This window comes from Coffea arabica, chromosome 2e (assembly GCF_036785885.1).
Source record: "Coffea arabica cultivar ET-39 chromosome 2e, Coffea Arabica ET-39 HiFi, whole genome shotgun sequence".
Classification (NCBI taxonomy): Eukaryota; Viridiplantae; Streptophyta; class Magnoliopsida; order Gentianales; family Rubiaceae; genus Coffea; species Coffea arabica.
In genome coordinates this window covers 67,979,561-68,051,649 of record NC_092313.1, presented here as the reverse complement: position 1 = coordinate 68,051,649, position 72,089 = coordinate 67,979,561, and the positions used below count along the sequence as shown (strand labels likewise).

At 35.6% G+C, this 72,089-nt stretch overlaps 2 protein-coding genes and 1 long non-coding RNA gene across 8 annotated transcripts; all 3 read right to left on the bottom strand.

Annotated features, from left to right (window-relative positions):
- Positions 1-16,679: 16,679 nt before the first annotated feature.
- Positions 16,680-23,381, bottom strand: LOC113732752 (uncharacterized). Of its 5 annotated transcripts, none has more exons than XM_027258694.2 (4): positions 23,044-23,381; positions 21,141-21,248; positions 20,923-20,976; positions 16,680-20,747 (listed from the first exon to the last, which is right to left on the bottom strand). In XM_027258694.2, the coding sequence occupies exon 4, from the start codon at positions 20,579-20,581 to the stop codon at positions 17,177-17,179; it is 3,405 nt and encodes a 1,134-aa protein (XP_027114495.1). In that variant the 5' UTR covers positions 20,582-20,747; positions 20,923-20,976; positions 21,141-21,248; positions 23,044-23,381; the 3' UTR covers positions 16,680-17,176. The 5 variants fall into 5 exon arrangements, with proteins under 5 accessions (XP_027114495.1, XP_027114497.1, XP_071936865.1 ...); XM_027258696.2 differs by lacking the exon at positions 21,141-21,248 and having other exon boundaries at positions 16,680-19,098; positions 19,174-20,747; positions 20,923-21,109; XM_072080764.1 differs by lacking the exon at positions 21,141-21,248 and having other exon boundaries at positions 20,923-21,114.
- A 28,581-nt stretch (positions 23,382-51,962) lies between these two features.
- LOC113732749 (uncharacterized) lies at positions 51,963-56,396 on the bottom strand. 2 transcript variants are annotated; one of them, XM_027258688.2, is made up of 2 exons: positions 54,314-56,396; positions 51,963-52,492 (listed from the first exon to the last, which is right to left on the bottom strand). In XM_027258688.2, exon 1 carries the CDS (start codon positions 55,443-55,445, stop codon positions 54,333-54,335), a length of 1,113 nt encoding a protein of 370 aa, XP_027114489.1. In that variant the 5' UTR covers positions 55,446-56,396; the 3' UTR covers positions 51,963-52,492; positions 54,314-54,332. The 2 variants fall into 2 exon arrangements, with proteins under 2 accessions (XP_027114489.1, XP_027114490.1); XM_027258689.2 differs by lacking the exon at positions 51,963-52,492 and adding an exon at positions 53,086-53,399 and having other exon boundaries at positions 54,314-56,369.
- A 3,892-nt stretch (positions 56,397-60,288) lies between these two features.
- LOC140037044 (uncharacterized) lies at positions 60,289-71,747 on the bottom strand. Its single transcript, XR_011840897.1, has 4 exons — positions 66,581-71,747; positions 62,853-62,929; positions 61,240-61,294; positions 60,289-60,460 (listed from the first exon to the last, which is right to left on the bottom strand). It is a non-coding gene; the product is annotated as an uncharacterized lncRNA (long non-coding RNA).
- Between the last annotated feature and the right edge of the window lie 342 nt (positions 71,748-72,089).

Sequence of the window (72,089 nt, the reverse complement as noted above, 5' to 3'; positions counted from 1 at the left end):
TTATACAATTATTTACACCTTGGATCAATTCATAATTAATCATTAAGCAAAAAAAAAAGATTGCACTAGCAAAATAAAAGTTGTTATTCATGGACATACTAAACCTGCTACAAATTACATGCATCTATACCATGCTTTTTATTTGGGGATGATTTCAGAAACCTTTCCTAAGGTTTCTGACTATTTCATTGAATTCTCATGAGATTTGAATAATTACGCTTACCTCCATTAATTCAATAGTTTAAGTAACAATATATTAAAATAATATTTATTTCGGCAAATTTAAATGAATACCCATAAATGCCATTGTACAACGTGTTTTATTTTTTTCTATAAAATTAGACTATTATCTAGTATAATTATATGGAATAGGTGCCAAATTTTTTTATGTACATATCTGCTATTTTATAAACAACTATAATAATTTTATTATTATGATTGGAAACTTTTTCCTGGTATTTTATTATGGATTTAGATTTATAAGATAGAAAAAATATGTTGATAAACTCATTTCGAGTTTATTAATTTTTCAAGTAATGCAATTATCATAATTTAATACTGGTTTTGGCCCATAAAAAGGTTCATTTTGTCAATTAAAAATAAAAATTAGAAAACAAAATAAACAAAAACATTGAATTACATATAAAATTAACTCGTAACAAATTTCACTAATTCGACATTTAGTTATAATAGAACCTAGAGACAATAGTGACAGTTCTACAGTTTCATTGACGAACAAATAACAAAAAGAAATAAGAAGGAAAAAATTTTAACAAACTCATTGTAAATATACGTATACCAAATAACAGAATTTTCTTAAAATATTTAAGATTTAAATTGTCTTTTTAAATCCCAAGGAAGGTATGTGTAATTGTTTAATTTTTATGTGAGAGGGAGTTCAGGGAGTTCAGTGAAATCTCGGGGGATATTTCTGAAAGTACCCCTTTTACTGCCCAGCCTTTTTCCGGGGCCACTTGCAATTTAGTGTTTCGTTGGTCTCCGGTCTTAAATTAATCATCTTTCCACGTTTGCAATGATGTGGACGTCCAACTGGAACATCACATATTTCTTGCCAACTGGTTTGACGTGGAGGTGGAACTGGAACATGTGCTCCACTATTCCACGCCGGCTCAGCAATTCTCCTTTCGGTTTCCATGCAGCCTTGATTTCCGTGGCTGGACACGTGCTAATCGATGCTTCAACGGGCCAGCTTTTCCCTTGCTGGGGACATCCGTACTGTCTCCATTATAGAAAAATCCCCTACAATTGTTCCATCGCCCAAGAAAATGGAGACTATAACCAAGGAACTCAGTAAGATCTCAGCTGATGAAATGCGATACAGACGCAAATGCAATTTGTGTTACAGATGTGGAGAGAAGTTTGGTGTTGGTCATCAATGCAAACCATGGAATTTAAACTGTTTAGATCTGGAGGAAGGAGAGGAAATAGACTTTGAGGGTGCAGAAGGAAAGCAGGATTAGCATATAGGCAGAGTAGGAGAAATGACTGAAATGTCACTGAATGCCTTGTCTGGACCATAAAAGAAATCTATTCTACTTCTGGAAAAATTGGGAGGACTACCTATCAAGATTCTTGTTGATACTGGAAGCTCAGATAGTTTCATCCGCTATAAGGTTAAAGTTTTACAACTGCCACATTTAGTAGTTAGTCCTTTTACGTTAACTCTGGCTAATGGAACTGACATAACCAGTGGAGCAATTTGCCCAAAAGTAAAGTTGTTACTACAGGACTATCAGTTTCAGTTTGATTTGAAGATAATGGAAATAGGAGGATAGGATATTATCTTAGGGGTGGACTGGATGAGCCAGTTCAACCCTGTAACTTTTGACTTCCATGCACTCAGTATTTCCTTCAGCAGGAGGGGTGACTTATTACTTTTCCAGGGATTCATTAATCAACCTATAATGGAGTTGGTGAGAGGCAAGGATCTCAGGTCATTTATACAAGAGAAATATAGGGGATGTGCCACATTACAAGCAGCATTAAAGGAAAACCAAGAAAGTGGTGTCCCTGAGCAGATAGAAAAGATTCTGCAATAGTATCCCCAGGTGTTTGCTACCCCAAAGGGTCTACCTCTAGAAAGGGAGTTAGATCATCAAATTGTCCTCGAACCAGGAGCAGAGCCCTTCAAGCTTAAACTATACAGGTATGTTCACGCCCATAAAACTGAGATTGAGAAGCTGGTTGCTAAGATGCTTGCTAGTGGGATTGCCAAACACAGCACTAGTCATTTTGCTTCTCCTGTATTGTTGGTAAAAAAAAAATGACAACACTTGGAGATTATGTGTGGATTATAGGAAACTAAATGAGTTAACTGTTAAGGATAGATTCCCTAATCCAAGCATTGATGAACTATTAAATGAACTACATTGGACCAAATACATGTCTAAACTGAAGCTTAGAGCTGGTTATCATCTGTTAAGAGTCAAAGCAGTTGACACACCTAAAACTGCTTTCCAAACACATTATGGTCACTTTGAATTCCTAGTAATGCCATTTGGATTGACAAATATACTAGCTACCTTCCAAGCTTTGATGAACAGAATATTTCAGCCTTATATGAGGAAGTTTGTGTTGGTATTCTTTGATGACATTCTGGTTTATAGCCCCATACTTGAATTACATGCATAACATTTGCGGGCTGTGTTAGGAGTGTTAGTTGACAACCAATTCTACTGCAAGAAGTCTAAATGTTCTTTTGCTCATACTTCAGTTGAGTATCTAAGGCATATAATCTCTGAAGTTAGAGTGAGTATGGATACATACAATCCTAGCCTACTCCCAGTACAGTCAAGGAGTTGAGGGGATTTTTGGGGTTAACTGGATATTATAAAAGGTTCATCAAGGGATATGGGGTGATCTGCAAGCCACTAACTCAGTTATTAAAGAAAGAAGGGTTTTTATGGAACCATAATGCTCAGATAGCCTTTACTACTGCACCAGTACTGAGCATGCCAAACTTTGAACTTCCTTTTGTAATAGAGACTGAGGCATGTGGAGCTGGCATTGGAGCTATGTCGATGCAGCATGGACATCGTATAGCCTTCCTCAGCAAGGCTTTATCAACTCAAAACCTGGGACTGTCTATGTATGAAAAAGAGTTATTTGCTCTAGTGATGGTTGTGACCAAGTGGAAATACTATTTGGTTGGCCATCAATTTATCATCAAAACAGACCATCAAGCTCTCAGGTATCTATTGGAGCAAAGACTCACTCACCCTCTACAGCATAAATGGCTCACTAAACTGCTAGGCCTGGACTATGAGATTCAATACAAAAAGGGGTCTGACAATGAGGTGGTTGATGCTTTGTCCAGAAGGAGAATAGAGGGAAACAGTGAACATCTGGGAGCAGTAAGTCATCTCTGTGTCATCTCATCAGTCCAGCTAGCATGGATGCAGGAGTTACTTGAGAGTTATGAAGAGGATGTAGAGGCTCAAAACATTGTATCACAATTATTCTTGGATCCAAATGCTAAGCTTGGGTATCAATTGGAAAGTGGGTTGATCAAGTTCCAAGGGAAGTTGTAGGTGGGATCAGCTAATGGGATCAAGCATAGTTTAATCAAGGCATTGCATAATTCAGCTGTTGCGGGCCATTCTGCTCAAAGAGGATGCTTATATAGAGTGCAAACACTATTCTACTGGCCACGAATTAAGATGGATGTTATACACTTTGTACAGTCTTGTGATACTTGTCAGAGGAATAAACATGAAAATGTCCCATATCCTGGACTCTTACAACCAATTCCAGTTCCCCAACAGGCATGGTCATACCTAACCATGGACTTTATTGAATAGCTTCCTTTGTCTAGTGGGTGTGATACCATTTTGGTAGTGGTAGATTGTTTCACCAAGTTCAATCATTTCATGAAGTTGACTCATCCTTATTCTGCCCAGCAAGTAGCTCAGGTACTCATTGATAATGTATACAGACTATATGGCCTTCTAGAGTCAATTATTTCTGAAATAGATAGGATTTTCATCAGTAAATTTTGGCAAGAATTGTTTAGAATGATGGGCATTGACCTACATTATAGTTCATCATATCACCCTCAAACTGATGGTCAAAGTGAAAGGGTGAATCAATGCTTAGAAAGTTATCTCAGATGTATGTGCAGTGCAAATCCTTCACGCTAGAGTAACTGGCTATCTGCAGCTAAATTATGGTATAATACCAACTTTCATACTAGTTTGCAGCTCATACCATTTGAAGCGTTATATGGTTATAAACCAGTTCATATTCCTTTAGGACCTTTCCATGACAGTGTAATTCCTGTAGCAACTAACATTGTACAAGAAAGGCTTCAGATCCTATTAAACATCAAGGAGAATCTTGCCCAAGCTCAAAATCGCATGAAGCATTTTGCTGATAAACACAGGACAGAGAGGGCCTTCCAAGTAGGGGATTGGGTATTTATGAAGCTGCAATCGTATAGACAGCAGACAGTAGCCATTAGAAGGAGCCTGAAATTATCTGCTAAGTATTTTGGTCCATTTAAAATCATTGAGAAAGTGGGAGCATTAGCGTATAAACTGCAATTACCAGCAGGAGCTAGAATCCATCCGATATTTCATGTTTCCATGTTCAAGAAAAAAATTGGAATGACTCAAGATATTGAGCCTACTCTTCCTGAAGTGGATACATCTGATCATTGTTTACTACAACCTGAGAAGATAATCAAAAGGAGAGCTATTATGTGTGACTCACAACCAATTATTCAGTATCTAGTGAAATGAACCATCTACCCGAATTCGAATTGTCATGGGAAGATAAGAGCTTCATTGACAAGTAGTTTCCAGAATTTCAAGCTTGCGAACATGTTTGATTTTAGCAGGGAGGGAATGTCATGCACTTAAAGGATGAGAGAATGTTGTTTTACGAAGATAGCGGTGTGTTTTGTTCAGAAGAAGCAAAATGAATGGAAATGGCGTTGTTAGAATTAGTTTGGTGGTTAATTCCCTTATTACAAGTTAGTTAACTGAATTGTATAAAACCCCAAAATTCTTGTAACAAAAAGAGTTAAGCAAAAAGACTGAATTTTCTCTCTCCTCTCTGTTACTCTATCTTCTTCTCTCTCTGCTTACTCAACTCAATTCTTGTTTCATTTTTCAATTGCTATCTGAATCTTCTTCTTCTAATTCTTCAATTCCTTTGTTCATCCATAACGCCTGACAATATGTACTAATTAACCATTAGCATGCGAATGTCTTTTAGACCTGTTATAATAAAGCTTGGAGTTGACAAGATGATTGTAGCACTAGCATGAGAAAAATACAACAATGTGGGTCAAGGGCAAAATTTTCTATGCTTTAGAGAAATCTATTGTAATTAACCCTTAAAAAAAAGAAGAAAAACTCCCAAAAGCATTAGGAAGAATGAAGCATGCCTGATGGGTCAGTTTAAGACCAAAACATCAAAAAGTCAAGAAAGATATATAACCTAATGTAAAAATAAGAGTATATGAACTACTATAGATGTATATATGTTTGTTAAAATTTTTATTTTTTTCAAATGATATATTACAATTTTGAAAACTAATTTTTCAAGTTAGAACCAATCATTGATGGGAAAATAGGAAATACAAAGAGTTTGGCCCAAATGTGCTTTATTTAATTCTGATTTTATTGGAAAAAGATTTATATTATAACAAATCAAACTTTCATGATAGGAATGTTACTCTCTTTCTTCTTACAATAAAATTCTAAATCTATTTATTTGCAACGTTTTGTCGATATTCAGTTTCCATATACATAGTCGATTAGGATTTCCAAATTCACGGTCAATTAGGTCACATTTTCCGCTCGCCTATATATTCACCCTGCCCGCATACATATCATTTCAATTAATTAGGAAAGTATAGTTCATCAAGTAAAACTACAGCAGCATTATTTCATTATTTGCTTCTAATATATTCGTAATGATTTGATCAGAAAAAATAGTTATGTGAACTAGTTGATTAGGATGAGAAGGACTTACAATTTACCAGTAGGATATCGCTTCTACCCCAAGGAAAAAGAATTGCTGACATTGTTCTTGAGGCCCAAGTTATTGGGACTTCAACCCCCACAACATGGGATTATAGAGAATAATCTTTATTTGGATGAGGCCACCCTATGGATAATCCTTGATGAAAGACCTACTAATGGATGGCAACCGCTGGTGGATTACTTAGGTAAGGTTAATCCATTAAAAAAAGTTATTTTTGTAAGGTTAATCCAGCCAAGAAAGTTATTTATATCATCACCAAGTTGTCTAACGTTGTAGAGAATGGTAAGAGGAGGGCAATAACAGCGGGTTGTGGGACATGGCATGGGAATAGTGCATCCAAGTGTCACGGGCTGCCTATTGTCCTATAAGCAAATGCACCGTGTGGTACTAGCGGTCATTCAAGACTTAAGCTCCGAACGGTTGCTAGTTCAGCCTAACCCCTAAACACGCAGAAGTTGTATGGAAGTGTAAACGTAAAGAGAAGAGAAGGAGAATGTTTGAGGTTTAAAGAAGAGCTTTGTATTCCTAAGGCAAGCTAAGAATCCTTTACATGGCTCTAGAAAATTCTACCAACTTGCTATGCAACTTGCTTGTCTAGAATGTTGCCTTACTCTATGTTACAAGTGGGAACCTTTAGAAGGTTCCACACCATTCTAATTCTAGCACATTTATGTACAAAACTCTTGAACAACCTAGAGTGTTCCAGAAGCCTCTAGGTCTTGCCATACACTTCTAGCACCATTTGGAGAAGTCTCCATGTCTTGGCCAAGCCTCCATGGCTTGACACTTAGTTGGAGGAATGAGATGTTGATCTACTATCAGTTCTAATTTTTCTACCAGAACACTATATACAAAGCAACATGAATGACCGGCTGGGCATGGTCGTGTGCGGTCACATACGCGGACAGGCACGATTCCACCCGAACAGTGTGCGACCGGTGTCATCATCCCCCACTTGAACAAGGCATCATTCCTCATGCCTTCAGTGGTCCCAACAATTATCGAAACTTATCCCATATCATGTACATGTTAACGTCCTCTTCTTGCTTCGGCTAGAAGAAGTGACGTTGTATTGCGTTTAATGCATACTTGGGTCCCATTTCCTCAGCGCAATACTCTCGTATGATATCATCGTGCACGTTGCCCCACTCTGGCACGTACACGATGTGCTCTTTGTGAAGAACCCATTTCTTTTTTTTCTTGTCAAATGTCAACTTGTATATATGAGTAATAATTACGGTTATGTCTGCACAGCAGAGTTACAAAAGACTGGCAACTGCCAGAAAGTCATTGTGGGTTTCTCTATTAAGCCACACAGGGAAGGATTGCTTCCACCTAGTTTCTTGAATCAGGTTAATAGCTAACTTAGCTAAACCATGGCTACACATATTCATTTCTCTCCTAATGTGAAAGAAAGTACATTTCCAAAAGGAGCGACTCGGCTGTCTGATGTCTTCAGTTAGCATGTCCATTGAGGGTAGGCCTTGGCATCCTGTATTGATTCTATCCACAACAGCTTTGCAATCAGAAAGAAACGGTAAAGATGTCATGTTTTCCTCTATGGCCTTGCCCAAGGCTGTTCGAATGGCTATAGCCTCCATTTCTGCCGTATCTTTGGCTCCTGGGTGTGGGATGGACCAAGTTACAAGTATCCTGCCATTGTTAACTTTAGCAATAATCCCCACTCCTGCTTTAGCTTTGCCTTGGCTCATTCCAACATCCGTGTACATGATATTGTTATGTTGTTCCATCAATCTAGCTAGCATGCGATGCCTATCTCCTGGTTGAGAGATCTCTTCATTGGCCCTCTTAACATCTCTTCCAGCCTCATCATATTCCATCCATTCCTCCATAGCTTTTTTGGATACTCGGTGCCCCTCCTTCATTGCTTGGTTAAAATTCCACTCATTCCTTGTCTCCCAAATTTGCCAGAGGAAGTTGGCTGTGATTTCAATGTGTTTATTCCCATCATTCCTTGATCTAGCTTCCTACATCTGTTCCTACCATTTCCAAAAGTTCCAACTATGATCTCTGATGTCGTCCCATGAAATAGGAAAGGTTGCCCAAGCTTGCTCTCTTGCCTTGCACTTCAGCAAGGCATGTTCAATTGTTTCTTGCTCTTCCCCACAGCACTTACATAAAGGATCCCCCTTGCCAGTCTTTCTAAAAATTTTCTCGTTAGTGGGAAGGATGCAATGGAGACATTTCCACAGGAAGTGTTTGATTTTATGCTTGATGTTCAGTCCCCACAATTGATTCCATACCTTGGACCTTTCTTTGTTTGTGCTGGAGTTTGCTTGAGGTTTATTCTTCTCATTCATCTCCTTGATTCTATCTTTGGCCCTTGCATACCTGGATTTAGTGGAATAGGACCCATTTGCGATGTATCTCCACTTGTATCTGTCTTTTTTTTAAAATAAGCTTAGAGGTATTTACGATGTGCTCTTTATGAAGGACCCATTTCTCATCAAGCCAATATTTGGTGGTCTTGCCTTTGGCCACCCACTTCTTCGACGTTTGGGCATGTAGATCGATTTCCTACCCCCTTTTGTATGCCATCATAGATGCTCGTGAATGTCGTTACCAATGGAGTCATTGTGCCCCCTGCACCCGTTTCACAATCCGTTGCCCTGTTGCCCGGTTTATGCGTTGAAGTCCCTACCCCACCTTGTCCTCACGCATTCCTCAGCCCTTCGCAACTTCACCTTTGAGTTGTGGGCTCACCTCATTTTTGAGGGAAACGTCATGACTCAAGGCACCCCTTCTTGCATAATCAGTATGATGTTTTCGTGCGGCACCATGATCGGGCTAAGGTAGTCTATGAATTTCATTTCAATGACTACTGTATAATCATCCATTGGAGCGATGGTGAAGGCTGTCATCCCCTCCCATTGCCCCAACTTGATAGGTATACTAGTTGCTATCCCGTCCAATGAAACCATTTGCTATTGATGCCTTTGAACTGGCTCTTGCATGATTCCCATGTCAGACCCAACGACCATGCGGTGTCGGTACCATGATCGGCCTTAGGGAGTCTATGAACTTCATTTCAAAGACTACCATATAATCATCCATTGGAGCGATGGTAAAGGTTGCCGCCCCCTCCCATTGCTCCAACTTGACGAGTACGCTAGTTGTTATCCCTTCTAATGAAACCCATTTGCCGTTGACATCTTTGAACTGGCCCTTGCACGGTTCCCACGTTAGACCCAACGATCATGCGGTATCGTCACTCATTTAGTTGACATCTATACTCGTATCGACCAAGGCCTTAACCTTGCATCGGTTGATTCTTATGTTGACGTACATTCAGCCTCGCCCTTGATTGTCCATCTTGGTTTCGACTATGCTAAACCTCGTGCATGCAAGCTTATGTCGTTCCTTCTCGTGCTTGCATTCTTGAATGATAGCATGTAGCACCTTTCTATTTGGGCAATCCCTTGCAAAGTGTGACAAATCTTGGCATATGTAGCACTTAAAATCCTCGTTCTTACCCTTCTTGCCTTGAGCCCATTTAGTTTGATCTATTGCGAAAGGAATCTTGACCCCTTAATGCCATTTTGCAGGGCTCAAGTGCCGGCCTCCCCCACTTGAGTCTTGGTCAGATTTGTTTCGTTTGTCTCTTCCATTATCCGTCCATGGGATCTCATATAATTGCTCAGCTACAGCCGTTGCTTCAGCTACGTCCTTTACGTGCTAGCTTTGGAGTTGAAACTTGGCCCATGGTCGCAAACCATCCATAAACATAAAGAAGGCATCCTTTGGCGACATATCCGGTATCTCTAACAAAGTTCAGAGAACTCCACGTACTCGTGGATATGCCCGTCTATGTTGTAAATGACAAAACTTGACCCGAGTTTCATCTTCCGCATCCACTGGCTGGAATTATTTCTGCAGTTCGCTCTTGAACGCATCCCAGGTAGTGACGATGTCAGACCCTCTCCTTATATTGTCGTTTCTTCTCCTCCACCATACTAAAGCCGAATCCTCTAAGTATAGTGTGGTTGTTCGCAACTTGGTTGCATCCCCCGTGATGCCAAGTGCGTCAAAGTAGCATTCCAACCCGTATAGAAAGTTTTCAATGCCGCGTGCCTTTCTTGCTCCACTATAAGTATTTGGTCATGGCACCTCAACCCTTGACGCGGACCCAACGGCTCCTGTTGTCCCTTGTGTCCTCAATTCATCCAGCTCCAGATGAAACCTTTGCAGCTCTTCCCGTACGTACGAAGGCTCCCCGGCCATTATATTTGCGAACTTGGCCAACTGTGCTCTAGATGCATCAAGCTCCACCTTGAACTTGGAAGTTTCCTCTTACAGAGACTCCACCATGAGTCTAATTGCCTCCTCCCCTTTGAGAATTCTGACCACGGCCTCATTTAGCGTGACTTGCATGTCCCCACGCAACTCTTGCACCTCCGGTTGTGCCATGCGTTCGTCGAGCTCACCCCAATGATCGTGGTGATCAGCAATAGTTAACTCCACCATAGCTAGCCTCTTCTCAAAAACGACCAACGACTCTTGAGCAGCGGACTTGTCCCGACGGCCCTTGCCTCGAATAACCCTCTTTGGTTTTTGTGGGACATGTTCCTCCTCAACCTCTCGTTACATGCTAGCATCTGATGCAGTGGCCATTCACTTATCCTCTAAACCCACGGTATTAAGCATAGCTCTAATACTAACTATCACAGGCTGCCTATCATCTTATAAGCAAACACACTGTGCGGCACTAGCAGTCGTTCAAGATTTAAGCTTCGAACAGTTGCTAGTTCAACCTAACCCCTAAACGCACGAAAGTTGTGCGGAAGTGTAAACGTAAAGAGAAGAGAAGGAGAACGTTGGAGGTTTGAAGGAGAGCTTTGTATTACTACGGCTTTCAAAAGTTCCAAAAGATGGTTTACAAATGAGGGGCTTGACCTATTTTATTTATAGGCAAGCCAATAATCCTTTACCTGGCTCTGGAAAATTCTACCAACTTGCTATGCAACTTGCTTGCCTAGAATGTTCCCTTACTCTGTGTTGCAAGTGGGAACCTCTAGAAGGTTCCGTACCATTCTAATTATAACACTCTTATGTACAAAGCTCTTGAACAATCTAGAGTGTTTCAAAAGCCTCCAGGTCTTGCCACACATTTCTAGCACCGTTTGGAGAAGCCTCCATGCCTTGGCCAAACCTCCATGACTTGCCACTTAGTTGGGAGAATGAGACATGGGTAAGCTACCAGTCCTAGGTTTTCTGCCATGATACTAGGTACAGAGTAGCACAACTGACCGGCTGGGCATGGTCATGCGTGGTCGCGTGTGCAGACAATGTGCGACCCATGTCACAAGGATGCCCTAAATACCAGAGGCCAATTGATAGGGAAAAAGAGATCCCTGACTTTCCAGTCAGCTTCGAAGACTTGAGCAGTGGAATATGGATGAATTTGAGCCTGCTGGAATTTCTTTGGAGGGGATAGTGAAAATGATCATATGATTTGTAGGATAAAGAGGGATGATTCAACAAGCTCCAAGGGAGGAAGACTTGTTGCACCCACAGAAAATTGGTACCTTTAAGAACTAGCAATGACAATATTGATGATGGAACTTCAGTCCAGGTCCAAGATGATGATCGTGACGATCAGAATGTGGCTTTTTTTGCCTCGACTTTGAGTTATGGTAACGCTAACTTCGAGGTTTTTTCCAAGAGAAAATCACAATTTGAGGAGGAGGAGTTAGTGATCATCAGCCTGGAAAGAAGATGTGTAGAAGCAAGATTGAAGAACAAGTATCAAATATCAAATATTGGGATGGCATCAGAAGTTGATGCAGGAGCAACATCTTCAGAGATGCAAAGTGTGTTTGATGGAGCAATTGTGAAAGGAAATAATGAAGGTAATAATCAGGTTGGTTATGGTGCTCCTCTCTCTGATGATTCAGAAGGTATAGCTGAGGGGGTATTGAAGGATGACGACTTCTTGGTATGGCTAAATGATATGATTAACTTTAATAATTGATCATGTATGGCTTGTTCTCTTCTATCTGTAGTTTTGATTTTTGCAGATTAAGTACTTTTAAGGTTGTGAATGTATGGTTAATTGTTTTATTTTTTTTAACGCCTTTTAATTACTCCATGAAAGTACTACCCCTCTTTACCTTGTATTGATTATTTATTCATGATCAATAAACATTTAAGTTTTTATCCGTAATTTTCATTGATATTGGAAGTTTGGTATTTAAAAGCGACTTGATCCATGCCTTGCTAATTTTGTCTAGCGTTTTTGTGTAATAAATGATTTGGGGAAATATGTAACGATCTCAAGCAAGGGTTGTTTGAACTCAATTCCTTTTCTTTTCGGAATGAATTTGACTTATAATCAAATGAAATTTCAATTTGAGGTTGTGGACGTGATTGAACACAGGATAGCACATTAAGTGATAGATCCGAGAATACAGGATTCTTTTTATGCAATTCAAATTTTTGTTTGAGGGCCTAGTTATTTGGACAAACAAATACTTGTGATTTAGATTACAGAAGAATGATTAAGCAATACACAGTTGTGTTACGGTTTCTTGTGAAAGGATTTTTGAAAGACAACCACATAAATTATCACCAGAGACAATTAACACTGTAGGTAATTATTGTGCTGAAATTGAAAGGGAGGAATCAATTTTAGAGCACAACTTACAATGAGCAGCACAATTTATTGCAATTTTAAATATTACTAATTATTAGATTCAACGTCTAGAGAATGCACTATCTTGTACAAATTGACAACTGCCAAATTTTTGGAAATGAGATTGAGAAGGAATATGATTAAAAAAAATTAATTTAGAAAATATGGTTTTGCTAAAAAAAAAACGGAATACATTTTGATATTATACCAAGAAGCATGTAACATTTTGATGCTTAAAGGGGAGAGGGGGAAGGGAGGGAGGGACAATAACTTATCAATAGGAGTGTAAACGAGTCTAATCAAGTTGAACACTCTGATATTCAAACTTGTATGATTATTTTAATGATTTTAAAATTTTGTTCAAAATTGACTTGTTTATCTATCGAATCAAGTTTGAACGAATTCTTTTATCAAACTTGAATGTTATCAAATGTAAAACGTTGTTTAAACTTGATTTAACTAGTTGGCGAACCAAGGTTAAACGATCTCTTACCAAATCAAGTTCGACTCAACTATCAAGCGATGACTTGATTCACCTTTCAGCTCTACTTATCAGCCTTAAGGTAGAAGGCATGATATTTACTTTTTGAATATTTATTTACCTTTCTCGGGGTCCTACAGAATATGTGTATGAAAATTGGGGGATGAAATTAAGACAATGGTGAACATTCTGTCGAAGCAGAAGTCTACACAGGGAGTGAAGGAAATCAAACAAGACTAACTAGAACAACAGTTACAGTTTCAATTAATATACTGTTTTAAATCTCCTACATTATTGGTTGATAAAATTTGCTTATTCAAGTCATCAAACTTTTCCTGCTTCATCTTAGCCTAAGATTACTTGGGTAGAGCAGACCATGCAAAAGACTGTTGATTACTTTAATTTACTACCAAAGCTGGAATGAGGAAGAGGGCTGCTATGGATGATGTGTAGCTTGTGTCAAGCTGCAGAAGTGACTATAAATAGGTACTTCTAGTACTTATTGGAAGATGCCGGCTTTTAGAGTTCAATCTGGGATTAGGTTTAATTAATCAACGAAAAGTCATTTACTGGAGTTGAAAAAAGACAACTGGCTCCTGGGATTGGGTTCTTGGGTGGTAGTATCCCACTTAGCAGCAGGGTTCCCCCCTTTAGGCTAGTTATCCCATATCGGTTCTGGGAGGGGTTTGGGTTGGGTAGTTAAGTCCCTAGGTTGGCTCCAAGAGTTGCCGGCTTTTGGAGTTCATCTGGGATTAGGTTTAATTAATCAACGAAAAGTCATTTACTGGAGTTGAAAAAAAAAAGTACTTATTGAAAGAGGGACAGGAACAATTATAAGTGAAATCACTCCTTCTCTATTTGTTCAGTGATTGTGAGGTTAGGAGGGAAATTTCAGGGGCTTTGTCTGGTATGTCAATTTAGTTTGTGATTCAAATTTTAAAAAAAAAGAAAAATTAAAAATTGACATTTAGAAAAAAAAAAAAGTGTAGTTATAGTAGAATTAGATGGGAATTTATTGAAAAATAATATGAAAATTTTTCCATTAAAGTTTTAGAATAAATATATCGGTTTTATTATAAATATTATAATTGTATAACCAAATGATATTTTTTAAATAGAGCTATAGATAATTAAATACAAAGGACAAACAAATGGGGACAATTTCACTATTCCCTATTATTTCGGTATAGTAAGGTCTTACTATCCTAAAAATTTAAACTATGCACTTTGCTTCCAAGGGTACTTTAGTCACATTAAAAGATGACATCCTACCTTATCATTACAATTACTAACTCTATTAACTTGAGGTGGCAAAAATGTATATTTTTTTACTATGGACAAAGTTGATCGAGGAGATCTTAATTTAGTGATTGAAATTGAGACTTTAAATTTTAAAAGTTTTGGTTCTTATTCCTCTTTCTTCCCTGCTAAAAAAAAAAAAAAAAGTGTGGGCAAAGTCTTATTAACACAAAAAGGAAAATGCATTTGCAAATAAGGAATGCTCGCAAAGATACTTGTAGTACAGATATGAAAGTTTGCTATTGCTGTTTTTAATTTATCAAGACACTGGTTTAATAAAGACTAGTATAGATTTTTTTTTTTTTTTTGGGCTACGATCTAGTTTAGACTTTACTTAGTTATATATTGTGTTTGTATGACATAGGCCTGTTAATAAAAATTACAGGTTAGCCTTCAAAAAAGGGTCAGCTAAATCTTTGAATAAACCTAGCTATTTATTATATATTCATTTTGAAATTTGTTTTGACTGTTTTAGCAGGCCTCTTATACCAAGGATATTCCCTGTCAACGTGTTACCGTATTAGGCTGGAAGCCCAAAAACCACGACTTTAACACTACATCTGGATTGAAGTTTTTGAAAGTTTTTGCCAAAAAAATCTCAGTTTGGATTAACTATTTTTTGAGGTATTCTTAAAATATTTTACTGTAATAGTATATATGAAAAATTTTTACTATAAATGTTTTTATGATGTTTATAAAAATGTTTTTAAAATATATTTTGAAATATCTTTTAAAATTAACACTACCACTCAACCACCACCCCCTCCCTCTTCCTTTATCCTCCTCCTCCTCCTCCCCTTCCCTCTTCGTCCTCCCCTCTTCCCTGCCACCCCTACCTCTACCTCTCTCCCTTCTCCCCTGATCTGGCCTTGACCAGGTAGTGGCCTTCTTGTTGCGATCTGGCCGCAACTAGATCAGGAGGGAAGGAAGGGGGGTGGCGAGAAGGAGAGGTGTAAAGAGAGGGAGGAGGAAGAGGGAAGGGGAGGGAGAACGAAGAGGGGGGGAAGAGGAGGAGAAAAGGAAGAAGAGGGTAGTGGCAGTGATGAATGGTAATAGGTAGAAGATGATGTAGAATTTATTTTTTTTAAATTTTTTTTGTATATTTGAGAGTTGTTTTGATATATTGTATAGATGAGATATTTTTATTTGTATATTACTATAATATTACAATTTAAAAATTAGTTTTTGAAAAATACACCAACTCAAATGGTATTTTAACAACATAATTCATGTGAGGTAAAAGGTACTTAACAAATGTGTCCAGAAAATATTCTGAAAATCTTTTTGAAAAAACTCGTAAGCTAAATGGAACCTAAATTAGATTCCGCACTTCTTTAACTAATACCCCAAAAACCGATATTTTCTTTTTACGTAGCTGAACGAGAAAGAAAAGCATATAACTAGAACAGAAAAGCCAAAACACAAATTTTTCTTAATGCAATATTGTGAGAGGCATAAATGAAATACTTGGAATGAACCATTTACATGACAATCCGGCTTTCACTTTGCACTTTACAAAGTGCAATGGAGGCAAGAAACTGTGAAGAGGGATGAATCCTAGTTATCACATTTATCTCATGATTACTCAAACAAACAAAAGTAAAATTTCTAAATTCACTTTTTTTTTCTAGTATCCTGACGAACCAGGCTTAAAAACAACAAAGAAAGAGAGTTGTCTCAGAGTCTTGTCTTCCTTTCGACTTATAATACCAAGATCTGGACAGGCGTATACCAAAAACAGAGCCTGCACTAAGTGAATACTCACTAATGCAGGACTCCGCGTTCAGATTCTCCTTACAGGAGCAGCAAAACTTGCGCAATAATTTTCAGACATAGATGATGCATCAAGTGATTGATCAAACGGATACACCATTTATTGGCCATCAATGAATGCGAAAAGAATTAAAGATAATAACAATAAATTGCAACAAAAAAAACAACAAAATCTTAATCACGAAAAGATAATGGCCATCTTGTTTGTTTGGACAAAGAAAGTTTGCAAGATTTATTTCAGATTTTGTTTTGCTTACATCACACACACAATTCCCAATCACCTTTTTATCTCACATACATCACATCACAAAAAATGCTACAGTAACTGAATCAAATAAATCATCCAAATAAATTCTTATCCAAACAAGCACCAGTTTAAATCCAAAATATCAACAGACAACAAAGATAAACAATGAAATCTTGGAATAATAGTACGCTACTTCTAAGGTCTAAATTCAGGTATTAGTAAAATAGAAGCTGTATAAAACCCAGCCTTCCTTGAAGGGTACAGCATTTTGCTTCACAAATCAAACATCGACCGTATGAGAAGGGAATCAGTGGCCACTAGGTAAAGCAAAAACAAAGATGGCAACAAAAGAAACTAAAGAAAGAATTGAAGTGTGAGTGAATAGAGTTCAGAGACTTGACTCATTACCCAACAAGTTTATATCTAAAAATAAAAGAAAAGCAACACCTGCCTTCATAGACATCTTGAAATTAAGCTCATCAAACTATGAGAGAGAACAAAACCAGCAGATTAGGTAGAAAATTACGAGTCTCCTTCAGCTATGTCTAAATGATAAAACCATTAATATCATGATTCAAGACCAGAGCCCAACCATTTTCACCTGACCAACAACAAAATGGCTTCATTCCAGTACGTTCGTCCTACATCATTGTATTACCACCAAAATCATTAAACCACGAATATGATTCATGAAACCTTCTACGCTGCAACTTCACCCCCCAGGGACTAATTTCCTTGGAACTGATGCTCGATCAAGCTGCCAACACCCAGCTAAAGAGCCTCCTTTCTCTGAGGTGAGCTGAAAGGCAGGAATCTGATGAGAAAATCTGGCTAACTCGTTCTTCTCAATGTGCATTGTTTCAATACCTGACCTCTGCCTTCTAGGAGATCTAAAAAGTGATTTGCTGTAAGGCTTCAGAGGTACCAAAGGTAAAACCCTGGTGCGACCATCAGTGCAGTCTAGGATTTCCACCACATGACATTCACAAATTTCCAGCTCAGACAGTGAAGATTCAGCATCCCATTTTCCGTACAGAGCCCAAACCTCTCCCACCTTGGGGAAAATTTCAACCCTGTTCTTGACAATGGAATCTGCCTTCAATAAATGTGAAAAGGAACAAGTTTCCAAGGGTTGAACTTTTCCACTTCTCACTACAAATGTTCCACAAGCAGGCTGTGTGGCACTTTTTGGGACCGAGGAAGATTCAAGTGGTGCAACGTACAGCGTGAAAGGGGAATCTTCGATTTTCTTAATCAGACCATACATTTTAGGCAATTTATACTCTGGTGTGTAGAGTGCCCATATCTGACCCAGTTCGAACTTACCCTCAGACCTGTCCTCCTCGAAGTCATGAAAATCTTCTGAAACTTTGCCACTCGGAGACAAAGATTGGTGGATGCTATTGCTTTTGCAAGGACTTAATTCCTGCATTTGTACTTCTAATTCCTTGTCAGATTTAGAAACTGAAACATCAGCCTTCAACGGAGAAAATTCACTCTGAATTTGGCCTCCTTTACCATTCTTATGTATTGCAGTTGCTGTTTGGACGGACACATTACTAGCACTGGCATGGATTTTCTCTTTCTCCGCAATCTTCAAACCTCTAGGCGACCGGCGAACTATACATGTCTCTCCAACAAAACCACCTTTCCTGTCCGCAAGGTTTTTGGGTGTGATCTCACTCTCAGACAATTTTGACTCATTTTTTTGGGATGCCTCCGAACATGAACAGTCGGCTTTAGCACTGAAAATTTTTTCATCAACCTCAACCCCGAGAGGGTAACATATATCATCAGGATTTGCTGGCAGACATGCAGGATCAAGTTCAAAACACCCTTCTGGAACACCTTCCTTTTCAGTACCACTCATTTTAAAAGATGGAAGACGATGGGAGAATCTGAACAGGTCACTGGACGGTATTAACAGAGATCGAGCTGGATTTCGGCTTCTTTGCTGAAACAGGCTTACAAAACCTCTTACTTTCTCTAAAAATGCAACTTTGATGTCAGCACCCTCCATGAAATCAGAAATAATCTGCACTATTTCATATTTGTATTTCTTATGATTGCCTGGGTCGGTACTCCACTTAATATCCCAGCCATTAAAGAGTGCCCAAGTCTCATCTTTTCTAGGATATATCATGAAGGGGCCTTTACCCATGTATTTATCACAAAGCACTTGATGGGAGAATGTAAGGCGACTCAGAATAACCTCTGGATTTCCAAGTCTAAACTTGCCACATCCAACAGGGAACTGCTCTGCCCAATCAATCTGCTCTGGATCATCTGGATCAGGCTCTAGCCAATTGATGTGTATTTTAAATCCTGGAGAGTGTACCTTCTTGATCTTTGCATAAAATCTTGGCATGCCATCTACATCATCATAACAAGCCCAGAATTGATTAGCTGCAAAAAAGCTTTCTTCTCTACTCTTGTCAAAGTCATTGAACTCTGGATCGGGCAACTGAAAGAACTCTGGACATGAATCATCATCAGATTCAGAATCATCAATTATTTCAACCTTTTCAGCACCTCCATGTGGGGCACCAGCAGCCTGCCCTGCAGCCTGATTTTGACAACCCTTTGCATCTCCAGCAGGTAAACCTCCATGAACAGGAACATTATCCTTCTGGTCTGCAGGATTAGCAAAATTAGGAGTATCATTTGCAGTACCTTGTTGCAGCCCTTCACCATTAGAAGAAGATTTACCTTTCCTAGGCTTTTTTGGAGGGCTCTCAAAGTCATCATTGTCGCTGCCACTTTCATTGTAGGAAACCTGATGCTTATGACGAGAGGACCTCCTAGGAGCATGAAAAGCATTAAATCCAGAACTCTGCTCACCGGCAGGATTAGAAGCAATTTCCTCAAAGGTCATGTCCACTACATCACTGCTACTTGATGTGTCACAACTTTCACTGGATTCCAGCTCTTGCTTCCTCCCTCTTCTCCTATTTTCATTTCTAACCTCTGCAGCTTCACCTGACTTCGTGACTTCTTCATTTGGAATTGCAGAACTTTCATTTACACCACTCGATGGATTTGCATTATCTACAGTCCTATTACCCAAACCAGCATTCATAGAACTCATAGTTTCTGTACCAGAAACAGAACCAACTGTCCTACCATTAGTATTGCCCTGGGGTCCTAATCTGGAAGTTGCTGATCCTGCAGTTCTGTCTACACCAGTTCTGTCGGTTTCATGAGCCAGAAAGTCTTTTGGTTTAGAAACTGCAGGTTGACTCCAGTTGTATTGTCGGGGAACACTTTGAGCAGTAGTGTGACTCTGATTGGATCCTGGAAACACACCTTGAGTAGCAGCATGACTTTGATTCAATCCTGGGAATGTACCTTGAGCAGCAGCCTGACTCTGATTGAATCCAGTGAATACACCTTGAGCAGCAGGCTGACTCTGATTAGATCTCAGGAACGCATCAGAAGCAGCAATATCATAAGCAAAAAATGGTTTTAAACATTTCGGGCAGCGCAAAGCTTTGTTTACAAATTCTGTAAGGTATAGGTATTTCACATCGCAACAAGGACAACACGTCCAGAATGTCACAGGTGTAGAATTAGCTTGCTTTGTTTGATGGTGATTCAGACCACTAACCTGAGCACCAAAACCATTTGGAGTATTTTTTTGTACACCAAATTGCTTCTTTGCTGCAGGATTCACATTAGCCTGGCGAGTAGGTGGCTTTGCTTGAGCAGATGTAATTGAGCTTGCGAATTTGCGGTCAAATATAGACCTTTTTCCACGATCAGAAAGCACTACATGGGCTTCACCAATCAGTTTAAAAGCAGCTTCAGCACCAGGATATTTGTTTTTATCAGGATGGAGTACAAGTGCGAGCTTCCGGTACTGTTTCTTAATGGTCACTTCATCAGCCAATCTTTCAACTTGAAGGATGCTGTACCAGTCTTTGTCTGACCCCAATATCCTGGTTTCAGCTGAACAGTGGACGTTACAGACAGCCAGTAGCTGTGTAATGTTTTCAAGCTCAGGAAAAAGTTGTTGTGCCTTTAATGCAATCCTCTGAGCACCAACAAAGTCATTATTGCGCATCTTCTTCTCAGCTATCTCCTTGGCCCTTATGGCCTCATCTTTGTTACACTCCATTGTCAATAATATGCAGAAATGTCAACTTCTTGCATATAGATGTAAATAAGAACGCAAGCTTCTCTTTACACTCCACCCATTAAACAGACCACGTAAAGCAAACAAATCACTTTCTTTCCGTTTCCTTCTAGAGCACCAAAAATTAAGAAAGAACTACACGTTGCATCTGCACAATCAAGTAGATCCCAGTTAAGAACATTCTCCAACTTAACTATAAACAGAAAATATAAACCAAATAATAAAAAGAAAGTTAAAAATATTTTTCTTACAACCAAAATATGATGCAACTAAATAAAACAAATGAGAATCAACCAAAAGCAGATCAATGTTTATCTGACTACCTGAAAATGAATCAACTAAATGCCAGTTCCACACAGCAATCTAGGCATATCCATCTGAAAACCCCTGCCTTCTGTTAGATTGAGAGGAAAGAAGCAGAGGAAACACATTTGCGAGACAATTTTTTATGTGCCCTTGCAGAACCAATGATCTAACAACAGATGGTACAAGTGCAACACAATTTAAAACCTGCACTAACAAGTGAAGAAAGGTAACTAACCAGTTGTTACAGCAATTCAAAATTAGCATGAAGCTTCAATTATCCATCAACTACTGATAATGGGGTTGAATCCACAAAGATTGCATTTCAGTCTAAAGAAGCATCAACCTACATGTTTTCATTCCTTTCAGTGAGCACACAAGCAACTACTCAGGAAAACAAGCACCCTGTTCCCCCAATTAAACTATTTTGTCGCCATCAGGATGAACTCAAATTGAATAGATAACTAATACATCTCTTACAATGCATTAATAAAACTGACATACCACTTGCCTGAGGGATTATGAGAATGTGTATTAAATTGAACATTTAAGAAAGCAAGAGAGCAAGGAAGAAGAAATTTTATGCAGCATAATGGCTGATATTTCATTTGTTTAGAGCATATCTTGACAACTTGGATGTGTTCAAGGAAAATAAAGAAATGTCTTCTTACAATCAGTAATCATCATAATTACTTAGGAAGGCTCACTTGACTGGTAAAAAGTAAACAAATCCTCTTCAACAACATAAAATGCAAGTTAACTTTTGAAAGTCATTCAACCCAGCCCCATGTGACAGCATTATCAAATGTATGTCGGAGGGTATCATACATCTTAGACATTTATGCAGCTAAAATATCTCCAAACTTATCTATAATTGGACTTGACCCACTAGACCATGCCATTTAGCCATGTCAAGGCACTTACTTCAACACAATGACAGCACGGAATCCTTAGTACCATGATTAGTTTTTGCTAAGTATGCCCCAGATCAGCATGCTAATTCAATGACTTGTGAACTGCTACACAAAGCAAATTAAGAATTGGAAGATAAGAGGGGGTCCAACAAATTCTTCAAGATTGGTAAGATTACACACTCCATCCAAGGCCATTTTTTCAGGCGGGATTTACATTTGTGTCAATTAAGAGTAATATAAGCGATACTATTGCATAAAACACTAGTTTCAAATTTACGCTCTCTTCCTAGTGCTGATTGCCAGGCTTTCCTTCTCTTTCTTCAACCTCCATACTAAAATGATAAATCTCGCTTAAGCAATAATATACCACTCTTATCAGTCCTTAACGTAGCCAGCACCTATGTTTATGAACTTGTAGCATTTACAGCCTACCTAACAGACACACAAGTTATCACAATTTTGCAAAACAAATAAAATTCAGTCAATGCCACGCATCACTTCTCATCATCTAATCCACATCACATAGCATCTCAAATGACTGTCCATCACGTAACAGATTTGAATTTGCCTCCTTCAGCAACCCAGAAAAAAAAACAGCCATATTGAAGCAAAAGACAAACATTGGGAACCACCCACCCCCCTCCAACAATCCACCTACCAAAAAACCACAAATCTTCAAAAATTCAAAAAGGAATGTATAATACCTAATATTTGGAATAGCAACTATTTAGATCCTGGACTTTATTCGAATCAAGCATTTCACATTGCAATAAGTTTCAATTTTCTACTCTTTTCAGCATCAACAACTGCAAATATTTCGTTTCTCAGAAACCAGCCTTACCATCAAGCCACTAACTAAGATAACCAAATCTTCAAAAACAACAAGCCTAATTGACAAAGTGCAAAATAACACCTTCAAACCCCAAATAAATTCTCAAAAGTCTCGAAGCAGCAAACCTGATGGCAAAGAACCATGTCTGTAATAAATAAAGCAGAGGATAAAAAAAATTGAAAGTTGCAACAGATAAAACCCTAGATTGTAGAAAAAACTGAAACCCATTTCTCACACTGCCAAAATATGAAGACCCATATACACTTTAATCACTAAATCCCACAAAAAAAAGTAAAAACAAAATGTTCTAAGCAAACAGAAGGCATCAGAACCCACAAACACACACGATGCTTGTGCGTGTGTTTGGAAGAGAGAGAATAGGACAGAAAACTTACAATCCAAAACTAGGGTTTGGAAGATGGAAATGAGATAGGTGGGAAAGCTGTAGCCAGGTCTTACTAGTAGAAGAACATTTTGAGATTTTCAGATGGAGAAAGAGGGAAAAGTATAGCGGGAAAGGCAAAAGAGTAGGAAAATAGAAAAGGCGAAATTTTTGAGAAGAGAGCTCTGAGAAGAGGACAGCAGAAGACCCTCAATTCTCCCTGAAATTGGATTTGCCCCAAAAATATCTTTTGTTTTAGTTTGGTGTTTGGGGATGGGAGGAGGAGAGGTAAGGGAAATGTAGATGGGGAAGTATCTGGACACCTTATGGAAATATTTTATTCAGGCGGTATTTATGGTGTGAAGTATTGGATTTTATAGGACTCTCAGTAGGATCGGGCTAATTTATAAGAATGACGACTTGGCCCGATTAAGTTTTCGAGCGAGGCCTAATTGCAAATTTTATCTAAGCCCATTAAATGATTATTATCAAAGCAAGACTTTGAACGAGCTCTTATCATAAATCGATGTTGGTACAAGTGAAAGAAACTTACATTCCTTAATCATGAGATTTCGGATGCAAAATTCGTGAGAATGAAAAGAACAATGTAGAAAAAGTTACCCCCTTCAAGAAACCGAAAGGTCAAAATGCATATCAAGTCGGACATAAGTAACTCTTATCAAGTCGGACATAAGTAACTTGTTACAAGGTCAAAATGCATATCATACGTCTAAAAAAATTTTTGAGAAAATTTATGTTGGTTAATCAAAGAGGACCACAATGATCGTCTTCCTAGGTGGAATGATGGGGGATTATTCCGAATGAACTCTTATTTTGGTTAATCAGACATAGGCCTGTCAACGGGTTGAGTCTAGACCCGGATCCGGATCGGATCCGTGAAATTATTGCGGGTATGGGTAGGGATTTAATTCCGTTTCCCGGATCCGGATCCGGATTCGTTTTGTCAAACAAAAAAACGGGTCGGATACGGAATATAGTATTCCGACCCGTATTAAACCCGGATCCGGATATAAATGAATTAATAATTTAAAAAATATATATTTATCAATATAATTTGATTAGGGTGATGTATTTGAGTAAAGTCAATTTGATTTCTTTTCTTATTTGATTTTTTCTTTGCATTAGTTAGAAATTAGTTTACAAATATATTTTTTTCTCATTTTTATTAGAAATTATAAATTTTGCTAAATTTGTTCGGGTAGACCCGACCCGAATCCGGGACCCGCCGGATTCGGATTCGGAATATAGAATAAAAGACCCGTCGAGTAAGCGGGTCGGATCCGAGTCCGGTTTGACAGCCCTAATCAGACATGATAGCTCATGTTGGTAGTGGCGTAAATTACCACTTGCAGTAACTTAACAGTTTGGATAGATCAACAAGGTCAGGAATATTAGGAGTTTAATGAATGTAATAGAAAAAAAAGCACAACAAAAACGTGTTTGATTGTAACACCATTTAAACAAAAAAGTGAAAATAAGTACGTTTAGCAACATTTGCTGTGCGGAAAAGATGCTAAATAGGACATAGCATGGTGCATTGTGTTTTGGTGTGGGATTGAAGTAGGTTGCATAGAATTGTCAATGGAGGCGGTCATGGCACAAGTTCACCCTTTTGACTTCTCCAAAATAGGACTAGATATTACTTGAATTAGGGTTGGATTGTAAGTGAGCTCAAAGTTGAAGCCCAATTAACAATAGGCTATATTTGGGCCAAATTAGGCTTAACTAGGGATATAAATAAGTCTAAACAAACTGAATACATTAGTGTTCAAGTTTGTTTCATTATTTAGATGAGTTTGAAATTTTATTTAAACTTAGCTTGTTTACTTCCTGACTGAGGTCGATTGAACTTTGAGTTGAGTTGAAGACAAGTCGAGCTTTAGTTTGAACTTTTTACATGTAAATTTCACTTATATACTAATTTAACCAAGTTTGAATCGAATTTGAAAGTTTATCAATCACAAATTTTTATTTAAGCTTAGTTTGATTGGTCGGCAGAACAAACTCTAACAGACTCTTATCAAATTAAGTTCAATTTAAATATCGAGCAGTTTGGTTTGTCTTTCAATCCTAAACTTAACTTACATAAGGTCCGACAAAGTTATCAACTTCAAACATGAATAATTTTTGTGTGGTTGTACTTGTCAATTTTAACATTAATGGAATTTTTATGAAATAGTTAAGTATTTGTTAAAAATAAATGAACTTTAGTGCATTACATCTTTTAATCATGATAACTATAATATTTATATTTTTCTTCAATTTACATAACTATGAAAAACATTTAAAACCTAAAAATATGTTTATAAAAGAATTTAAACTAAGGGTGCAAATGAGTCGAATTCAATTGAGTAGCTCATAAGCATGCTCGATCAAAACTCGAACTCAAACTCGCGTTGATCAAGTTTGAGCTCGAGTTCGAGCACCTTAAGCTGTTTGATTCTAATATATGAAATTCGAAAGTTCATCGATTTTAATCAACCCAATCGAGCTTCAACCTATATATATATATATATATATATATATATATATATGAAATGTCTATTTTGTCCCTTATTTTAAATTATATAAATATAAATTTATATTTCTTAAGCTCAATTAGGCTCAACTAAGCCCGATTGAACTTGATTTGTACGAGATATATGAAATGTCTATTTTGTCCCTTATTTAAAATTATATAAATATAATTTATATTTCTTAAGCTCAATTAGGCTCAACTAAGGCCGATTGAACTTGATTTGTACGAGGTAGAACTCAAGTAAGGCAAAATTGAACTCAAGTTCGAGTCCAAGTTTTTTAACTCGAATCGACTTTGAGTACTGTACTATTCAAGTTCAACTCGACTCGATTGCATTTCTAAATCAAGCTGGCTCAATCTTGGTCTGAAACCTAAGATTTATTCATTGGGTTCGGCTTGAACTTGTCAAAACCCAACTAATTGAGTGCAAACAATATGCTGGAGGTAGGGTTCAAGCCTCGCTAGTCTAGACTGGGTGTGGCTGAGTTGCATAGGTGTGATGTGATAATGTGGGATACAAAATAGTGGAAGAGTGTAAATAAGAATAAATAACAAACACTCTTGATTTATTATTATTTTTTTATACTTGATTTGTAACAGTTGAAAACAATCTTTTGGTGTTTCAGAAACAAGTCCATTCACATAAATGTTCCTCTCTCTCTCTCTCTCTCTCTCTCTCTCTCTCACACACACACACACTCTCTCTCTCTGGTAAATCACAAACAATTTTACTAAGCATTGTTATTTTTTTTGTTTGTTAAATTTTACAAGCAAAAATTAAGAACACAAAACATAAACATTACTAAATGGCCCTACATGTTTATGGGTAAGAAACAATTTCCACGAGAAATTACTTAGCACAATGTACAAAATGCAGCACAAGTTATACAAAGCAAATGTACTTGCTATAAAAAAAAATGCAAGTTTTTGAAATTCCTCTTTTGTAGGCTCGTACATCACGTAATAAGCCGTGTATGTCACATTCCAATATTTCAAGAGAAAAAAGTACAAAAAGAACCCACTTTAGACAAATTTTTAGTACCTGATCTATCATTTTATCTTTGTATCTATTGCATTTAGGAAGAAGTTGAGAAACTTAGGCTTTGATTATGGGGTTATTTTCTATAGGTGTTTTTAGTAAAATATTGTTATATTACTCCATAAGTCTAATAAAGATAAGCCTACTTCCATGCTTCCACGCTTACATAGATGAAGAAGTGCAAAGATAGATCTACTTCGATCGTTACATGGTAAGTCTACTTTCCTAAGTCTTATAAAGATAAACCTACTTCTATTAGTGTAAGTTACTGTAGTTAAAGCATTTACTTTTACTTAGTACTTTCCTCGTATACTCCTCCATTAATGCAACATGACTCGTATTATTCCATTTAAACAATTGGCTGATGTTATTAAATCATACTTGAATTTATCGCTGTTTAATGTTCTCCCAATCCCATAAAAATAGCTCATTTTTCTTTTCTATTTGTCTCACTTTATAGACTTATTTCCTTGTCTGTTTACAAACATATCCATGTTTGAGGTACATTGTTGTCAGTACTTTTACGTTTTTATTTATCTTAGTCAACTTTGTAACTTTGATTAGGTTGCGTCTACCATTGAAAAACTAAAACAATAAGTTTTGAGAATGATTGAGTAATATGAGCCATTTAATTTAGGAAAATTTACCAAATTGGTCCCTAACATTTTCACAAAAAAATTTTTTAGTCCCTAACATTTAAAATCAGTCAGAATAGTTCCTAACATATAAATTATGAGCCAGTTTGGTCCTAATGCTCGTATTTGCTCTTTTTTTCGGCTAAAAATAGCACACCGGCATAATTTCAAGGACAAAATTGGAAGAAGTCGTTGATCCATAATTTCCACCATTCTCTTTCTTTCTGATGGTTTTCGCCATTTAGCAGCCTAATCAATGCCTTCGCACACAGAAACCGTGGCCGCCTGCTTTGGCTTGGGAAACACATCAGCAGTGTCGAAAAAGCTTCTACGGTGTGGCAGTGCTTTCCACAGTGATGGAACCATCTCTCCTCTGTTCAATGCCTTGGGCTGTTGGGACATGGCATTGGCGTTATTACTTGGGAATGTTGAATACCAGTTTATGTTGTGATCCATTGGCCTTGCAGCCTTAGAATATGGACATTTATTTCCAATTGCACCGCATTCGCATTTTGTGAAACAGAATGCTGCTGTTGATTAGGCTGCTTTACTTGGAAGAAGTTGTTATTGCTATTACCATCAATGCACTGATACTGAAATAGATCCCGGGAAACTCTCGACTCGGATGCTGATCTCCTTAGCTCGACCTTTTTGGCAGGCTCCGGGTCCGGGTTGGAATCCAATAGTCGTTCCAGTCCCATGAGCCTCGCAATGACGCTGGGGGATTGTCGTTGTTTGTCATCGCCATCGCCGGTAGCATTGGCACTTAAGATGGCAGAGCAAGTTCGGATCTCTCTTGGATGAAGGCTTCCCTTGGAGTCTGATTACTATATGGCAAAAACCATCAGAAAGAAAGAGAATGGTGGAAAATTATGGATTAACGACTTCTTCCAATTTTGCCCTTGAAATTATGCCAGTGTGCTATTTTTAGTAGGAAAAAAAAGCAAATACGAGCATTAGGACCAAACTGGCTCATAATTTATATATTAGGAACTATTCTGACTGATTTTAAATGTTAGGGACTAAAAAAGTTTTTTGTGAAAATGTTAGGGACCAATTTGGCAAATTTTCCTTTAATTTAAATGAGTTATCCAGTATTAAAGGAGGGGCATGTGAGGAAAGTCAAAAGTAGGATTGAAAAATGAATCAAACTATTTGATATTCAAATCGAGTTTGGCTTGGTTCAAGTTACAAACTATTAAGAGTTTGTTCAAGTTTAGTTCGCCAACTAATCAAGCCAAATTTGAACAACATTTTATATTTAAGGGTAAAATACAACGAACCCCCATGTGATTTCGCCAAAAGACACCTTACCCCCTATCGTTTAGAAATCTGCACATAAACATCCTAAACTTCATAATTAAAGTGGAAATTGACCTATAACCGGATGTGCAACCTAGAGGAGCGGGAGAATTGCATGATATCGCTAGAGGTGGTCCACACACACCTTTGTTTCCTGCACAATTAAATCCAATATTTCCGTCTTAATTTTTGTATATACAACTGCAAAATTTGTACCAGTGCTCTAGGAAATGCACATACGCACGCTATGCATATGTACACAGCAACATGGATAGATAGTACCTGCGAAGGAGCTTGGATCCATTTTGGCTAGACTAGATGGTATCGGACCCTGGAGTTGATTGTTAGACACGTTAAGCACCTTGAGACCTGGCTTGAGATCTGGAATGGACCCTGTAAATTGGTTGTTCTCCCGCCTCAATTCTAAAAGCCTAGGGGTGGCCAGCGTCACAGGAATATTGCCCGTAAACCTGTTATTTGCCAGATAAACTTTCTTCAAAGAAGCCATGCCCTTGAAAGCATCCTAGTGGATCAGTCCAGAGAAATGGTTTTGAACAAGAAGAGTGACTTGAGGGTGCCGAGTTTCTTCCATTCGGGCATCGGACCCTCAAAGCTGTTGTTCATCAAACTGATGGTGCGTAAGGAACGCAAGGGAACCAGCGCATCCACGTCGATCTGTCCCATAAGCCTAAGGTTTTCAAGCTGTAGACCCCAAACGACGCCGTTAGAGCAGAAGTGACTGAGTTGAATGATGAAATTAGCACGCACCATAACAGCTCATTAAGAGACAAAGAAAGATGAAAATAGGAGGTGCTCAACTAGTCAACACGATTGAATTTGTAAAATTTTTGGATTGTGTCATTTCCAGGAGTTATTTCAGGTGCACCCACCAAAAGCTGTACCAATGTCCAGCCAAGAAACAAGTCCAGTGACTAGATGACGATCCAAACATATTCGAAGTAACATATCGAGGCGACCACACTTGCCATCTGTCATCCACGGCCCCATCTGTACTGCCACCGCTGTCGGTGGAACGAAGAGAAGCTCATAGTATGATGCAACAAGCCATGGCCGCTGCCATCCATCCTCTTCCGAATCCGACCACCTCCACCGCCTTGTCCATGAGCCAATGGCTAACCATTAGTCACTTTGGCCTCGCTGTTGCCGGTGGAGGCGTAGTAGGGTCCACTAGCAACACCATTAACGTGCGCAGCAGCCGGTCCATCCACCTCCAGCTATGGGAGGGATGTTGACTACCCCGTCGCAGATATGGCTGATGTCATGTTTAACTCCGATAGCAGCAGCAGCACTAGCATGGACCTCATCTTCTCTTCCATGGATGACAAATGGCAAGATTCAGGAGACAAGAAAAATTAATCATTAACTCATTAAGGAGGAGTAGTGTAGAGAACGAGAGAGAGTCAGTTCTTGATTCTCTCTCCCTCTCTATTATAAATGAGGGTATTTTGGGTATTCGACCTGTTGCCGGTAACTCAGCCGGTTCGAAGGTAATTTTCACTTTAGTTATGAAGTTTAGGGTGTTTTTGTGCAGGTTTCTAAACGATAGGGGGCAAGGTGTCTTTTCGCGAAATCACAAGGGGGTTTCTTGTATTTTACCCTATATTTAATAACATTCAAATTCAATAAAAACTCGTTCAAACTCAATTCAATAAATAAACAAGCCAAATTTGAATAAAATTTTAAACTCGATAAAATAATCAAACAAATTTAAACACTAGGATGTTCGGTTTGATTAGTCTCATTTACACCCCTAGTTAGAAGTAAATATAATTGCTTTAACTATATTAACTAGAACTTCTTAATCTATGTAAAAATGGAAGGAAACCTATCTTTATAGGACAGAGAGAGCACTAGATGACTCGTGTTTTATGCAATCAATATATTAACTATCCTTTTGAAAAAGAAATATGTCTATAATTTAAGACAAATACAAACGGAAAGTAAGTTTATCTTCACGAGATGGAGGGAATAATTTTTAAAGTGTATACCCAAAATGAAGTGAAATTGCAACATATTTAAAGGGTTTGTTTGTATATGAGATTATTTGGAATAATTACTATAGCATTTTTTACGATGTAATATTGTTACACTATATAAGCATGAGCTGTGGTCAAAGGGGGGTTTAAATTTCAACCGTATGGATAGGGGTTTTTTGGAAATATGAAATATTGTGTAATTCTTTTAAAGCTTTTGGTACAACTGAGGGTAGCATGTGTTTAGGTATATTTATCAAAATGCCCTCATTTTGGTACATTTAAAATTTTAATTTATGGAGACATCTAGGTATTTCTGGAACATGGAATTATTTTGCAATCATTTTTTCAATGAGTACAACTCATATAAGCTTATGTGGTGGTGTAATTGCTGAAATAGTGTTATGGATACATTTAATTGAAGTGTGACTTTTGTTGTGCAATTAACATAGACATATTAACACATTGTACCATTAACACGTTGCTATAACTAGCCGTTGGAGGGTATTCCTTTGTTTGAAACAACTTATGCCTCCTCTTAGGCGATTTTCAACTGACATCTGTAGGGGCCTTTTGGGAATGGTAAAATTGTAAAAACATTAATAAAGCAAAGTGTACAAGTGTGTGTTACAATTAGAATGTACTATTATTAGTTTTTTCATATTTGATGACTATTTTTTTTCAAAATGTACTATTATTTATCGAATGAAAATTCCTCTTTAACCACTGGCACCAAACACCCGCGTGATGCGCAGGCACTCCCCTTCTAGTATATAAGATAAGAAAAATGATTGGAATGATAAAAAGGTGTGTTGAAAATTATATTTGCAATGCAAGCAAATAAATTTTTTTTTTTACAAATAATTCTCAATAAAAATGGCTCTGTTAGATTGCTTGTTTTGGTAGGGATATGTCTTTTTATGCATAAAGCATGAGTAGGGGTTGGGTTTTAAAATTATGTGTCATTTTTTTATTTTTTTATTTTATCCCTATAAAAAGTAAAGATTTACTAAGGATAACTATTTGATTTAGTAACTTTTAATAACTTCCACACTCAATAACTTTTATTTCTTTTTCATTTGTTTGTCAAAAAAAGTCATAACTTCTTTTTTTTCTTTTTACAAAAAAATAACTTTTATTGATTTTATTACGAATAACTTACTTTTTTATTAATTTGGGTGTGCTTTTCCCACTAGTTTTTTCATTATACATCTACAGTCCCATTTTAAAGGCTCTAAGAAAACACTCCAAAAAATAGGCAAAGCTTCACTTCCCCTTCCCTCACATGTCCTTCTTCAATCCCTTTCCCTTTCCCCTTCTGCTACCAACCACCATCACCATTTCCTTCCTTCAACAAACCTCCTTCCCTTTCCCACACCTCCCTCTCTTCTCACTAGAGATGGCAGTGGGTGCATGCGGGGGCTAATGGAGCGTGTGGCGAGGCAAGGGAGGATTTTCACCCCCTGTTAAAAAACAGGGCCGAGGTTCTACCCGTTAGAAAATTAAATATATACATATATATATACGATACTTAATTTAATTAGTTATAAGTATTATTAATTAGTTATAACTTGATGACTAATGGCATATTTTAGTAGAATGATTCTTAAAATTCAAAAGTGAAAATTTGATTGTTTTAGTTGTATTTATTTCAGTATGTTAGATTGTATTCAAATAACTTTTATTTTATTATTTTTATGGAATTTAATTGTGAAATTACAATGAATAATGCTATGGTTTTGTGTTAATATTTTTAGTACTTAATTTTTGATTAAAATTTGATTACAATACAATTATAGGAAAAATTTTTATTTGTCTTCGCCGGAAAGGGGGCGGGGCAGGAGGAGCAGGGGATGGGGTTACTTGTGGACAGTGGGGCTGGGGCGGGGAACCCCCTCCCCGTTGTCATTCCTATTTCTCACCCCCCACTTCCCACTCGCTCATCCTTTCCTTCTCACCCCCGCAACCCTTCCTCTCCCTCCTTTCCTACCACCACCCTAGGAGTCCTTTCCCTTTTCCCAACTCATACCAGCCTCACCCACTCTTGCGGCCCTCCAAGTTCCCCTTAAACAACTGGATCTGGTCTTGCTGAAGTGAATGAATATAACAAACTGGGATACTACTTAAGATTGAAATGAGCTGATAAATTATTTGAACAACTTTGAGGAATTAAGAAAATAGGTAGGGTTTTAGACTATATCATCTCATATACTTGTCTAAAGTACAAAGAATGAATATGTTTCTTCAATGCAGCAGGCATAAGGAATTAGTATATTTATTGAAGTGAGAATTAATGAGTTAAGTGCACGTATCAAGTCAATCTAGAGGATCTAGTGGAGCATAGTTGGAAATTTATACATACTAGTATTCAACATTTACATGTTAAAAAGTGGAATCCACATTGATTTAATAGTTCACTGATTAATCGTTAATTTTTCGATTGTTGCGAGACTGAAGTTAGTTTCGCAAAGTAAGAAATTATTGATTTCTAGAACTTTATATAATTTGTGGTAAAATGGAAGAAAATTTTAGCACAACTTAAGAAATATCACTATGATTTTAGACGAAACATTTAAATATGAGTAAAATAGAATGAGAATGATAGAGTAGCAACTTGAATGTCATAAGTCTCATGACCAGATTGTGGGAACAATTGTTTTTCGCAGTTGATGAAGAAGACGGTTAATATACTCTATTTTCTTTAAAAAAAAAATCAATTGCGATGGTTTGCAATACTAAATGGGGATGCCAACATTTTTTTCTTTTTTTCCATTTTGTGCTGGTGTTGGTTATTTGCTTCTTCAAGTTGTCAAGTATCCAATTATATTGTTGGCAAAATAAACCAAGTTTAGAAGTATTTATTTATTTATTTACTAATTTTATTGGAGTAAGATTTTTAGTAGTTCAGTTATTTAGAAGTACGTGTTGATGTAAATGATTTCTCATTCAACAAGACTGGTAGGTTATAAATAAAGGATTAGGGGTGATATTTTCTTAAAAGAGTCCAGTAAGTGTATAAGGTTATGTTGTGTGACTTTCTTCCATTATTTTGAAATATTAATAATATTATAAGTTATTTATTTCTTCCCTTCCACATAAATATTTTGAATGATTTTTTTTTATTCCTTCAATTCTATAAACCTGCACGTATCAATTATTATTAGACTAAATTTGGGTTCTACAATTGGTATCAAAGCTAGACTACAAGGAGGTTAGCCCTGCATTTCCACTATCATAGAGTTAGGCCATAAAGTTGTTAGGGAGTATATAGTTGATCAAGTTAAACCACGAAGTTCGTCCTAAATTTTGCAATAGGTGAAGAATTTGACTATAAGATTGGTATGAAAATTATCAGATTGTTACGAGTGTTATGACAAAGATTAGAGAAGAATCTTATCAAATTTGTTGATTGTAGCGGATTGTCCAATTGAAAGATTTGATTAATTAATCAGAGAGACTAGGAAAACTTGATAGAAGGGAGAGGCAAATTTATTCAGGTATATGAATTGTTAAATAATGATAGAATTTTATAGAAATTTGATTGATAGTGAAAAATGTGCTATATTAACTTCTATAAGTACAAATAGTTATGTATATTTTAATTAAGTTTTAAAAGTGGAAAAATATCTAGAACAATATAATTTGAATGATTTTCTTTGTTGAATTTTTGCAAGTGAGTTCCCAAAACATGTTTTCAGGATGAATGCAGGATTATTCTTTTAAGTGATGCGTAAAATAATGGCAGAAAGTATGTACAAAACTTTTTTTCATTGTACTAAAATCCCTTGGAGATTTTGGATTTATTAAGTTCTGTAGACTATTGAGAAGAAATATACTTTCAAATTGAAATTTGATTGTTAGTATTAGGTTGTAGATTTTGAGAATAATAGATTTGTTGATGATATGAGTAATTTTAAAATTTTGAATTTGTTGAAATTTTTGATTTGCATACTTTGTTTAGAGAAATTGGGAGCACTAAATTTGTTGAAGAAAAAGAATTTATTGATTTAGTAAAAGAAGAAGAAATTTTTATTTGGTAAGTAAAGAAAAAGAAATTATTGTTGGAAAATTTGTTGGCTCGGACTTTCTTCAAGGTGAAGGGAAGATGTTTGATTTAATAGATATGGATTTTATTGAAGTTGAAAAATATTTTGCTATTAAAGAATTGATTGATAGTATGAATTTTTTAACTGATTATGATAGTAAGATTTCTGAATTATTTTGTATTAGTGATCATTTTAGCAAGAAAGAAATTTATGATTTTGTATTCTTAGGCATTTATATTTGGTGATAAATATGGTGACTCTGGTGATAAATGGGTTTGCATGAATGACTGTTTTGATTGAGAAGAAATTGTTGAGAAATTATTTGTAAAATATAAAGTCGTCCATTACCATGAGTAAACATGAAAATTAATTTTAAGGTATTGCACACCGTCTCTACGGCTACAGAATTTTCAATAATGTTGGCTGTTCAATATGGGGTTGGACCTATCTTAATGAAGAGTTTAGTTTAAAACATGCACTGTTGGCAAAATAAATTAAACTTAGAAGTATTTATTTATTTATTTACTAGTTTTATCAGAGTTAGGTTTTCAGTGGTTGTGTTATTTAGAAGTATATGTTGATGTAAGTAGTTTCTTATCTAACAAATCTAGATAGTTATAAAGAAAGGATTAGTTGTGATTTTTTTAAGAGTATCTAAGAGCATCTATAAGGTTATATTATGATATGGCTTTCTTCCATTGTTTTGAAATATCAATAATATTGTGAGTTATTTATTTCTTCTCTCCCTCATACATAATTTGAGTGATTATTTTATTCCTTCAATTATGTAACCCTACACGCTTCAATTATTATTGGAATCCTATATTTGGATTCAACATATATATTTAGGTAGGAACTTAATAATTTCAGTTACATTTCAATTTTATTACCTTGCATACATTATTTTTTATTATCTCGCATATATGGCATTAAAAAAAATCTAACGTTAAGTAATATTGGAATAAAATTTTCAAAATATCTTCAATCCAAACAAAGCAGCAGAAACAAAGCATAGTGTAAGAACATAACAAAGTTAGTGCAAATTAAGTATAGTGTAAGAACATAACATAGAATCGTTTTGTTTTTTTCTTGGCCAACATAGAATCTTACATGAATGTAGACGAATCTATGTGATGCACATTACTCCTACTATACAAAACTGAAGAGAAGAATTCATGAATTGTGTGAAAGTCCGAAAATTTTCATGTCTTATTTAAAACTTAGCTCATGTTACATTTTCCTTTCTGTTATTGGTTGACTTATATTGTCCCTTAAAACATTCATCACATCTAATATTCACTTAATCTACTATATATATATATACACACACATACTAACAATTATTATCTTTCCTTGCATTTATATACTTTCACTATTTAATATTGCCTACCTTTTCTTGTATTTATTTACTTTTTAAATTAATCTTATATTTTCAAAAATATAATACCTTAAATATATTTTAATGAATGCCCTATGGGAACCTGTTAGACAGACCAATTGTAATTTAAGAAAAAAAAAACTTAGTATATTCTAGCATGGGAGAGGCTCTTGTGCAACAGAAGAGCAAACAGTGGCATCTATGCTACCATTGTTGGATCCTTAATCCAACGTTGGACTTATATGTAAATAATTATGGGTTGTAGACTGTTAAATAAGGTTAAATTCAATTAAAGTGATCAAATATGGTTTGGATTTGATGTATCTAATAGGATGTAGGCCTTTAATGTGTAGAGACTTAAGGGCTCCTATTTGTATGATAAGCTGAAATAGAGTTCCAAAAGGTAACAGGAATGTTATCTATAAATAGGGTTATAGTCCCCAAGTCACACGAATCATTGTTCTTTTGTCGTATTTTCTAGTACCATAAAATATAGCTCTTTCCTGATATCCCATCGTTAGGAAAGATACCAGAGAGAAACAAAATGCCTCTCTCAAGGATCAGCGAATACGTGTTGACCTGGAAGGTCACCCCAAATTCTCTAAGGATTCAAGTATCAAGTTTGTCAATATGGATCAAGGTACGTTTCCGCTATTTTATTATTAACTTATTTCTTAATAATCGCCATATAGATTTTGGGTTTAATAGGTGATGGTTTTCACCAAAGGTTAATATAAATTACCGCTCTAACAAGTGGTATCAGAGCCCATATGGTTGATTATTAGGAAATAATTTGGATCTAATAATTCATAGTAATTTGCACGGCTGAAAGTTTATGTTTCATGGTTTTTTTTGTCAAGTTCCATGATTGTTTCATAATTCGGGTTTGCTTTTTTTACTTTTGCAATCTTGGTTGCTGATGGCATGAATGGATGTGATAAACAATTGCCGTTATAATTGAGCGATTGCATGTCGTATGAATTCATCCATAATGTCATCTTTATGCTGTGGTCCAAATTGCATCGTGTGATTCATAAATTCGGTCAACTTTTCAATTCGTGGGTTCCACCACTATGATGGACAAGTCTTCATAAGGTTTTCATGGTCATTCCATGCTTCTGGTTTTGATTCATGGATATGTTAGTCAAATACTATTCTGATTATGATTGTTTGCATATGTTCATGGCAGTGATTAATTCGTGAATTATACTATCCATTGTTTTGGCCGATCTATTGGTTCTGTATGCGATATTTGTTGGCCGATTGTTTACTTCTACATCTCAAGCATTTGGCTTTGTTTGAAACTATAACTAATTGGCACGTGTTTCAAGAATCAAGTTTACTTGGCCTAGTTAATTATTTATTTTGTTTATATCACTTGAATCCATTTATGGGTATGCCTTTGATTATAAAATTAGGACAATTAACTTGAATTTTTTTTTGACTTGTTTTCTTGTTTAAGAGCCAATATGTATATATTTATGTTAAAGAAATTAGGGTTTATTTAATTTAAGTGAACCCTAATAAAATCCATATGTGTGGCCCATTAAATATGTAGTTTTATAAAGTACTTATGGATTTCAAGAAAAAAATTTTTTTTTTGGCTTGAATGATAATTTTGGGTCAAATTATGGATATGGACCTTTGGTCCAATAAGTCTTGATCCAATTGACTAGTTTGACCACGTTTTGATCAGAGTTGACCAAAGTTGATTTTGATCAAAATTTTTATTTAATTTAGATAATTTTAAATTTGAATATTGGTATGATTATATATATTTTGGAATAAATTAATTGAAATAATATGCCACTAAAGTGACATTTATTATGGAAATTAATTTATTTTAGAATATAACTAGTTGGGTACTTGTAATTTTATGAATATTGATCGGTCCAAAGGAAGGTAAATATTTAATAAAATTATATGTGCACTTGTGGTAATAAATACGTGATAATTATTTGAATATTTTACATGTAATTTATAAATTGGCCCAAGGAAAAATTTATTTTTGACATGTTATTATTATCAGTATTTATTACTGCATCAAGATATCACTTAGAAGTTAATATTTTTGTCCAAAGACAAAATATTAATGGAATATCGATATCTTGAGATGGGGTTACCTTTATTTAAATTTATTATTGTTTTGATTTATGTGAGATTGTTTTAATTATTTAATATTTTCTGTTCAGTTGCAAATGATCTTACGAATATTACTACCAATATCAATAATATTCCTATGTTGAATAGCACAAATTTCAAGTTCTGGAAAAAAAAACCTCTTGATAGTACTTGAAGTAATGGATCTCAACCTTGCGTTAAGGGATGATTCTCCCACACCTCTTACAGATCAGAGTACCTCTGATGAAAAGAGAAATAATGAGAGGTGGGAGAGATCAAATCGCTTGTGTTTGATGATCATTAAAAAGACCGTTCCAGAAGCATTCAGAGGAACAATGTCAGAAAAAAAAGTAACCGCTAAAGAGTTCCTTCAAGACATTAAAAAAATGTTTGTCAAGAATGAAAAGACTGAAATTAGTACGCTCTTGATACGCCTAATTTCAATGAAATATAGTGGTAAAGGCAATATCAGAGAGTACATTATGGAAATATTTTATCTTGCTTCAAAATTAAATGCACTTAAATTAACACTCTCTGAAGAGTTACTAGTGCATTTGATTTTAATATCTCTTCCTACACAATTTATCCAGTTTAAGGTGAGTTACAACTGTCAAAAGGAAACTTGATTTCTAAATGAGCTCATCTCACACTGTGTAGAGGAAGAGGAAAGGTTGAAGGAAGATCCGACAGAAAGTGCATATCTGGTGTCAACCACTAATAATAAAAGTAAGGGATTTAAAAGAAAGAAAGAAAAAGGAGCTGCAGGTACAGCGCCACAAAAAAAATAACAAAAGAAATCAGATGATTAGGGAAAGAATAGTTACTTCTTCTGTAGAGTTGAAGAGCATAAAAAGAAGTATTGTACCAACTATCACGCTTGGCGTGCTAAAAAAAGTATGCTTCTTAATTTGGTTTGTTCTGAGGTTAATTTAACTTCAATACCTAGACACACATGTTGGTTAGATTCTGGTGCAACAACTCACATCAGTGTGTTTATGCAGGGTTACCTGAATTGCCGAAAGTCTAATGATAATGAAATATATATCTACGTGGGCGATGGCAAAATAGTTCAAGTTGAGGCAATTGGAGTTTTTAGATTATTGTTAAACACCGGATTTTTTTTGGATCTCAATGAGACATTTGTTGTACCGTCTTTTAGACGGAATTTAATTTCTATTTCTGTTTTGGACAAATTTGATTATTCTTGTTCATTTGGAAGTGGAAAATTTGAATTGTTTTATGATTCAAAATTGGTTGGTTCTGGTTCTTTAATGCACTACGATAATCTATATTTAATTGATACAATTGTCTCATTTAATGAATCTCTGCATTTGAGTACTAGAGAAGTAAAGAGAAAATTAACCAATGAGAATTCAGTCGCATGATGGCACAAGAGATTGGGACATATCTCCAAACGGAGAATAGAAAGACTTGTGTCAAATGAAACTCTCGACCCCTTGAATTTTACAGATTTTGATGATTGTATTAACTGTATAAAGGGGAAACAAACCAATAAAAGGAGATTTGAAACCAATAGGTCCTTAGATGTCTTAGAACTTATACATACAGATATTTGTGGACCATTTCCTACATCTACTTGGAATGGTCAACAATATTTTGTAACGTTCATAGACGATTTTTCAAGATATGGCTACATATATCTCATTTCAGAAAAGTCACAGTCACTGGACGTGTTCAAAAATTTTAAGACTGAAATTGAGAATCAACTCAACAAAGGAATTAAAAGCGTCAGATCTGACCGTGGTGGTGAGTACTATGGTAGATATGACGGTTCAGGTGAACAATGTCCAGGATCATTTGCTAAATATCTAGAGAAATACGGTATCGTCCCACAGTACACTATACGGGTTTCACCCACTATGAATGGTGTAGTTGAAAGACGAAATAGAACACTTAAAGACATGGTAAGGAATATGATATGTCATTCTATCTTACCAGAGTCACTCTGGGGTGAAACACTTAAGACTGCAGCATATATCTTTAATAGAGTTTCAATTAAAGCAACTATCAAAATCTCTTATGAGATTTGGACAGACAAAAAGTCCAGTTTAAAGCATCTGCATGTTTGGGGGTGTCCAGTTGAGGCAAGGCCTTACAGGTCAAATGAAAAGAAACTGGATTCAAAAATAGTTAGTTGTTATTTTATTTGATACTTTGAAAGATCCAGAAATTACAAGTTTTATGATTCCACAACTAAATCAATTTTTGAAACAGAAAATGTCCGATTCTTTGAGGATGTCGAGTTTGGGGGAGAAAATACAGTAAGAAATATTGTCTTTAAAGAGGAATATATTAATATTCCCACAGGTGTCATTGATCTTGTTCAAGATCCTATTCTTGAACAAGATCATGACATGACAAATCAAGATAATGTCGAAGAACAAATTGTTATAGAAGATCAAACTCTTCCTCTCCAAGAACCAGTGCCATTAAGAATATCCACTAGAGAAAGGAGAAGTGGAGTGTCAGATGATTACATTATTTTTCTCCAAGAACATGAGAATGACATTGGATTGATGAAAGATGATCCAATCAACTTCCGTCAAACCATGAAAAATTCAAATTCTCAAAAGTGGATCAATGCCATGAATGAGGAGATTAAATTCATGAAAGACAATGATGTTTGGGATCTTATCCTATTACTAGAAGGTGCGAAACCCATTGGTTGTAAATGGATATTTAAAATCAAGAGAGATTCGAAAGGCAATGTGAAAAGATACAAAACTCATCTTGTTGCTAAGGGATTTATACAAAAAGAAAGTATCGACTATAAAGAAACCTTCTCTCCAGTCTTTTTAAAAGATTCTTTTAGAATTATCATGGTATTAGTGGCGCAATTCGATTTTGAGTTACATCAGATGGATGTAAAGACAGCGTTTCTCAATGGTAACATTGATGAGACGATTTATATGGTGTAACCAGAAAATTTTGTATCAGGAGATCCAAAGAATATGGTTTGCAAACTTAAAAAATCCATCTATGGGATCAAACAAGCGTTTCGACAATGGTATTTCAAATTTCATCAAGTGATCATCTCATTTGGTTTTGAGATGAACTTAGTTGATGATTGTATATACCATAAGTTCTGTGGGAACAAATATATTTTTCTGGTATTGTATGTTGATGACATTTTGCTTGTCAGCAACGATATGGGTCTATTGCATGAAACCAAGAAATTTCTATCTAAAAATATTGAGATGAAATATCTTGATGATGCATCTTTTGTGTTAGACATACAGATATACCGGGATTGCTCTCGGGATATTTTAGGGTTATCACAAAAGGGCTATATCGAAAAGGTTCTTAAAAGGTATGGCATGCAAAATTATAAATTAGGTGACACCCCTGTGACTAAAGGAGACAAATTTAGTCTTGAACAGTGTCCCAAGAATGCTTTTGAGGAAAAAGAGATGCAAAAGATTCCTTATGTGTCAGCAGTAGAGAGTCTAATGTATAATCAAGTATGTACGCGTTCGAATATTGCGTACAGTACTAGAATGTTGGGTAAATATTTAAGTAATTATGGATTAAATCATTGGAAAGCAACCAAACGGGTCTTGCGGTATTTACAGAAACAAAAGATTACATACTCACGTATCGGAAGACAGATGAGTTAGAGATAATTGGGTATACTGATTCCGATTATGTTGGATGCCAAGATACTATGAAGTCAACGTCAGACTATATCTACTTGTTGGCTGGAGGTGCCATATCTTGGAAGAGTGTTAAACAGTCCCTCATAACATCTTCTACTATGGCTGCAGAGTTTATAGCTTGTTATGAGGCATCCAATCAAGAAATTTGGCTGCAAAATTTTGACACAGGATTACGTGTAGTGGATAGTATTGAAAGACACTCAAATTATTTTGTGATAATAAGTCAGCAATTCTATTTCCAATAATAACATGAGCTTGACGAAATCTAAACATATAGATATCAAGTTCCTGTCTGTTAAAGAAAGAGTACAGAGTGGACAGTTATCGATAAAGCATATCGGGACAAACTCCATGGTTGCGGATCCGCTTACTAAGGGATTGCCACCCAAAATGTTTCATGAGCATACTGCTCGTATGAGTGTCGTGTTATTAAATGATGTACAGTTTTAGTGGGAGTTTGTTATTTCAAATGCTCTTATAATACTTTTCGATTATTAATGATATAAGGATATTTTATGCATAATAAAGTTTGAATTTATTTACATTCTGACTTTGGTATGGTTTGATTTCATAAAAATTTAAGGTGTACCAGTTAGAAATAGGCATGTTTTGATCACATTACATGAAATTTTCATACTACACATCCACATCATGATTCATGTCATTCAATTGTATCGATATATGTGACCATTAATGGGTCGAGTTACGAAATTGTAACAAAGGCCGCTTTGATCCTATATTGGTATGATTGATGGACCGAATTGGTTACAGATACATTTTAGTTATGACAGTACAGTTAAGCTCGTACGGTTAATTGTAAAACATAATTATAAGATTACATATATAGTCCAAGTGGGAGATTGTTGAATCCTTAATCCAACGTTGGAATTATATGTAAATAATTATGGGTTGTAGACTGTCAAATAAGATTAAATCCAATTAAAGTGATCAAATATGGTTTGGATTTGATGCATCTAATAGGATGTGGGTCTTTAATGTGTAGAGATTTAAGAACTCCTATTTCTATGATGGGCTGAAATAGGGTTCCAAAAGATAACATGAATGTTACCTATAAATAGGGTTATGGTCCCCAAGTCACACGAATCATTATTTTTTTGTCGTATTTTCTAGTACCACAAAATATAGTTCTTTCCTGATATCCCATCGTCAGGAAAGATACCAGAGAGAAACAAAAGACCTCTCTCAAGGATCGGCGAATACGTGTTGACCTGGAAGGCCACTCCAAATTCTCTAAGGATTCAAGTATCAAGTTTGCCAATATGGATCAAGGTACGCTTCCGCTATTTTACTGTTAATTTATTTCTTAATAATCGCCATATAGATTTTGGGTTTAATAGGTGGTGGTTTTCACTAAAGGTTAATATAAATTACCGCTCTACCAACCATACTTCATCAGTATTAAGGAAAGTCTTGGTAACCTCTTACTATAAGTTTATTGCATAAAAAAATTGTAATTTAAGAAGTTATGCACTTAATATGGGCTCATTTGCCGCTATGTGATAATGTGATGTCATCGTCTCATTGAATACAAACGTGAAACCATTTTTCTTGAAAATGAAAAGGTAAAGGGATCAGGGACGGATTTACAGAGAGTAACAATTTAATGAATAGGCATGACATTTGTTTAGTTGAATCTAGGATGTTAATGTAGTTTAAAAAATAATTTAACTGAAATAATAGCTATATTGAATTTTAATATTTTGATTAAATAGAGGAATTTTTTTAGAAAATTAACTAAACAAATAATTGAAGTGAATATTAATCAGAACAAGTGCCATAGAATTTTGCTTAACTATTATATTGCAATTCCTTTCCTTTTTTCTCCTTGTTATTTGTAATTATGTGTATGATAAAGTTCTGATTTTAGTATTTTTTCCATTTTAGTATTTTTGTGGTATTTTATATTAGAACAAGTGCACATAAATTCTGGACAAAAAAAATGATCAAAGTTGAATTTGACATAAAATAATTCCATGTCAAAAGCGAAAAGAAGTGAAGAAAAATCTCTTGCATTGAAAACGATAATTACTAGAATAAGATTTTAGCCTCAATAATATCAAGAATAACAAAATGTATCAGAACAAGTGCCATAGAATTTTGCTTAACTATTATATTGCAATTCCTTTCCTTTTTTCTCCTTGTTATTTGTAATTATGTGTATGATAAAGTTCTGATTTTAGTATTTTTTCCATTTTAGTATTTTTGTGGTATTTTATATTAGAACAAGTGCACATAAATTCTGGACAAAAAAAATGATCAAAGTTGAATTTGACATAAAATAATTCCATGTCAAAAGCGAAAAGAAGTGAAGAAAAATCTCTTGCATTGAAAACGATAATTACTAGAATAAGATTTTAGCCTCAATAATATCAAGAATAACAAAATGTAGGGAGTAGAGTTGGGTTGGGTAGTAAGGTCGGAGGAACCCAAGACATCCTAACAAAAAAGAATAACATAATATACGAGTCAAGACTTGTTAACCATTGATTTTTTTTGAAAGAATGCCATTGCATTTTAAGAAAAGCCCAACTGTCTATCTTGTTCATTTATTAAAAATAAAAAGAATGAGAGTAGAAGCAAAATGATTAATGTAATAGGGAGGGATCCTCGTGAAAATAGAAATATAAGATTTGGGATTAGTTTTCCATTCTGCGCGTGTATATTATAAACTATAAATGGAATAAAGTTGTAAATTGCATCATCAAGTTTGGGAGTATTATATGAACGGAAGATTATTTTGGCAAAAAAAATCAGAATAATTTCCTGCACCCAGGACATTTTTATGTTGGGTAAAAAATCTCACCAGCCACTAAACTATTGGTCGAATCATGTTTTGGCCATCAAACTATTTTTCATCAGTAATTGACTACTAAATAATTTAATCAGTAAACCTATAACTATTTGGTCGATAATTGCTCCTAATATGCAAAATTAGCAGTCCACTAGACTCTCAATCAGCAGAATTCCTCACAAAGTGCCTCAACTTTCCTGCTCCTACACCTCCTCCACTATCCAGTGGCGGCGTCGACAAAGATGGATTCACAACCACAGCTGTCTGATTACTATTTTCTCACATACTCCCTCTGTGACGCCCCGAAAAGTATGAGTGTGAGAACCCGAAAATTTTCTAATTTTCTGGTGTTTATTTTATTTAATCGCCCGCCTTTTCTACATTTTATTTATTAGAAAAATTTTCCAGATAAAGTTTATGAGCAAAGATAGTTTTAAAATGATTTTTCTAGTATCGGTTAGTTTTTGAAAAATTAAAAGCGTATTTTGGACGTGGGACCCGCTAGTGCGGTAAATGCAATATATTTTTGACAACTTGTTGGCATTTTGTATTAAGTGATATTATTTTTTCAAGGTGTTAAGATATTTGTATTGGAGAGACAAAAAGATAAGTGTTGAACCAAAAGGTGACAAGTGTCACCATAAGATTAAGTCTTGGATTTTGACCATTTGACTTTTCCTTTACCTTTACAAATAAATATCAAAAAAATGGCCAAAAATCATCTTATTTCTAAAGCTTCATAGCCGGCTCTCTCTCAAGCAAAAAGAAGAAAACTCTCTCAACTTTCTTGGTTCTAATCTTGCTCAATCTTCAAGAGCAACCGTTTAATCTTGCATTTGTTCCATAAAACTTCTTCTATGAGTGTTAGTGAGGTGATTGGTGAAGTTATTTGGGAGGTTAAGGTGACCCATAGCTCTTTCTCTCTTGTTCTTAAGGTAAGTTGTGAAGGACCCCTCTCCTTGCTCTAATGATGTCCAATTCATGATTGGTGGTGATATAAGATGCACTTTTATGGATTATTTCTTGGTTTTGGTTGAATTGGTGAAGTTTTATAATTATTGGGGATTTTTCTGTTTTCATATGAGTATGATTATGTGGTTATGTATGATGATTGGAAATGATGTTTAATGATTCTAGAAGGTGAAAAAAGTGGAAGATTGCAAGTAAATTCTGTTTTGGAAGAAATCTGGAAAATTAGGGTTCTTGGTTCTTCATTCTGTCCGAAATTTTTGGTCCTAGATAGAGGCTGAATTGGCCTTAGCTCAAAACATGAAAGTTGTAGGGAATGACATTTTAAAGGTGCCTACAAAATTTCAGGTCAATCGAAGTAGCGTAGAGTGAGAAAAGTCGAAATTACTATTGCTATTCTGGTTTTACCCGAAATTGGGATTTGCGACTGTAATTGGTTGTTTTGTCTGGAATTGCTTCCCAATTGGTTGTTGAGGCCTTCTGATGAAATTTAACCCTGTTTCTTAGCTTTCAGCTGGTTTTGGAATTTCTGGATTTGGACTTGGAGAGCCTGAGTTATGATGTTTCCGCTAGAATGTGTTCTGTGAATCTGTTTTTGTGATTCTGGTATGGTATCTTGCATTTTTGACCTGGTTACACTCGAAACTGGGTTGAGTGACCTTCTGCAATATTGTAGCCCTATCTATTAGCTTCGAAACGGTGGGTCTTGCACCTTCATCCGACCATCGTAGTGCTTTTGGCACCATTACCGCAAAATGACGTCAAAACTGTTTTTCTGGTTTTGAGTTTAACTTTCATTTCCGGACTTTTCCCTAGCTTGACTTGTCTTTGTACTACTTGGAGTTTACTGAATGGCTATTGGATGAACTTGTTGTTGTGTGTGTACCTTTGGGTTGGAATGAGGAAATCATGAAGCCATGACGGCTGGAAAAGTAAGCAAATTTAGGGGAAGTGCTGTCCGAACTTTTAAAGGATTTGTTTGCATTGAGTTTGTGATCTAAGACTTGGGTTTGAGCAAGGCAATGTTATATGCTGGATGATTTCTGAGCCGTGGAGGTGAGTGACCCTAAATTATTTCCAAAGTACTTGTGAAATGTTTCTTGCATTATGTACTCGATTGCATATCATGCGTGCTTGCATGTGAGTTCATGACATGATTTGGCTTCAATGAGTTCTGGGAAAGTCTTGTGCTGGACACCAACGTCTCCACTCTGTTTATGGTTCATGTTCATGTTTATCTGGAGCTCAAGAAGGGGCTCCCTCTTAATGTTAATGTTAATGTTAAATGATCTATTTGAGCGTTGGGTGTTCAAGTGCTATGATTTCCCCGGCTCACGAGAGCACTAAACGAACATTTGATCTCTGAATCATGACATTATCGAAATGATTGAAATGCAACATTGTGAAATATATTTTTTTTAATGATTTTACTGGTTACTCGCTGAGCTTCTAGCTCACCCCAAAAATATTTTATTCCCCTCCACGGGGCTCAAGGCGAAGGAAGGACTTGTAGTACTTGTGCACGTGACTGGATAGCCTATGTTTTGTACAATTTGGATTTGGAAATCATTTTATGTATAGTTGGGAATTATTTCCGCTTTGCTTTTGACATGTAATTATTGGAGACGTGGATGTATATTTGAGATTTATATGGTAATATTTGAGGTTTATTCTTGCACTTTATTTGAGGAATGTAGTGAACGACTGAGTCCCGGCGAGAGCTGGGCAGGCGGCCCGCCGAACCCTCTGGTTCGCCTTAGGGGGAGGTGGGGTCGTCACACCCTCCTAATTTTAAACCCCAAATTCCTCATTAGAAAATTCTCCAAGGACATTAAAATCATTCAATAGATCCTTATAGTCATAGTCTTGTTTCCTATGAAAACCGTCGTCGGCGACTACCAAATCACTTGTTCCTCTGGGATAGTGGTCATTTCCATCTCCTTTGAACTAGCGGCCGCCACTTCATTCTCCATCTCCTTTGTGTCTTCTTCGTCTCTCACACAAGACCTAGGTTTCAAAAATTTTTGTTAAAGCTACATCGAGAAACCCAAATGCATACTCCAAAATTACAAGAAAAATTCAACCAAACATTAAACTAGGTATTAAAGAAAAATATTTGGGCTTTGGTACTTTGAAGGATGTTGAGTGGGGATGAAAGCAAAAAGAAACCATAACCTAGACGAGGTGTTTTGTTGCCACTCAATTCTGATATGTACTAGTACTAGTATTTGGGAAAGAACAAATAGAAAGAGAAAAAACAAAAAACAAATGGGAGGAAAATTGAGAGATCCGATTCTGGTAAAGCCACCGACCACTGTTAAGCAGAAGAGGAAGAGAACTAAAGCTAAGCAATGAACAGGGCTAGAAGTCTGGTACCTGATAGTTTTGATTCATATTATTGATGATGTGGCGAATTGTATACCGCATGGTCTATAGTTGGGGCCGTAGACCGAGGCTACACAAATTTATGCCTTCACGGATTAATCGCTAATTTCACATATTATAAGCAATTATCGATTAAATGGTCACAAGTTTACTGATTAAGTTATTTAGTGTTCAATTATTGACGAAAAATAGTTTGATGTCCAAAACATGATCCGAACAATAGTGTTCAGTAGTCATTAAGGTTTTTTGCCCTTTTATGTTGAAGTAAGAAAAAATAGTAGCAATTGTAACACAATCTTCTAAGATAATGCTTGTCCACTGAACACGGCTTCATTGCTGCTAAATGGTGTCCCTGTTTCAATATCTCATTGAAAAGATGCAGAAATATCAGCTGAACGTATCAGCTATTTATTAAAATCCACAGCTGTATACATTGGCCTCACTAAATTACCTACCTTATTTATTTGTTTGGTTCGCGAGGAAAATTTACAGCTAGTATGAATAGCTTCCTCTAAGATTTGCAGCACATATAGCAGGATCGAACAATTGAAAATCCTAGGCACTTGCCAGCCAACCTAGGCCTCATCCTGGGAAAGATGGCCATTGCAAGAGCAATCTGCTGCGTTATCCTTGTTCTCCTTTTTTGCATCAGGTAAAATTTCACGAGTCATATCAACACAACTTAATAAGTATATTACAACTATTTCTTGAAAACAATTCTTTTTTTCAGTGATAATTAAATATTTCAGGCACGACTGCTGAGTGCTGCCCATGCATGCACGTAAATGATCTACTACGTTCCATGCTTTGTATGAAGGCATTCACAACTTGAGATTAATTATGAATAATTGATATATACTAAATGTTACCATAGTTATTTTCTGCCGGGGTTCCATGTACTCTTGGTTGGATAGAGGAGTAAGGATCTTTACATGGACTCCAACTACATTAATTGTTTGATAGAATGGGATGAATAAAAGTACCCTTCCTCTATGTGCTCGTCTCAAAATTTTAATGAGCCCACAATAACTTTTTCTTTTGTTTCAATTCTCCGTATTGCAAAATTATTTTGGTGTAGCCGCTTTATTGGATTCCATCTTTGATATGATGACATTTGACTAACTCAACGTACAACAATTCTAGTAGTTTCATCCACGTGTAAAATGTATTAAAATTCAGAAAATTCTACTCAAAACGATATACGATATATACAAATTAAAAGATCGTCCACCTCCTGATTTTTGGAAATTCTTTTCTATCATTTTGACAAAACGCGTTTTTGAAATTGCTTTTTTTTTTAGATAAACTTTTGAAATTTTAATTATATTTGGATCGTTAATTAAGGGAAAAAGATAGTAGCATTAATCTTGAACTCGTTTTGTGTTTCACTTGTCACTCTACTGCAGGTCTAATACTTGAAGATCTGCAATCTGATGTTGGCAGAATTGACTCTCTCACGTTTTAAAGTGAGTGGGTAAATATTGTAATTAGTAAAAATGTAACTCGCTCTTTCGCTAGATATATGCCCAATGCTGGCAATCATTAATCTATTTGGAAGCATATGCTCCTTCATTTGTAGATCTTATTCTAATGGCTAATTTTCAATTGTCATAATAAACTTTTATATTTCTTACCCAAAAAAGAAAAATCTTGAAGGCGTACATAGTGGCTATCAAAACTTAGTAATACGTAGTAAAGAATAAGATAAGATAATGATTTTATACTTTTAATCCTTATTCTTTAATGTTTACTCTAAACCAGATAAATTCCATACCACTAGTATGTGGTAAAAAAAAATAAGTCTTGCAATCTTCACTTAGTATTAATTCTAGTTTTCCATCGTTCTCAATACCTGATAAGCATCAAAATTACCAGCCCCCCATTACTAAATAGTAGAGGTACTATTTTAACTAGTGGTAGCGACCCATGAAGAAGAATGCAACTTTAAATGAAGATTCTACAGCTTTTAATACCAGGATTTTCCTTCTTTTGGAAATGACACATGCTTTTTTTTTTTTTTTTTTTTTTTTTTTGAGGGTACAAATGACATATGCTTTGAATGATGTAGGTGAGTGAGATCCTTGTCCGGCCTAAGAAAAGATAAAGTTTCTCTGTCCACGTCCACCCATTAATTCGAGTCTTTTGTTCTTCTTTCTTGAGTTTCACCAAAAAGAAGAAAAAAAAACTACCCCTTCTATTGGAACCGAACCCATTAATGATACTATTAGTCTGCCTGTTTATTCAAATGTGTTGAAAGATGATGATTGGGGATTATTCTCATTATCTGTTTCTCGATTGACACTGATGAAGAATTCACACGTCTTTGTTCTTTTTTTTTTAATCTTTTATGTCCAAATATGTCGATTGACAATGATGATGATTGGGGAAAATTAAAATGTAAAGATGATTAGTTATTTGGGTAGTTATCAACTTAATTTCAAATTCTAAAACTAAAAGTTGTACATAACTTTTTTAATATACTTGGACCATTTTGTAATAAGAGTACTAAAAACAGATAGATCACAAAATGGCCCATCGCCGTAATCCCTCATGCTGTGTGTATATACTTGTCTTGATCGACATACTTAACCCTTAATAACAGCATTGTACATCATAGTATAATAATACTTAACTATTAAGAAGGCTGATTTATATGATAACATCAACATAGGAGAACCTTCATCAGGTTTACATGATTGCCGTCCACTATAGTGGCGGAGCCAGAAAAAATTTTCAGCGGAAGCAGAAGCAACTCTAAAATTTTTTATCTACTCTTTTTTTAGTTTTTTAAGGAAAAAAAATATTTATCAACAAGTACAAATGATGCATATATTTCATGAAAAATATCAAAAGACAAACTCAAAATTATTAATGTAATAATAATTGTATTTCAAAAGCAAACTAAACTATTTATAATTGCTCATAACGAGTTTTCATATTTTGATAACGGTTTACAACCTTTTTATTTTGAACTTTACGAAGTATATTTTTTTAATATAAGTAACTAAATAATTATTCATCCAAGTGTCTTCCATTCTATTTTGTAACCGATTCTTAACTATATTCATTATTGAAAAAACCATTTCTACAGTAGCTGTAATAACAGGTAAAATCAAAGACAACTTTAAAAGCATATAAACTAATATATACACAAAACTCCAGAGGACACACTTGAAATTACATCAAATTTTTATAGGTATTATAGAAATTTAAGGGGGGCAGTGGGGACCTATAAACCAATAGATATACAAAACTTCAGAGGGCACAGGTGAAATTACATCAAATTTTTATAGATATCTTATAAATTTAAGGGGGCCAGTGGGGGCTCGCGCCCCCAGTGTAAATCCGCCACTGGTCCACTAGACAATTATTCTGGGCACACAGAGCTACAACTAGAGCTTGCAACTTCTAAATTTTGGAGCTGGTGACAGGAACTGTTGGCTGATGACTGATGTACTAGAATAACTCTTGTAGCGAAGATCAAAACGGGTTCTCAAAATTTGCGTTTTGATAGCAATGCTAACATGCTTGCATTATCTAGTCGTTAAAATTGAGACTCTAGGAATTAAAGGCCCTGATTCCAATCTCCCTTTCTCCTCTCCGTTTCTTAAATTCCACCCATCTCACAGTTTTTTTTTTTTTTTTTGGGTGTTATGGTGGGGTGCGGGGGGGTGTGTGGTACCCATGCTTGCATTAGATCAACACTACACATACGAGTCATTTACTCATGTTACCGTTTCAAGGATAGAGCACTCAGCTTCTATCTAGGAATTTTTTTTTTTCTCCTATTGAACCAAGTACATTACAGTATCCTAACAAGTCTTTGATTAGAATACCAATTACCTAAAAGAGTAATCCTGAACTCAATGTCATACTCTTTGAGAAGTAAACTTGAGAGATAGACAGAGAGAATCATCAATATTAGTCTTGGAAAGTGAAAGATCTAACCAAAGAAACTGACATATTTATACATCAGGTTCGCTTGAGTCAGACAAGTTGAACTTCAAGAAGTAAGCCAACTGATGCTGATGGATGTCAGTGTAAAAAAGCCACAACTCATATCAACTGAACAAGCGAAACATTTTATGTGGAAATATCTACAACCTTAAAAGGTGGAAAATCCTGATAACTCGATTGTTTTGAAGCAGATAGCTTTCTTTAGCTACTAGAAAATTATAAAAAGAAAAAATTTAGACACATCACCATTGCACCAGATTAAAAAAAAAAAGAAAAAAGATACACATCACCACTCATGATGAGAGTAGCGCATCGGGCAGGCTTTGTCTCATTTAGGCTCAGCTTTATCTCATGTGGATGCAGAAGACCATGCACCTGCATGTTATGCTAAACAGGCATAGAAATAGCCGCAAAGGCTAGCTAACAGGGATATCTAACTTGACACACCCGGCAATGTAAACATATCCAAGTACCAGAATTATCTGTATAATTCTATTAGGTACCAGCAAATTTGTCCACACTCTTGACCTGGATGATAGCAGGTGCTTGAACATTGAAAAGTTTCTTGCAGATTAATTATGACTACGGTTGACATCTGGCTTCTAGATCTACACACAAAATACCAAAAATAGCCATATGAATCCATCATTCTTAGCTCAGAAACACTTTGAATCCACAAAAGATTACTTAGTAGTGCTAAATATAAATTTCTTAATTCTCCTTTCTAAAGAGTGCAGCAACATAATAAGAGTTGGCAACACCATGCATGGTGAGATTTTTATAGTATGTTTCATGACAGATACAATCAGAAGAGTGGCAAAAGTTTCAAAAACTTATTCTCTGTAAAATATGTCAAGCTAGAAGCTGTAAAGAATTAAGCATCAGTGAACAAATTTATGGAATGGGTGCATCCCACGTGTCAACAAACTAATAAATTTAGTAATTCCAACAAAACCGACACAAAAAGCATACTTGTACAACCTCCACCTAGTAAAGATAATAAAATGCCACTTGTGAGTATTGATAAGATCAAGAAATCGTGGACCTGAGTCATGTCTTTGAGAATTTTTCCTCATGCTAAGCAAGGCCATCAAAGCATTACAGCAAGAGCTAAGTGGAACTTGGAATGGGAAAGACAAGTATGAATGGATCTAAATTAGTACCAAAAGAGCAACAAGAGTGGACATTGACAAGGAGAACAGAATTAAATTTCCCAATTGTGGGAAGCAATCTTGATTCTGCATTTTGCAGCAAGAGACGGTGTAGTCCAGAGAAAGTTTTGGTGACTCAAGGACTATAAACTTTGACAAGAAGAGACAAAAGGACAGGATTCATACAGAAAGAACTTGAAGCAATCACTACTGAAATTGAACTTTGGCACAAATGTAATGTAGCTCCATTCAGGTTGCACAGACAGTAGGCTAGAAACTGGCATTGTTTTCAATAACTGGACTGCATAAGAACTTCTAATCCAGCACAGGAAGACCATCATTCAAGTATTTGCTTTAGAAAAACCTAACAGAGTAGAAAATTACAAAAACGATGCAGTGAATTGTAAAAGAAACTTAAGAGTAACTGCAATAGAGCCGGAACTTCACATGGTTCATAATTCATCCAGCAACTAACCTACATCATGCAATTCAATTGCAAAATAGGAAAACATCCAATTTATCAACTGATATAATTCTCAACAAGCATTGCCACAAAACAAGGACAGAGTAGCTTCAATGATCATTTGATTGTGCGCATGTGTGTGTGAGGGAGGGAGGGAGGGAGAGAGAGAGAGAGAGAGAGAGCTAACTAAACAGTGAATTGAGAGGTGAAGACCGTAATAGAAATCCTTGCTAAGGCTTGTTTTGGATGTTTCAAAAAATGGAAAATCATTGTTTTGTTCCATCCTTCTATTTTTCTAGTGGGAGATTGTACGGCAATTACAACCAGCAGTGTTGTGGTATTGCAAGAGTTTCTCTCAACCACCAGTCCCTTGGGGCTCAAAAATATTTTATTCTATACCAAAACACTATGATGCAATCTGTTAGAAGGATAGAAAGAAGTACAAATATTATCCAGAATTTTTATCAATGCCACTTTAGGAACATTACGCAACAGTTCTATACCTATACCCATTTTAATTCTTAGTGCATGGTAGATGATACTCATCAAATTCAAGCTTAACAAGTTTTATTTAATGATGAAAATTATTACTTGTAAATATTACATTTGACTGGCTGGTACTGGTGTCAAGCTGCATGCCATATTACAGAGAATTCTTTATTTTTGCCAAATAAATTAGCAATGAATTCACAGATTAACCTTTGCAATCCAGTAAAAAAAGCCTCTCCACACTGCAGCTCAAATGGAGTAACTGAAAATTGCAAAATGGAAAAATTTACATAAACACACTGAAATGGACATCATAACTTTTATACCTGAATGTTGCAAAGTTCATCAAAAAACTGCAGGCAGCGACTTGGGATCAAGTTCAAAACATCCCTCTGGTACACCTTCCCTTTTATAGCTGCTCATCCTAAAAGAAAGTACTTTGTGGGAGAACCTAAAGAATTCTTCATCGTGTATCACAAAAATATCCTCCTTATCATGGCTTCTTCTGTGATATAAACTTGCATATCCTTCCAATTTATCCAAGTAAGCAACTCTAGTGTCAAAAGAATTTCTCTGGACAATCTCAACTATCTCATACTGGCAGCGTAAATGATTATCAGGTTCAGAAGCCCTGCAATTAGTATTCCAATCCTTATAGAGGGCCCAAGTCTCTCCCTCTTGAGGATGAATTAAGTAAGGACTAACAAGATGCCAAGAAGTAACAGTCTCTTTGTAGCAAACTTGATGCGAAAAGTTACAACGAGATAATGACAAGGCCTCTTCTTCACCACACATAAATCCACCACAACCAGCTGGTAAGCCAGCATCTATCCACTCCTTCCAACCCTGCTTTGTAGCAGGTAACTTCACACTTTTGGACCTCTTATACGGCATTGCACGTGGATAATGTGCCACAGGCTGGAGCCATGCAACACGAACAATAGGATCACGCACCTTCAGGATCCTTGCATATAATTTTTGTATCTTATCATTACTACTATGATAAGAACAAGCCCAAATTTGACCAACACGAAAGCTGCTTAAGGTGTATGTTCTTCTGAAGTCATTAAACAATTTGTTTGAATGATAAATAGGACTTGAGTTTTCAAAACCTGAAGAATCACAAGAAGCTGAGTACGAATCTGAGTTTGAATTGGCCAAGCCTAAACCTGCCTCACCGAGATCACATGCTGAACCCGAATAAGCTGAATCGGATTCTGACACTGAATGGGACTCATTTAGATCACATCCCGAACCTGAACGACCTGAATCACCAGAGTCTGATCCAACCAGATCAATGACAGCATGTTGTTCAGAGTCATTCTCATATGCGCCCTTGTCTTCACTTTTTCTTCTTTTCTTTGTCCTTTCCGAGGATGGTGTTGGATTTATTGAAGCCGGTTTATTAGAACAACATTCCTTGCTTTTCTGAGCAGAGTCAAGCTCTCTCTGTTTCATGACAAGCTCCTTCTGTAACTCCAAAACCTTTTCCTAGCCTCAAGCTCACTTTCTCTAGCTTCAAGCATCCCCTGTTTTGAATCCAAAACCTTTTCCCTCAACTCAATCTCCTTCTCTAAACTCTCCAACTTTTCCTCTTTCTTATCAAGCTCATTTTCTCTACTCCCAATCTGTTTCTTAACCAACTCGAGCTCCCTCCAACGATCCACTACCTGCCTTTCTTTCAAACATATTTCTCTAAATCCCTCATCAACAGAACTTCTAAGATCCCCAATATGTTTGCCCTCCAACTCTATCCTCTCAAAAAGCCCTCCTATCAACTTCTCTTGCTCACTCAATTTCTCCTCCCTAACTCTAATATCATCTCTAATCAAACTCAATTCATTCTTTTTCACCTCCAATTCTTTCCACCCTTGTTCCAAGATCAAACGACACTCTCTCTCCTTCTCCTCAAATTCCTTCGCCCGAGCTTCAATGGCATCTAGCATCACAGCAAGTTTTCTAGAACTTTCAGAAAGAGATCCTTGTACTCCATTCAGATGATTTTCTCTAGCTTCCAATCCAGTCAAAGCCTCTCGGGAACATTTCCGTATCAAGTCCAAATTTTGCTCAAATTTCCCAGATATCTCCTCCAGAACACCCATAAATGAGTGTGGTTTATAATAACGTGATAACAAAAGCTTAGAAAATAAAGCGTTTATCTCCACAAAAAACAAGTACCTGTGGTGGTAATCCGGCAGCAATTGAAGGAATATGGATGTAGTTCGGCGACTATGTCGAGTTTAGTGAGCTGCGCTAGGGCTGAAATGGCGAGAGGTAGGGTTTCACGGCAGAGGTCTTGGCCGTCACATTGCCCATTTCCGACCAGTCAATACATATTGAAAGTAGTTAGGCATTTCGGTTTGTGGCCATTCCTCAATTGTATTTCTTAACGTTTCTTTTTTCGGTATTTCGGTATTTACCTTTACGTTTCAATTGTATTTCGGTGCGGGATTGAAGTAGGTTGCATAGAATTGTCAATGGAGCCTGTGCTGGCACAAGTTCGTCCTCTTTTTCGATACTCGTTAATAATCTATTTTGCATCTATTTCTTCTTCTACTCTAACCTATTCTAGGGGAGAATTCAACTGGACCTATGAGGAACCGACGGAGACTGAACTACCATCAGATCAGACGGGTGCACGGGTGCACTACACACCCGTCTGGATTTGGAGAGCCACAACTGTGGCAATTAGTGAAGCTTTAAAAGTTTGATGGTGGCCACCAACCCAAAGGCAACTAGTGGGAGGCACAAGTTCGCCCTTTTGACTTCTCCAAAATAGGACTAGATTTTAGTCTTTTACTTGAATTAGGGTTGGAATGTAAGTGACTTCAAAGATGGAGCCCAATTAACAATAGGCTATGTTTGGGCCAAATTAGGCTTAACTAGGGATATAAATAAGTCTAAACAAACCGAATACATTAGTGTTCAAGATTGTTTCATTATTTTGATGAGTTTGAAATTTTATTCAAATTTAGCTTGTTTACATTTTGACTGAGGTCGATCGAACTTTTATCGAGTTGAACTCAAGTAAAATTTGAGTAGTTTGAACTTTTTACATGTAAATTCCACTTATATACAAATTGAACCAAATTAAGGTCGGCTTTGAAAATTTATCAAACACAAATTGCTATTTAGGCTTAGTTCGATTGGTCGGCAAAACAAACTCTTATCAAACTAGTTCAATTCAAATATTGAACAGTTTGGTTTGTCTTTCAACCCCAACCTTAACTTAAATAAGGTCCGACAGAGTTATCAACATCAAACATGGTTAATTTTTGTGTGGTTGTACTTGTCAATTTAAACATTAATGGAATTTTTATGAAATAGTTAAGTATTTGTTAACAATAAATGAACTTTAGTGCATTACATCTTTTTATCATGATAACTATAAAATATTTATATTTTTCTTCAATATACATAACTATGAAAAACATTTAAAAACCTAAAAATATGTTTATAAAAGAATTTAAACTAGGGGTGCAAATGAGTCGAATTTAATTGAGTAGTTCATAAGCATGCTCGGTCAAAACTTGTACTCGAACTCACATTGATCGAGTTTGAGATCGAGTTCGAGCACCTCAAGCTGCTTGAGTATAATATGTGAAATTCGAAAGTTCATCGAGTTTAAACAAACCCAATCGAGCTTCACCGCTATATATATATGAAATATCAATTTTGTCCCTTATTTAAATTTATATAAATATAAATTTATATTTCTCAAATTCGATTAGGCTCGATTAAACACTATTGAACTCAATTTGTACGAGATAAAACTCGAGTAAGGCAAAACAAAATTGAATTCAAGTTTTTTAAATCGAATCACGTTTGAATACTGCACTATTCAAGTTCAACTCAATTCGATTGCATCCCTAAATGGCTAAGTCAATCTGGCTCAATCTTGGTTTGAAGCCTAAGATTTATTCATTGGGTTGGGCTCGAACTTTGTCAAAACCCAATTTATTAAGCCCGAACAATATGCCTGAGGAAGGGTTCAAGCCCGGCTAATCTAGATTGGGTGTGGCCGAGTCACTTAGGTGCGATGTGATAACGTGGGATACAAAATAGCGGAATACACTCTTGATTTATTATTATTTTTTTATATACTTATTTGTAAACAGTTGAAAACAATACTTTTGGTGTTTCAGAAACAAGTCCATTCACATAAATATCTCTCTCTCTCTCGCTTTTTGGCAAATCACAAACAATTTTAGTAAGCATTGTTATTGTTTTATGTTTGTTAAATTTTACAAGCAAAAAATTAAAAACACAAAACATAAACATTACTAAATGGCCCCACATGTTTATGGATAAGAAACAATTTCTACGAGAAATTACTTAGCACAATGTACAAAATGCAGCACAAGTTATACAAAGCAACTGTACTTGCTGTAAAAAATATGCAAGTTTTTGAAATTTCCTCTTTTATAGGCTCATTCCAATATTTCAAGAGAAAAAAATACAAAAAGGACCCACTTTAGACAAATTTTTAGTACCTGATCTACACTTTTATCTTTGTATCTATTGCATTTACCAAGAAGTTAAGAAACTTAGGCTTTGATTATGGGGTTATTTTCTATAGGTGTTTTTAGTAAAATATTGTTATATTACTCCTTAAGTCTAATAAAGATAAGCCTACTTCCATGCTTCCACGCTTACATAGATGAAGAAGTGCAAAGATAGATCTACTTTGATCGTTACATGGTAAGTCTACTTTCCTAAGTCTTATAAAGATAAACCTACTTCCATTAGTGTAAGTTACTGTAGTTAAAGCATTTACTTTTACTTAGTACTTTCCTCGTATAGTCCTCCATTAATGCAACATGACTCATATTATTCCATTTAAACAATTGGCTGATGTTATTAAATCATACTTGAATTTATCACTCTTTAATGTTCTCCCAATCCCATAAAAATAGCTCATTTTTCTTTTTTATTTGTCCCACGTTATAGACTTATTTCCTTGTGCATTTACTAACATATCCATGTTTGATGTACATTGTTGTCAGTACTTTTACTTTTTTACTCCCTCCGTCCCACTTTGATAGTCTTGTTTTCCTTTTTCGTCTGTCCCAAATTGTAGTCCACTTTCCCATTAAGAAATGTAGTAATCTTTCAAATTGTCTAAAATACTCTTATTATTAATACATTGTTATTAAATACTAACCCACTACATTGAATACATTGAACTTTTCCAATACTAACCCATTAGCTGTAACTGATATTAATTGCCACTCTTCGTGATTAGCATAAGGGTATTTTAGGAAATTATTAATCTAAATTTATGTTTCCAACCAAATTAATTACACTTTCTTAATCTGTGTGAAAAAAAAAACCAAGACTAACAAAACGGGACGGAGGGAGTATTTATCTTAACTTTGATTAGGTTGCGTCTACCATTGAAAAACTAAAACAATAAGTTTTGAGAATGATTGAGTAATATGAGTCATTTAATTTGAATGGGTTATCTAGTATTAAAGGAGGGGTTATCTAGTTTGGTTCATCAACTAGTCAAACCAAATTTGAACAGCATTTTATATTCAATAACATTCAAATTCAATAAAAAGCTTGTTCAAACTTGGTTCAATAAATAAACAAGTTAAATTTGAATAAAATTTTAAACTCGATGAAATAATTAAACAAATTTAAACACTAGGGTGTTTGGTTTGATTAGACTCATTTACACCCTTAGTCAGAAGTAAATAGAATTGCCTTAACTATATTAACTAGAACTTCTTAATCTGTGTAAAAATAGAAGTAAACCTATTTTTATAGGACAGAGAGAGTAATAGATGACTCATGTTTTAGGCAATCAATTTATTAACTGTCCTTTTGAAAAAAGAAATATGTCTATAATTTAAGACAAATACAAGAGGAAAGTAAGTTTATCTTCACAAGATGGAGGAAATAATTTTTTAAAGTGTACACCCAAAATGAAGTGAAGTTGGAACATATTTATAGGATGTGTTTGAATATGAGATTATTTGAAATATTATTTAAAATAATTACTATAGTACTTTTTGCTGTGTAATATATATGAGATAAAAAAATGATTGGAAGGATAAAAAGGTGTATTGAAAAATATATTTGTAATATAAGCAAATAATTTTTTTTTTTGCGAATAATTCTCAATAAAAATGGCTTTGTATGTCACACCCCTAACCTACATGTGCCAGTCACGCGACATCCGCTGTATCCTCAAGTTCTGCTCAAGAATGTAAGTAACATTAGCTAGACTAAAATTTAGGAAGTATTAAATAGTATAACTAAATATAGTGTGGTACAAATCTCAAATGAAAGATAGTTTACGAGTATCCAATAAGTTCGTATATTGATTTTCTAAATAAGACAACAGAAAAGGAAATTAAATAAAACTAACAACCAAGAACAGCTAGACTGCTAATTTCTACCCACTTAGATGTAATAAAAATCATCCTCAGGGTCTTCAACATAAACCAACTCATACTCTTCAGAATCTGCAAAAGTGGTAAAAATTGGATTGAGCGATAAATCACTTAATAGGCAGCATCTACCCCTCTATTGGACCATGCAACTATAGCCTTACATATACATATACATACATACATACATACATATATATATATATACACCAAACCATTTGCACACCATTCACAAGCATAATTATTGAAAATAACGTTATTCATAAAACGGTCAGTAATAATAAGTGACACAACAATTTGTAAACATCTTATTCATAACTGTACATGAAAGCCATAGAGTCATAAATCATTTTATATCAACTCATAACAAGTACATGTAATGACTGGCTTCTGAGTACTCAACTTATACATTAAACCCCTTCTAGGTGGCCGATCAATAGATTTTATGACTACCGATTGGTCTCATTTCATGCATAGGTCAATCGGCCGGATTCTTTACTGAACTACCATGACCTTGTCAATCGACCGAACTCTATATCAGGCTACCATGACCATTAGACAGGACTCTAACACTTATCGTCTATTCCATAACTATTTTGAACTTTACTTAACATAAATTCATTTCACCCGTCATATGCATAATTTTTTGACTTCACAAAAGATATCATTCATAACATATCAAAATGTTTCAAATAATTCACATAGTCCATCTTTATATAGTAAAAATAGAACTTACATAAATACTCAAGTAAATCATTTAATCAAGTAAATTTCAAATTGACACATCAAAATAGAATTAGCAATAAAATTTTACTTTGAACTTTTGAAATTCCAAAAGAGTAAGTACCACCTACCTTTGTCTGGCTGCTCGAGTGAGATTACCTTAGATCTTTTAAACTTGTGTCGTACCTATCAAATGCATAGGTATCCTAATTAGTTGATATTTCTTATATATGTATAAATATACACAACTCTGAACAACACTAAAATTATGTCTAGACTATATTATATGAAGCCTAGAACAATTTTCTAAATTGGAAAGTTCGTATTATTGGAAAGTTTCATAAATTTGAAAGTTTCTATTTTTGAAAAATTTCATAAATTGAAAAGTTTCTTAATTTGGAAAGTTTTCCCTTTTTCTCTTATGTAAAGTTTCCTAACTTAGAAATAATTGTTTATAGTCATATTTATTATCTTGACCATTATTTTACTATAAATATATTATTATTATTTTATTCATTATTATTGTTATTATCTTTACCAACACTATTTATTTTATTTTCATTCATATATATATATATTGGTTAATTAGTTATTATTATCTTGTGTTCTATATCCATTTTTGCACTTGTGTATGTATTATTATTATTCATGTATATACGTATGTATATTTATTTACCATTACAATTATTATCTTAACTTATTCCACTTGTATTTATATTTGTATTTTATTGTTATTTATATCCTTAACTTATTTCATCCATATTTATATAATTATTATCATTATTATTGTTATTGTTATTATTGTTATTATTATTATTATTTTAAGCATTTGTTTCAAAATCTAAGTCTTATCTTACATTGCATAAATTAATCTAATAATGTTAGATTAAAATATCCTAGACTTCTACTTAAATATCTTAAACTTAATTAATTAAGCATAAGACTGAATGACTAAATCTTTAAATGCCAAGATTATTTTAGGTTGGGTTTTGAAGTTTAATACCCATGATAGTCCATAAAAGATGGGCTGATTATATCCTAAATTTATTTATTGAGTATTTACTAAATCCATACTATATTTTTGGCCCAAATACACTTGCCACCTTTTTTTTTTCGGACCTGATTAATAAAGGCCCAAGTTCCTTAGATCCAAGTATTTCCTTATTTCTTCCAGTCTTAGCCCGATGCTTTTCACACTTGACCCAAATTCAATTTAACAAACCCACACACATATCTGACTACCTCTTGACCCAAACCATTTCCTCTAGATCCGACCCGCAAGACTGACCCAGTTCATTAACCCATCAACAACAACAACGACGACGACGACCAGCTACTGCTCTTCCCCTCCCCTTTTTTTCTGACCCTTCTTGTTTGACTTGGTATGAGAGAAAGGTCATCAGACCTTCCTTTGCTTTCTTTTATTCTTCTTGCGTTGCTGAAACTTCCGCAACGGCGTAACTCTTTTTCTTTTTCTTTTTTTTCATTCTTGCGTTGCTGAAGCTTTAGCAATGGCACATCTCTTCTTTTCTTTTAACTTTCCAATAGAACTGGGGTTTAGACTATGTTTCATCCCATAAATAAAATTTAACACACTATTCCTACTAATTCAGATATGAATCTTTCTAAATTTCTCATACAGGTATATATATATTGTAATATACATATACGTAAAATCTTTAAAATAATTCATGAAATTAATAAGACTTAAAAGAAAAAGTTTTAATGTGCATTCGGGACTTACAGGTCTAGATGTTTAGTTGCCTGCTTGTTCGACGGCGACGTCTTCTTCTTCTGCTCTACTCTTCGATGGTTCTTGTTCTAAGAGAAGACAGATAATGAGAATTAGGAATAGTGTTATTTTTTAAAATTATTTTGATAAGTGTTTTAAATTCCTAATAACCACCTACCATGGTGGTTACGTGGGTTTAAAATTTTAGTTTATCCTATCTTATCTCCTCCTTAACCGCCAATTACCCTTTAACATTCTCTACCACGTCTTTTTACTTTTCACCAGTAAAATATTACCACTTAATTAATGAGTAAAAATAAAAATTGAATGCAATAATAAGAAGATTTGGGTTTTACATTCTAGTCCCCTTACAAAAAGTTTCGTTCTCGAAACTTACGTACCTTAATAAAAATAAATAAAGATATCTATTCCGCATATCTTTCTCTAACTCCCACGTTGCTTCTCGCGGTGTATGGTTCATTTATTGCACCTTCACGTAAGGTATGGTTCTTCTCTTTAGAACTTGATTTTTCTGATCTACGATTTTCAAAGGGACTTTCTCAACTGACAAGTTCTCACTCATCTCAATGGTTGATTCTTCAGAATATGACTTGGATTCGACACATAGTTCCTTAGTTGGGAGACATGAAAAATGTTATGTAGCCTTAACAGAGCCGGTGGGAGGGTCAGTCGATACGCTAAAGATCCAATTCTCTCCAATATATTTCGTAAGGTCCTATATACCTTGAATTTAGTTTACCACTTCTTCCAAATCTCATTACTCCCACCACCTTCAAATATACTTTTTCTCCCAATTGAAATTATAAAAGTCTTCTCTTTAACTTCGTCCAACTTTTATTTCGGTCCTGAGCTATTTTTAGTCTTTCCCGAATAATCTTAATCTTCTCCAGGGTTCTTTCCACAAAATTGGGGCCAGTAATCAACTTCTCACCTATTTCATCCCAATATAAGGGAGATCCACACTTTCACCGATACAACGCCTCAAACGGTGCCATATTTATCCCCCTATGACAGCTATTATTATATGAGAATTCCATTAGTTTCATCAAACTATCCCAACTATCTGAAAAGTCTAGAGCACAAGCTCTAGCATGTCCTCTAGTGTTTGTATGGTTCTTTTTGACTATCCATCTATTTGGGGGTAAAAGGCAGTACTTAGTTTCAGATCAGTCCCCATAACCTCTTGGTAGGTCAACCAAAATCTAGACATGAATCTAGGGTCTCAATCTGACACTATACTCATTGAGACACCGTGAAGACACACAATTTCCTCCATATACATCTCTACTAATCTCTCCATTATTAATCCATTCGGTAGTGGTAAGAAGTGGACATATTTGGTTAGCTGATCGATTATAGCCCAAATAGTATCATTGTTCCTAATCATTCAAGGCAAACCTACCACGAAATTCATTGTTACATGTTTCCACTACCATTGGGAGATTTTTAGAGGTTGCAATAAGTTGACAGGTCTCTGGTGCTTGACTTTTACTTGTTGGTATACCTAGCCAAATATTCTGCTATTTCTCGTTTCATCTCATTCCACCAATAATTTTTCTTCAGGTTCCAGTACATTTTAGTCCCACCGAGGTGAAATGATAATCTTGAATTGTGTGTCTTCTTTAGTAATTCCTGCTTCAATTCTTCATCTCTCGACACACATAATCTACTGTCTTTCCATAAACTCTCATCGTCCTTCAATTCAAACTCATTGAAAGATTCAACTCTAATCTTTTCTTTGATTTTTGCAAATCCGTCCTCTGAATTTTGTGCTTCCTTAATCCTATCTATCAAGATAGATGCAACCACTAAGGCAGCTAACAGCTTAGCAGTGGAGTCCACTATTTCTAATTCAAAATTCTCTATTTGTTCCTCTACCATGGGTTCTTTTAATGCCCATAACTTCCTACTAAGGACATTTGCTACCTTATTTGCTTTGTCTGGGTGATAGCTGATTGTCAGATCATAATTCTTAATTAATTCTAACCACCTTCTCTGTCTCATATTCAGCTTCTTTTGAATAAATAGATATTTGAGACTTTTATGGTCGATAAAAACTTTATATTGCACCCCATATAAGTAATGCCTCCATATTTTCAGGACAAAAACTACTGTCGCTAATTCCATATCATGCATTGGATAATTCTGCTCGTAGGGTTTCAATTGACGGGAAGTATAAGCGATTACCCTTCCATTTTGCATCAAGACTCATCTTAAACCATTCTTAGAGGCATAACTATAGATTATAAACCCTTCTGTTCCAGATGGTAGGGTAAGTACTGGGATTGATACTAATTTCCTTTTAACTTCTGAAAACTCGTCTCACATTTATCTGTCCATTCAAATTTTGTCATCTTTTAAGTCAATTTAGTAAGAGGCGTGGCAATGGTAGAGAATCTTTCCACAAGTTTTCGATAATAGTCAGCCAATCCTAAAAAACTCCTTACTTCAATCATAGTAGTGGACCATGGCCAATCTACGATTGGCTCAACTTTCTTTGGATCAACCAACACCCTTGGGCTGATATTACATGTTCTAAGAATGTCACACTCTTTAATCAAAATTCACATTTACTAAATTTGGCATAAAATTTTTTCCTTTTTAATATCTCTAGAACTTTCCTAAGATGGGCGGCATGAATTTCTTCATCTGGGGAATATATTAGAATGTCATCAATAAATACCATAATAAAATGATCTAGTTATGGTTTGAACACCTTGTTTATCAAATTCATAAAGACTGCTAGAGCGTTGGTTAATCCAAAGGATATTATAAAAAACTCATAGTACCCGTACCTCGTACAAAACATATTTTTCTAGATATCTTCGGCCTTAATCTTCAATTGATGGTATCCAAATCTTAAAATCTATCTTAGAGAATACCTTAACTCCTTTCAACTGATCAAAAAGATCATCTATTCTACGAAATGGGTATTTGTTCTTTATTACGATTCGATTCAATTTCCTATAATCAATACATAATCTCAAGCTACCATTTTTCTTCTTAACAAAGAATACTGGCGCACCTCAAGAAGAAACACTAGATCTAATGAATTTTTTTCTGTAACAATTCCTTGAGTTCTTTTAATTTTGCAGGTGTCATTCTTTAGGGGATCTTAGATATAGGAGTCGTCTCCGGAACAACATTTATTTCAAACTCTATTTTCCTATTGGGAGGTAGACTAGGAAGGTCGTCAGAAAATACGTCAGGAAAGTCCTTCATCTCCGAAATCTTTTCCAAAAGCGTTTCCTCTTCCGTACCTACCACATAAGCCAAATATGTCTCACATCCTTTTTTTATTGTCCTATAAGTCTGTATAACAGATAGAAGTGATAACTTATGAATTTTTCTAACATCAGTATTTTCTTGATAAGAGTAACTCTTCTTGTATAGTTTCATGAATAACACTCTCTTTCCCTTACAATTAATCTGTGTAAAATGTCTAACTAACCAATCCATTCCTAAAATGATGTCAAAATGACTTATATTTATATGCACTAGATCCACTTCTAATTTTCTATCTTCCAATTCCATACTACAGATTGGATACTTAGTATGGAATACTAATATTCTATTTTCTGGGGCAGCCACTCGGTAGGGGTGGTACGTCTATTCAGGAGACATGCAAAAGTACTTTGTAAATTTCTTAGCAACAAAGAAGTGACTAACTCCACAATCAAATAGCACATATGCAGGCACAGAATTGATTAGAAGGTTACCTGTGACTACATCGCTTGACGCCTCGGTCTCAACGTTAGTCATGGCATGTACCCTCGCGTTAACCGTTGGCTTATTATCAATTGAGTTGGCACTCCTATCTTCTCCTACCTTTTTATTTGAACAATTCATAACTCTATACTCCTATTGCCCGCACTCAAAGTATGCTCCTATCCCAAATCGACACTCTCTCCGATATATCTTTTCACAAGTTTTACACATGAAAAAGATAGTCCCAAGTCGGCATTCTTCCCGATGCATTTTTTACACTTAAGGAAAGTATTTCCTCCAATTATTTTCAGAGGTGACCCACATCTCTTCTTCATTAAGTGGAACTGTCCGCTAGATTTTAGTGTTCTCGACATTGCAAATTCGTTCTCTAGTTTAGACCTTTTATTCCTAACCTCCTTATCTAACTTTTTATAATCCGTCTCAGCTTTAACGTTGGCGTCCAACACATTACTAAACGTAGGAGTGTAAGAGGTGTTCACCCTTGTTTGAATTCTACTCAACAACTGCCGTATGAACTTATATTTTTTCAACTCTACATCCGCCATTGTAGATGGACTAAATCTTCCTGGCACAGTGAATTTATTCGAATACTGCACTACAGACATTTCAAGTATTTGTTTTAAATTTTCAAATTGATCTATTTTCTGTATCCTAACAACAGAGGGAAAGAAGTATTTCAAAAACTCCTCTTTAAATTTTGTCCAATTTACTGGTAGGGCGATAGTAGGTTCAAGAATCGCCCACCACTTGTTTGTCTCGCCTACCAGAAAGGATTTGATGATTTGGTTTTCCATCTCCTCCAATACTTGTAAAAATGTAAAATTATTTTCCATCTCATCTAACCACTTTTCTATCAAATTCGGGTCAGGAGTCCAATCATAAGTGGGAATATGGACCCTTTTTTATTTTCTCACAGTAGGATTGAATTCCACCCTATCCATGATTTTGAGATTGGGCAAGTTGAATCTGTGCTAACTGTGCCTGAAACTGTGCCTGCCCCTATAAGTCTATGTTATCCCAACTAGTGCCGTCACTAATTCTGCAAGTAACATCACATAGGGTTGGTGTCTATTTGGTCTAGTCCCTTGGTAATTCATGTTCTAGTTATCATTCTCCTGTTGTGGTTTTTAGTTAGGGTTACCATGGTCATTCTCAACATGAGAACTGTCATTTTGATTTTCGTCACGTCTAGTGTTTGGTGCCATTTTCTAAATCAAGAAGATAAGTTTCACACTAAAGTGAGTTTTTTATTCTTATTTATTATTATTGTCGCGCCCTATTTTTTTACAAGAAAAATAAATGAATGGTTTGAAAAGGTGAATTTTTTATTTGAAAAGTGATTTTTGATTTACAAAGAAAGTAGGTCTAAATGGGACTTGACAATGCGACGATTTGACCCAAAATATAGTTTAAAAAGGGTTTTTGAAATAAAAATCGGAGTCGCCACTTGGTATAGAGTTAAGGTGTACCAAGTCACCTAAAATGAATTTTTTTAAGAAAAAGGTAGAAAGAAACCCCTTTTAAACGACTCATAGTCTACGTAAACCAACGAAAAAGGTTCGGGAGTCACATTTGACGAAGGGGAAGGCAAGGATGAAATCCAAGGCACCCCTTCGACTTAGCCAAGGCTAGTTGCGTGATTTAGTCAAAGATTTTCTAGTTTTAACCAAAGAATTTATCACATTTGGATGTACTATATGAATGCAAACCCTAGACCTAGGGGGCATCGGGGGCAAAATTTCTCTTCAAAATTCGAATGGTGCCAATCACATTAATTGTGATGCCCAATAATGACTCTTTGGAGAGGTCACGACTAATGCAAAAATATGAGACTCTAAGAAGAGGAAAAGGATAAAATAATTATACAAATATACGTGACCTAAGGGAATGCATCATGTCGGGTGCGGGGGACTAATGCTCGTGACTCAATTTTTCCTTTTAATAGAGGGAATACGAGCGTGCTAAGGCTAGTAAAGCCAAACTCGTCCATATCCCATATTCAAGGGGTTTTCCTAATCTAATCAGGCAAATGTACTAACCTATCTCTAATCTTAAATGAAATGCAAGTCTAATGTCGTGTCTCATGCAAAGGGGTAAGTAATATACATATAAGGGAAAATATGGGGGAAGGGGTATACATATATAAGAAAAGTGTCTTACAACATGGAGAAAAAGGCCCTAGAAAGTAAAGATATGCATGAGATGAAGTGATTTTATCACACAATCATGATCCATCGCGCGAAGGGGCTCCTAAGGGTCTAGCGTTGGGTTAGCCCACATCTATAAATTCTCGCTAGCATTGGACTAGCGGAGAATCGAAACAAAGAACCACAACTAGCATTGGACTAGTGTGGATTCGAGAAAGGCGACCACAACTAGCGTTGGACTAGTGTGGTGACAACATGCATTTATTATAATCAAATAAATCATATAAAGTATAATAAAACAAATAAACACATGAATCACATATAGCACATAACACATAAGCATGGTATTTAGATGCAAGACCCTAAGAAAGCGGTAACACATAGCACGTAAGCATGCAAACCACACAAAAAGCAAAATGAAGCAAATGAACCCCTAACTATTACACTTGGGGGAAACCTACTACAATCTAAAAGGGGAAACAGAATAAAATAAATAATAACCTAGCTATTACAACTTTGGCATTCGAGTGCCTTTCAAATGATCAATATCGAACTAAAATAAAATAAACATACTAAATTAAAACAAATAAAGCGAATAAATAAAATAAATAAAATGAAAGCATCCAAATGGCATGCAATTGAGCACATAAAGTCACAGAAGGCACATAGGGTCAAAATAAAGTCAAGAATAAGGGATAGAGTGTACCTCCCTTGAGTGGAGCCTAATGAAGTGAAATCACTTATTTACCCTCCAAAATAAAAGAAAGGGTCAAGGCATCGCTTTAATTGACAAATAATCATGGAATTGAAAACAAACATGAAATTGAATCAATTAATTCATGTGAACAACCTACATTGAAGAAGCCAAAAGAATAAGAGACTTGATTACAAACATTAACAAAGTTTTGGGGTCAAAATTAAAGAAAAATAAAGTTTAGGGACCCATTTGCAATTAAAATAGGAACCCAAGTGAAAGTAGGTGAAAGTGTCTCGGGCCACAGTATAGTTAAAGAAAAAAAATGCAGGGGCTGATTCGCAATTTCATTTCTGGTCTCTTAGGAGACAAGGCCACTGGGCCATTTTTAACTTTTCTTGGGCCAAACTTGGCCCAATCGGAAATCCAAGGTACTAAAATGGGCCAACCCACTTTTTACCAAATAAAACCCAACCAAATTAATCAACAACCCAATCCTAAAAGTGTTGGTTTTTAACCTTCCAAAGCCCAACAAGAAACCCAAACAGATATTATTAAGCCCACTTTTCAAACCCAACCAAATATTATTACCCAAAAACCCAAACCATAAAACCCAACAAAATTAGCAAATCAACTAAAATTATTAAGCCACAATTATGATCTAAAACCCAAAATTAATTTATCCCAAAAGGTCACATAAAATAGGCAAACATAGGATTAAGCTCAAGAAAGGCAAAATGGATTTGATTTTTTCCAAATTTTGAGGCCACGGTGAACAAGGGGGACTTGAGGGATTAAAATGCAACAAAAGCAGGGACCTAATTGAGGGACTTATGATGGTGTTGGAGGCAAATATGAAGCTCAGAAAAAAACAGGACCAAATCACAGAACAAAAAGAAAATGGAGGGACTGAAATTGCAATTTTGGACAAGTGATCATCTTCTCCAACGAGCTAATATCAATTAGCATTTCAGCAACCAGAAATCTGGTTTCAATTTCTAACCATTTCAATCAGACAATGCAACCCACAAGAATCTCTTCTCCCAACCTTGAATCGGACTCATACGATGGGAAGCATAAGGGACAGAAAAATGCAAGACAGCAAGGCATCAAAATTCTTAATCATGAGGAAAAGAATTGGCCGACTTAGCCTGTTTCATCACACGAAAATGCAAACAAACCTTCCTTCAATCAAGAATTTCGGCCAAAGCATTTCGTCGAACAGGTTGGGGACATTAACAAAATTGAACTAATTCATCAATTGGCATGGTAGCAAAACCCCAAAAATCACAGCAGTGCCAATCAAATTTCTTACAAACAACAGGAATCACCACTTCCCACAAACGCATAAACATCAAAAAGGGAGCGAAATTCTTACTTACAGTACTCCTCCGGTGCCGGTTATCCACGATGGTGATGGATTGTAGTGCGGTGGCGACGGTCGTTTGTCCCTCTGCTCGTCGGCCTTGCCTTTGCCGAAGCTTGGTTTCCTTTTCCCAACTTCAGTCACCTCCTTTGCTACTACCGAAGGCTTTCTCTCCCTCTGTGTTTTTTCCTTCTTCCCTTTCCTTTGGTATAGTCGGATAGCTCTCAATCCTTCCTCCATTCGTTTTTTGTTTCCTCCGTCGAAACCCCCTTTCCCTCTATTTTTTTTTTACCATTTTTCCTTTGTTAGCTCCCGTTCCTCAAGTCCGTAACTCCCTTTTCTGTTCTATCCTCTGATTCTCTGTGTGGTTTGGAACATAGGCGGCCGTCGTCACCGCTGTCTTCATTGACGGCGACGCTGCAGTTTGACGGTGAAGAGGAAGTTAGGGCTTGGATGGCCATCAAGTTATACGATCCATTTGGCGGCTGTGGGTAAACACTACGTGTGGCGCCGAGTGGCTTCCTAACAAATCTCATAAGGAGGCGATAGAGATTGGGGAGGGTAAGCTGCCCGGGACCCCCTTTTTCCTTGCTTTCTTCTAGCCGAAACCTCCCAGATCCTTTGTTGTTTTCCCTTTTTCGTTTTCTTTCTTTTTTTTTTAGACGTAGCCTCCTCGGCTTGTTTCCTTTTCTTCTTGTTTTTTTTTATTCACCCCCAAATCTCCCTTCTAATTTTTCTGTTCTTTTTTCTGCCGCTCTCTCGGCTCTCCCCTTTGCTCTTTTTCTCCCTCTATTTTTCTTCTTGTCTTCTTCCCTCCCTGTTCTCAAGCCTCTCCGATGGTTATTCCCTTCGTTCCCAGCTCTCTGTTTTTCTTTTTTCCTTTTCCGTCGCCCTTTTTTAGTCTTCCATCCGGCCCCCCTTTTTCACTTGCTTGCGGCTTTTTATTTTAAAGGCAGCTCCAAAGACTAAACCTAATTTGAAAGGCCAAGATTTCAAACCCCAAAGTAGGCTTACGTGTCTTATTCTTGTCCCTTCGATTGACTTTTTCTTTTTTTCTTTTTTTTTCCTTTCAAAAACCTAGAACCGAAACAAACAAAATAAAAATTAAATGATTAAATGATTAAAGTTTAACTAAATGATAAAAATGACTTAAAAATAAAAGAATAAAAGTAAATGAAATTAATCAAAAATAAAAATAATAGTAAACAAAATACCTTAAAAATTTGGTGTTTACAATTATTATATATATATTTTAATACGACACAACTAATGTAATTTACTTGTATGTTTTA

What these genes read in the sequence shown, in the direction of transcription:
- LOC113732752 (XM_027258694.2), bottom strand. Translation starts at nt 20,581, where the DNA reads ATGGAGTGTAACAAAGATGAGGCCATAAGGGCCAAGGAGATAGCTGAG.
- LOC113732749 (XM_027258688.2), bottom strand. Translation starts at nt 55,445, where the DNA reads ATGAAACAGAGAGAGCTTGACTCTGCTCAGAAAAGCAAGGAATGTTGT.